The sequence below is a fragment of the Mastacembelus armatus genome, chromosome 15 (genome assembly GCF_900324485.2).
Source record: "Mastacembelus armatus chromosome 15, fMasArm1.2, whole genome shotgun sequence".
Classification (NCBI taxonomy): domain Eukaryota; kingdom Metazoa; phylum Chordata; class Actinopteri; order Synbranchiformes; family Mastacembelidae; genus Mastacembelus; species Mastacembelus armatus.
Genome location: NC_046647.1, coordinates 12,014,648 through 12,086,736, shown reverse-complemented (window position 1 = coordinate 12,086,736; position 72,089 = coordinate 12,014,648). Strand labels below are relative to the sequence as shown.

The 72,089-nt window shown below is 40.7% G+C and overlaps 1 protein-coding gene across 2 annotated transcripts; it reads left to right on the top strand.

Moving 5' to 3' along the window:
• The first annotated feature begins 24,497 nt into the window (after nt 1-24,497).
• Nucleotides 24,498-69,422, top strand: LOC113132259 (zinc finger matrin-type protein 4). Of its 2 annotated transcripts, none has more exons than XM_026310240.1 (7): nt 24,498-25,181; nt 37,342-37,458; nt 40,920-41,012; nt 46,822-46,999; nt 49,882-50,139; nt 59,606-59,702; nt 67,888-69,422. In XM_026310240.1, exons 2-7 carry the CDS (start codon nt 37,348-37,350, stop codon nt 67,907-67,909), a joined length of 759 nt encoding a protein of 252 aa, XP_026166025.1. In that variant the 5' UTR covers nt 24,498-25,181; nt 37,342-37,347; the 3' UTR covers nt 67,910-69,422. The 2 variants fall into 2 exon arrangements, with proteins under 2 accessions (XP_026166025.1, XP_026166026.1); XM_026310241.1 differs by having other exon boundaries at nt 37,327-37,458.
• The last annotated feature ends 2,667 nt before the right edge of the window (nt 69,423-72,089 follow it).

Here is a 72,089-nt window from a genome sequence, read left to right as displayed (position 1 = left end):
TTGTTACAAGTATTTGCTACTTCCTATTCCCTTCCACCGGAGCCCATAAAACACATTTCCTGTAATGGAGAGATCTACTGCCAGCTGTGCATTAGATCCAAAACAGGTAATTCCAAAAGGTTTACATATTTTGCTTTACCACTGTATATGCACCTTTGTTATCACTCCAAGGAACTAATCTTACTGCATCAATCTTGCTATTCCGGTTTAACAGATGCAAAGCTGACTATGTTCTAATACAGAGGGTGGTGGTACTGTAATGTACTTCAAGCTGTTTGGTAAAACTGCTAAAAAATATATGCCAGGATAGGAATAACTTGTGCTAACACCTATCCATGAATCTACACAAAAACGTGAATAACATTGCTGGACTACTAGTGATGCAAATATTTTGCTCGTCATAATGAGAACTCGCAGCGCTCTGTCAGATAAATGCAACAGCTGCATTTTACAACTCCTGTATGACAGCGAGTGTTGAAATCACTGTCTTCTTGGCACATTCCTTTAACAACGAAGACACCTAATAGGAACAACAGAAACCTGAGCCAAATGCCAAATGGCATAGGCAGCAGGCTGCTTTATGAAATTATCATGTACATCTCAAGTCACCTCGAACCAGCCAATCCCTCTCTGGTGCCTCTTAGCTGCATTTATACTTTTTTATAATTAGATTTTGAAAGTAAAATTATCAACCTTCCCTGGCTTGGTATTGTTCTGTGTTCCACACCGACTCAGCAATGCAGTGGCAATGTGACGACAACACTCAAAGCTTGTCAGGGTGGTAAGATTAGATCCCCAGAACACACGCATACTGGATAAGAAAACACCCAAGCTGCTCTCAAGGGACTTTGTCTCTTGGAAACAATCACATTGGCCTCAGTGACTCCTCTGCAGTGGAAAATGAATAAATTAATAGGTGGAGTAGAGGGCCTCCTGTGGGTAAGGTCCTGAAGCCATCTGTGAAGGCCATCAGCATGTCCCAAACCGGCTGTTTCCCTACTGAACCAACATGTCAGTCTGCAGATTTACAGCTACATGGAAAGCACGTACACACACACACACACACACACAAAAACACGCCCACACACTGACACCGTTGCATACACAAACATCAAAGAGGATATACTCATAAGTGCAGCCAAACACTCATCCACACATATTTATACAGACGAGTGCCAGGATGCAAAGGCACAGACAAAAACATTGGCACGAACACATAAGCAGAAACAAAAGTTCAAGCTTTTCACACACACCCATGTGCACACACAAACACATGTCTGGCACAGAAATTTACACCCGTTTGGAAAGACAAGCATCAGGAAATAAATAAATTTGTTTCCCTGGAGATCAGTTGGCCCCCCAGCCCCTCCTCCTTTCTCTTTTTGTCAGACACACAACAGCAGGGGTCAAGGTCGGGCAGGGATGAGTGAAAGGTCATAGGGAGGTGAAAGTGTATGGTGTGTGGGCACTGAGTCAAAGCCCTCTTCTGTGGATGGGGGTTAGAAGCCTCTATGTTTTGACAGTCAGGTCATGAACACTGACCCCATCAGACCCTGAGAGATGAGGCTGTCTGGTCACATGTAACTGTGGCCACTTATTGTCCTAATCTCTCATCTCCTACTTGTCACTCTCTTTGCAAAAACACATTAGGAAAACCAGTGTGGCTCAGGCATGGTGTGTTTGGGTGGCACTCTGCTCTTTGGTGGAAATAGTCCAGTCCCTGTAGCACTCCTACCTCTGCCATCAAGAGCCCTCTTTCTCCTCCCTTTGCTCCAGACAACTGAACTCAGCACATTCTTAAAAGATGCGTGTACTGTGATCTTTATTGAGCTGATTCTGTTGGTTGGAGACATATCCGAGGTAATGAGGACCAAGAATGGAATTATCCTGTAGTGAGAAACCTCGCAAAAAAAAAAAAATAAATAAATAAACGTTCAGTCCCCTTTAAAACCCTGGAACAATTGACAGACTTTGTTTAATGTGTTGGATTTTGTCAGACCAACTGCGGTGAGGCTTATATTGAAATGTGCACTGGCAAAAACTATTGAGGGTTGAGGATGAACTGGAAGCCACTTTTAAAACCATAAATAAATGGAAAACAAAGAAGGAAATAAACAGTTTGTATCTGATTTGTAGAAAGATAATGCACTGTCAAGTTTTTTGAGAACTTTGCAATTAACTCATTTAAGTTGGTTTGGTCTGTCAGTAATCTCATAAGAGAATCTCTTTTTCCTGTGTGCAGTAGTTCCCAATATAAAAGATCTAGTTCTCTGCACATTACAGCAGAAAAATTGTTTTGTGTGTTCCTCCTTCATTATTGTGCTTGTGGTGTGTTATGGCGGCTCTGAGTGGATGTCTGTGGTGAACCAAATTCAAATTGGTTGAATGTATACAGGAGCTGTGCTGACCTATGTGGGAGCAATCGGTTGTTGACCACTGTGTGAACTATAAGATGGGAAAAAAAAACTAATTGCTTGCGTTTTTGAATTTCTAGAACTGTGTATCAATAAAAACAGGTAATCGCTTTTGCAAAACATCAGCATGGAGATGAGGCTCAAAACAAACAGTCCAAGTCTCTGAAACAAAGCCCTCGGGACCAGAGTGGTTAACACTGTGAGCAATGTGACCTTTATTTGTACACTGTAATTGTGTGTTAGCCTTCTCCACAGGGGGCGCTCAGTATTTCTTTTCTCTTTAACACTTTATACTTTTAATCTGTAAGTAGTGATTATTGCTGTTTGACAGAAAATTTGGATTTACTTATTTACAAGTGGTTTTATCTTAATCTACCTTGTTGGGACGTCTCATAGCATAAAGCCTCTTTCTGCCTTCTGTTTCAGCCTTTAAAGCATCCTTACCCTCAGGCCAACCAACATCTGACTGTTTTCATCTTTTTCTGTACTCCTCCCTGCCTTGATGACAAGCCGCAGTGCATGCTTAACTAAATCGCAGACGATAACTTCTCATTGTTTCATTACCACCCCTTTCTGCACCTCACCACATCCCCTCTACCAAGCCCTGCTTATAATAAATCCCAGGATATTGTCACAAAGGCCACTGAGATGACAAAACACACATTTTTCCTGTAACTACAGGACTAAACATTCAATACTCCTCCCAGTTGGATACATCTACAGCATTCAATTAGCAGCCCTGTAATAGTGCTTGACAAATGTAATGCATGTTTAGCACAAAAGCTAAACGGTGTGTTTACTGTATATCCGTCTTTCAGGTTGTCAAAATAAGGGCAATGAGGTTTTATTGGTTCCACATCTTTGATGGCACACAATGACTCCAAAATGTGTTTAGAATTTTTAATACACAAATGACTCACCAGGAATGCCTGACAAATTTAGAGAGAATTTTTAAAAACTACTTCAATAAATATTCTCATAAATCTGCTCTAACCAAAGTCATCCAAACTTCCCTGCTGGTATATGTCCTTTTGTGTGAATACGGACTGCAGAGGCTTAATCATCTGATTCCTTTCCATGAGCAGATTGCTCGCCCAAAAAACAGTCTGTACTTTCCCCTGCTGCCTAAAACAATAACCCCACCAAACGCAGCGCCAAGGAGCCAGCTTCAGAGCAATCGCTCTTCAGCATTTGATGTGTTTATGAACATTAATGATCCAAGATTTCAAAAGTCCAGCACATGTTTGGCATAGCAGAGCACTTGGGCAAGAGGAGAAAGCATATTTCAGTGGAAAATGTTTCATCAGAAGAATTGTTGTTGTTTTACAGTGTGGGACGCGAGGGCTGTGTGGTCTGGGTCGGGTGAAGACCCCAGAGAGCTTGAAACATCAACTGTCCTACCGCAGAGACAACCTAAGATATGCAATGAAAAACAGGTGTTTAAGTGGAAGTACAGTAAAAGCAGTTAATACAGATGTCAGATGTACAAATGTCATGCTATGCTTCTGTCAAATCTGCTTAACATAGGCCTGCTCCCTCAGCTATGCGTATATAACGGGCTGTATCGAACAATTACTGGATTTTATTGATCAAATACATAATGATAATTATTTTGTTGATTAATTAAAGTAGGGAGTGGAACAGTGGAGAGATGGTTTGCTCTGTTGCCTCACAGCAAGAAGATTCCAGGTTTGAATCCCGCCTGACCCGGGGCCTTTGTGTTTACATGTTCTCCCCTCGTACTCTGGCTGCCTCCCACAGACCAAAGACATGCAGCTTAGTTTGAATTAAAATGCAGATACAAATTTGACAGAGCCAAACTAGATATTTACATGAAGTAATTGCGATTTTCATCTGACAAAGAGATATAAAAGATCTAGACTAAAACAAAAAGCTGCAAATTCTCAGATTTGAGAAGCTGAAACTAGCTTTTTTTTTTTGTTTTTTTTTGAAAAATTGAATGCATTGACTAATTAATAAAACCGTTGTCGATATCTGTTAATATGCATAATGTTTTCAGCTCACATGGTTTAAAGTCACGTGGATAGTCGGGGTGCTGAAAATTATTCAACAATTTTGTTAAAATCGATTTAAATCATTTGTCAAGCAAAAATGCCTGAAAGTTCCTACATATGCTTCCATTTTGTCAATATTTTCTGACGATTCTGAGTCAGATTTTTACAGAAAAAAAAATAAAAAATCAACTGGCTGATCAATAATGAAAATCATTATATGCAACCCTAAACCTCTGTACACATTGAAGAACACAGGGTAAGCAGATGGGTAAACAGATATAAACAGCATCAGGCACAGGGAAAACATTCTTATATTCCACCACAAGCCTGTTGTGGCCGTCTAGCAGGACTAAGCCAGATGTAAATGATTTATGCTGCTTTTTTTGTTCTCCACTCAGCTTACATGATTTTGGAAGCATATGATCCCCTTGAATAAAGCAAGTGAACCCTGCTCACTATCTGCCATAGATGGAGTGTTTATCACATGTTCTGCATACTGATCTCTGGCCAAGACAAGCACAAGATCAGTCAGTGCTGTAGACAAATTCTCTGTCCGTGGAAGCTCATTTTACTCTGGTTGCCTCTTACCACATCTTTATTTATTTTTCTGTCACTCTCAGTTTGTCTCATCTAAACTCTTTGCTGTAATCTGATTATCTGTGCATCACTGTGTCTGCATCTGTGTCTCTGCTTCAGAGATCAGAGTTTAAGGAATGGCAGACACGGAGCAGAGCTTCCTGGAGACCTTTGAGAAAGACGTTGAGGACACAGGAACACATTTTCTCCGCACATCAGTTGGCCTCCATGAGTCCACATTGAAACTATGTGAGAGCCGGAGCTTATGTTTCAAACATGCAAAAGTCACGCAACTGTCTGTTTAAGAAGAATGCAGCACTGCCTTTAGCATACAAGAGAAACATAAATACAACCAAAATGGAACATAAAAGACAATAAAATAAACAAACGGGGGAAGGCTGAGAGGATACGCCCTGACCTCTATGTCTGTTCCAATCCCACTAAAAACACACCAGGTGAATCTCTTGTAGTGGACGAGCTCCTCAGCATATCCACACATGAAATGTGTGGATACAGTAAAGGCAAATGCAGCTGAAAGCACTTATATCAATCACACACCGATGAAGTCACTGTGCTGTGGATTTCTTAACTTAACTTAAATAACATATAAAAGCACTGAATTCAGCACATGGCGACAGTTTGGACTGCATATAAAGATGAAAAAATGCTTCTCAACATGTCTGAGACATTTCAATATGTTTCAATCAAAGAGACACTGAAGTCTCCATGGAGCATTTTAACTAACATCATGTTCCTGGGTTTCTAGTGTCATATCATTGTGTTTGCAGGTGGGTCCAGAATAAACTGAACAAGCAGAAAGCATTTTGTAGCTTGTTTACAATGAAATGGTATAGCCCTATATACATCGTATATGGATGTGTGTTTTACTGATGAATGTCTTTTCCTCTCCTTTAATGCATATGTGATTGTGCTGCATGATACAGATATTTCTCCCTCTCATTCACTGTGTGTTGGCATCCAATCCCTTCTCCTCCTTAGATGGAGACTTTGCTTAGGCAGTGACTGAGAGGGAGGGAATACAGCTATCCAAACCACATAGTGGGGCATTATTCTGTTTTTTAATTACACTGCACCACACATTGTACATTACACATGCTGCATCCACATGTCGCATTACCACCACTACAACGACTGTAGAGGTTTTGCAGAATTCACTGCAGAGCACGAGCATGTCATATGTTATCATTGTAAATCTGGTGAGTATGAAAGAGAAACGGCTTTGCATTTAGAGAGACCACCATGCATCTTTGTGGATTTGTAAAGAGCTTAAACAGTGTATTGAGCCCAAGGGATCATGGGATCAATGCGATCAAGGGATCTTTTTTTTATTGTTAGGGCTACACAGCGGGCCGCATAATCTTTCCACTTACATAATGTAAATGACTACTGCCACCCCCCCCACAATGCTTTGTTACAAAGAAGCAGTCTTGTACAATGTTTAAATCAATCATTTAGACAAAACAGTCATGTAAAGTGCACAAATGTAGATTAATAAAAACTAGCTAAAATTCCAATCTACAGTACATTTTCATGTGTAACATCTGCATGTATGCATTCACAGTAAAAGCACTGAAGCCAATGGGAGCTTGAGGAAGCAAACGCAAGGCAGGAGCCTGTTCTTTAAAAACAGAGAAAAGAAAAACTGCCTGCATCTACATTAGTACAGTTTTTCTGCCTCGGTTTTTCAGCTAGATTTGTAGATGACTGTGAGGATGTTAGGGTTGAATCATTTTGCAGTTTCACAGTGTTTGTCACATACAGTTTCACTGACAGGAGGAGCACCGTCATTTTCTGATCAGTGGAGTTGAGTAAGTGATGATGAAACTCTTGGTAGTTCTGACCTTTAGTTATGTGGAAGAGCTCTCCTGGCTCCTTCATCACATTCAACACAACCTCAATCTCTGTCAACACCAACTTATAAAGACAGATCCATCGCTGGCCAACAGCACACACAAACACACACTCATTTACTGGCACACACACACACTGATACCATATGTTGGGAGACAAGCGCAGTTAACTCAGCATTTACAGAGCAGACAGCTGCAAGTGCACCATTTTCTAGTAGCATACTTGCTTTGATATTCACACTGTGGCTGGCAGAAACAAAAGAAAGATTCCTGGCCTATGAATGTGCACTGCAAGTTAAAAAGGACTATGCTGATATGTTCTGAATGCTGAACTACCACACCGGCCCCCATCCCTTCTTGCCCTGCATTATCTAGACCCTTTTCCTGGAAGAGCACCTCCCTCCTAATGGAGTCATCAACGAACCCCATCCATCCACCTTTTATTCATCACTCTGACCACTGTACACTGACCAGTAAGGGTCTGTTTACTCACCCCCTAAGCTTTGGATGAGCTGTCCCAGCTTGATGTGTCACCAGTGCTACCCAGGGAACCAACGCTTTGCCTGGAAGACATGGCGTCAGGTTTTGATCCACACTAACACTCACTGCCCAAATATTCAGATGCTGTGACCTGATACTTCACTGCTATTTCACTGCCATGACAGTTTCTGTCATGTGTTCTTTCTTCCGTATACCACAAACATTCCTCTGTCAAGGGTTACATTCAAATACAATGCATAAAATGACATGTTTTGTTGAAATTAATTTGAAGCCATAATCTTGGTCTTAAGTGATTAAATATGTCATCAAATACAGTCAATCGGTGATCAAAAAGAGGTGAATGAATTATGAGAATCCTTTGAGCCCACCTGCTAAAAAAAAAATGGTAATTTTACAACAACAAAAAAAAAAGAATCAAGAATTTGATTAATGTCCATATGTCCAACAATCCCAGGTTTGTGCCTCAAATATAAAAATGTTGCTTTTTCCTTTTCTCATACAAATTACATGTATTTGGTTTTTGAACCACTGACTGCACATATCTGAATTGCCTAGCACAAACGGATGACAGATTGTGTATGCTGACAGTATGACTGTTTTCCTATTTTGTGCCAGTGTGCACTTCTACCCTCCAATTTCACTTTACAGGGGAATGTAATGAATTTGGAGCCGGGACAGCTCTATGGTCCACTCAGCTTCTTTTCTCTCTCTTTGCCATTTCACTGACTACTCCTCGCAACTCTGTTGATGTAGAGGGCCAAGTCAACAAATCAACGGCTTCCTATGCCAAACTCGTCGGACAACGCTCAAACTGTGCTGCAGTGGCTCATCCACACATACTGCAAACAGATACAGACACTGATTTTCACACATGCATGTTAAAAATAACAACATGCAGCACAAACACATGCATGCATTTGTTCCCACCTGTGATTAACCTCATGGCTACACTTAGAACACACAGGTTTGTCACTGATGTGTTTGCCTGTTTATCTATGTTTGCCAGGTACTAACATGACACAGTCACTCAGTTCAGAGTCGACATTCTTGGCGGCAGGCTGATTTAATTTTTCGAAGGCTAAGAATAGACTTTTACAGGTTTCACCATGCCAAAACAAACACCAACACATTTTCACAACAGGGGCTCTGAGAGGTGTTCGGATCAGCTGAAGACAGGACCCCAAAAGAGGTCTGAGCTAACTGAATCAGTTTCTAACAGCAAGTAGATTGATTTTCACTGTAAAGATAAACATTAACAGTTTCATGTTACTATTTTGCTGTTCAAAATATAAAAGTAGTACAAAGTGAAAAGCCTACAGCCGCCTACTCCCACATAGCAAACCCCTCTATAATATGCCATGTAAATGTCTGATGTATTTAATCAATAGGCAGCACACATAATCACTCATGTTTTATTAGCCAAGCCAAATATTTAAATTGAGCTCACAAGTATTTTTTCTTCCAAGCAATAAAAATACTTACGTAAGAGTATTTGAAAACAAATAATATGCTTGTAGTGTCTGCTAACACGGTGGAATGGATATGCATGTACCATGAAAAAGTCAGTAATGATAAAGGCCTGTTGCAGGGTAAAAACTGGGTCATGTCTTTGTCAAAGTAACTACAAAGGAGACACGTGTGTGTTCAGTGAGACAGAGACAGAATGCTTGTAATAATTCATTCTATCGCTGCAGAAAATGATGGCTTTATTGGCTACCTGTCAACAAGCAGTGCCTCTGGAGAAGATACCATATCACAAAGGGGCGTTTTTGCATGTATATGTGCTATGAGTGGTCATGGTCAGTGGCAAATAGCAATCAATTAGGGTGTGTGCTGAGGTTTCTGGGTAAAGGTTCCTTCTCAAAGACAAGATCAAAAACATAAGTCAAACATAAGGGAGCGGTCTCAAAGCTTTAGGTAACAATGAACTTTCCAATAAATAAATAAATCTTTCGCTGAAATTTCTGGCTGAAATTATTATCAAAGATTCTCTTGTAGTAAGGCATTAAACCTAACCTTGAAGGATTGCCCGTGATATGTCACCTGTGTATATGTGTGTGTGAATAAGAGCAGGGGCCTCTTAAAGCACTAATGACAGTTGATGATAGACTCAGAAGAACAGGTCTATGCGTGATGAAAGCTGCTGCGACGCTGTGGCACAAATAGGGGTCAGACTGTGGTGGGGTGGACCGCAGCACATGAAAGATAACGTTAATGGCACAGCTATTTCACCAGTGAATAGCTGCTCGGGGAACATACCAACAACTAGAGTGGCTGCTCAAATAAAAGTTGTATCTGACCGAATGGGATTTGAAAGGAAATTAAAACATATTTTGGCAGCTCTGTCTGATAGGACCCTAATTAGCTTGGTTTTGACTGTTAAAAGCTTAATAAATAAAATCCAAGGATGTTTTTTTCCAAACATTGTGTGCATAAAACATTGTGTTATTGCAATTTACTCAACTCCCAAGGAGCTTTAAAGGCAATATCAGAAGGTTTCTTAGAGTGTAGGGTGCAAATTCTGACATGTTTCAGAGCCATTGCCTTGTTACACGTCATGGGAAACATCAATAAAAAATAACCCAATTTGGATGATCCTATTTGTCCTATGAATTGATGGGAGTTGCCTGCAAGATGACATTGGCTATATCCATCAGGCTGCAGTTCTCAGTAAAGTGTTCTGATGAGTACAAAAATGATGTGAACCATATGCCATGACCATGTCTGTCCCATCTTAGCACTTATTAAACAAGGCATTTTGGACTGGCGCCTGATGCAGCGCTTTCCACCGACTACCAACAGAAATTAAAAACCCAATAAGGTAGAAGAACACCGCCATATCCTTTCAGTAGATTTATAGACACTCACAGAAGAAGATGCCAGAGTTCAAACTGTTCTGATGGCTCAGGAGAGGTCCAACACAGCAATAAAGCGGAATATTTGTTCTAGTTCGCATTGTGGCTAACTGTGAACCACTTAGTTTTAACAGCGTAACTTATAAAAGTACTTATTTTAAGGTCCAAATTACTTCAACAACTACAAGCCAGAAAATAATTAAACTGAAGTGTGTTGTAGGAAAGCTGAAACAAGGCTGTGACCCATCATGGCTGACTTCATCAACAAAGAACTTCAAAAGCCAGCCGCGTCTCTACTGTATAGCCTCAGGCAGACTACTCATCAATCTGGAGACAGCACTGAGGTGGTGCTATACATTCAGTAGATAGCATCATACTTCAAACAAATTCTGGTAATACTACCCTGGGTTTCTACTTTTAGTCCTCGCACAGAGCCTCATATGGAAAGCACACATGTGGCATGCTTAAATACAATAATAATTTGGTTGGTTGTTTGTTTTTAAACTGTGGACTTTTATTGTGATTGTGAAAACTTTTAAAACACATATTATAGGAACATATTTCAAAATAAGATTTGATAGTTGATCCTTTAAGTTCAGGGGTCAAAATGTGCACATGGGACTGCTGGACTGTGTTTAATACGTAAAACATTCAGTTCTCTTCTATCTTGATGTGTATATAACCATTCATTCCATTGCTGAATATTTGGAGTGTGTGTGTGTGTGTGTGTGTGTGTGAGAGAGAGAGAGAAGGGAGTAGATACAACAGCCAAAAAGTGGATGGTGGTCATCCTCTTGCTCAATTACACCTGATAAGAGCTGGTTGGAGCTGATATGTCAGAACTAATCACATGTTATAAATACATAAACTTCTGCAACATGCAGTTTTCTGCACATGTGGTTGGTAGAGGCAGAGATATAGTATACATGCATGTGACCAGATGTAGACAGAAGAGACGTGGAACTGATTGGACACACGGAGCTGTGGACTCAAACCACACTAATCTATTTTCAAACTCATAGCTAAGTGAATTACAGCCCTGCTGTTAATGTCCACAGGGAGAGCTCTGTGTACAGTAGGTGACAGCGGGCAGATGCTCAGTTAATATAATATACACAGACAGCAGACACATCCTGTAGGTATTAGAGCACATGGCACCGGGGAGCCCACACACCACACAGAGTCTTCAGCCTTCAGGCTCAGAGCGAAAGAAGCCTTGATGGTGAGATGCTGTAGTTTCAACTTAACTGCTCAGCACAAACAAACAATTTGGTCATATCCTGCACATATGCAAACAAACAAAGGAAGGGGAAGAGAAATGCATGAGCAACATTAGATATCTGCTGTCATTACAACATTGACTTTCTGGTGGAAATGTTAAACCAGCCTGCCTTCACAGATAATTATTTACAGTACAACAGACATGAATCTGAAAGAATGACAGTCTGAGATGTTTGATTATTAGCAGACTTGATAAAAGAGAATAAAGTAAAGGAACAATCAAAGGAATGAAAGTGGGCAAAGCAGCAGAAAAGTAAGGAAGAAAAAGAGCAGGGTGGGAGACCAAACGGAGGCAAAATGGGAGGGAGAAGGGTAACGTCTGAGTGTAGAAGACCCAGGAATGTTAATCCTCTTTGTATGTCTCCCGGCAATGATTAAACTTTTCCAATATCAGGCATGACGAGAAAAAAAAACGGGTCATAAACGGGTCAGCTGTGGGAGACAAGGAAAAAACAAGCCCAAAGCCAATGGTTATGCTTACAGCAGCTTTAAAAATCACACAATGCAAAGCCACAAGCAAGCTGGGGTTACTGCCTGCAGGCACTCATATATAGCAACAGAACCAAAGCATGTCTCAGCTTCACTGCGGTAGGCATGCATCTGTAGCAAAGTGGACATGCATATTTGCACCCAAAATGAATCTAAGCTACACTGAAGTGTAATATACTGGCCTGGTTATCATTTCACGACAATAACCGGGTCCATGTGACAAAAGAAATGCATCATGCCCGCTGCTGCTGCTGCCGTGTGAAAACAGGCAGGTTCACTGAAAGAGTCACAGAGAACCACTTAGCGGCTACGCTAGGCTAATCAGAGGTGAGAGGTCACCGCGAAATTGTTTGTGCTTAACCCCTACACTTCCTGGAAACAGTGCTCTCTGGAGGAGGATGAAGAGATGACGATCACACATTTTCCACTGCTTGGGAATCCCTGAGGCTCTGGGGACTGATCATTTCCCACTTTCTCTCCTCTTTTTCCCCTGGAAATCGCTCTTTCCCCTCTTCTCACCGCGTTCAATGAGCCGAATCACTACCCGCAGATTTAAAGACAAGGCAGATGATAAGCAACACAGGGAAAGTGAGGAGGCACTGGGTGGGTTGAAGGGGGCAGGCATGTGTCTGTTACGCATTGGTGTCAGCGGGGAGACAGATTGAAGAAGTATTTCCTTGGCTGTCAGAGGAAAGTCTCTCTCACAGGAGGGCTCAGACATCATAAATCCTCTGTGATTCTTTCCATGCCCTTCTCTCTATCTCTCTCTCTCTTTGAGCCCAAATTCTAGCTGTAGTGTCAAAAACAATCTGATCCATAATTTCCCCTGAGTGGCTCTGTAAATTAGCCCTTCACACAGCTTAGCAGGCCTCACTTTCACACGGTCTGTATTCATCAGCATCTGTGGTCACGCATGCTAAACCTGCAGAAACCTCCAGGCTCGTCCAACACCCAGAGCAATCAAACTGGACCATCTCCACTCATACTTCATTAAGCCCTAACAGTGCTATTTATCTCTGTTATTCTGTCAAGCACTGTTTTATTGGGGCCTTTATTGTGAAATACCATAGACACCCACTTAGGCCCTTTAAGATGCTCTCACTTGGCTCTCTATGTATTTTTCCATCAAAAGCAATGCAGTGCTGATCAGTAACATTCTTACCTTGAAGGGCAGTTTTATCACTCCAACCACAATACTTATAAGCCTCCGCACCCTTTGAAGTTGAGTTATAGTCAGCATTGGCTCTGTGCTCCTGCTAACTGCACTTCTATCTGCAGGATGTCTAACTACTGCTAATCACCACGTGCTCACTGTGTGCAGTAATCACGCATTTGTTTCATATCGCTCTAGGATGAGCAAAATTATTTGAATCTCGTTTTCGGGGAGCAAGAGAGCCACTGTGTATCTCCTAAGTGTCTGATAGAACAGACAAGTTCACTCATCAGGCTATACACGTTCCTCACATTCTTTGCTGGATGGGGAAAACCCACTGCATGAAGCCTTCCCATACCATACAAGTACTGCGTACACTCACAGACACATACTTTCAGACAAAATAAGACACTAAATATAAAAGCTTTATCTGAAGAGATACACATGTGCCAGCCAATATGTATTTATACTACGCATGACTGCCCTCTTCTGGGCTTAGTCCTTTTTAATGAATTCTAAAGAGCTTGGTTTAAAATTGAGCATTTTACATGTTATTGCTGTAATGCAGGTGACAGCTTATGTTTAAGTTTCTATACATTTTTGCATTTGACTTTTGCATTTGACCATTTAGATGCGAGTAAGGAAAAAAGACAAGTTATACAAAGTTGCTAATTACTGTGATGTGATGTCATGAGGTCTTACTAGAGAGAAGACATGAGCTGAGTTTAAGGCCTAAAACTGAAGACCTGTGGCTCCAAAACTTCTAACAGGTAACAAACAGCTACTGGTCGACTGCAAGGACTGCAGGTCAGATAATCACTGACATACCAGCTCCAACAATCCTACTTTCACTGGACCCACTGCATGACAGTGCACTGTGCTCTACACATACTGTATTTTATGTAACACTGCTTCACTCTCAACAGGAAATGTTTTGAATTTTAAAATTTTGTTCTCCTCTCTGGTGTCAGAGGGCCCAGAGCTTATTTGGCAAAAACTGATTTTTATTACAATAACACAACTCAGCTGTAGGCTACAGAGCTTTTGAATACTAAGTAAGAAACATCCAGAGCGGCCGTTGCATTACACAGTACACAGACACATTCGGAGATGATGTAGGGCTAAACAGCCTGGAAACTAATGCATGTCAAACATGGCCAACATTACAGAGGAACACATAAGGTCAGGGTTAGGTTTCCCCCCTCAAACCCCCTTCCTCTCCTCTCAGGTGCCTGCAGAAGCCTGACTCTAACCCATATGTTCACTCATCTGTCCCTTGACACACATTCCCTAAACAAGTACTCTCCAAAACACAACTGGTTGCTATGGCAGTGCAACTGGCCTGAGTAAATAAGAGAGGGGGAATAATGTCCTTAGAGGAAGGGGGTGTTGAATGTGGTGGTGGTGATGGGGGGAGTAGTGTGAGTGTGTCTGTCTCTGCCACTGCACTGCCCCCATGGGAGAGTTGCCTGGCAGAATCATTAGAGTGCGTGCATGAAGAGGCTGATATTTTAACTTCAGTCAGCTCCACCGCATGCAAAGACACACACACACACACACACACACACACACACACACACACACACACACACACACACACACTTACAGCACCCACATAAACACATGCACACACACTTTGCTTTCATCCACCTCAGATGTTCGGTTAGGTGGTGTCAGTGTTCTGCAGATGCTCACTACTGACCGCTGTAGACGAGCCACACGTGCTTATTATTCTAATTGCGTATTTCCGCATGTTTGTTTACAGAAGAGCTACTTGTAGATCTGAAATGAACCACATCTACTGTCTCTGGAACCTGATCATGTTTAGTCTGACTAAACACAAACACAAAGCATGTCTAGTTTAATGCAATATGTTCCCTTTTATTTTCCCTGAATGCTACGTCACTTAAATTAAATGGAGATCAGAGCATCCAGTTGTCTCAAACCTGTAAACCAAGACATAGGCAGGCACACAGGCAGTATTAACACATAGCTAATCTGAGGGACTGATACTGATTTTGAGCAAATTTGTTAAGTTATCATCGGGGTGTACAGACAAACACAGGTATAAAACTCAAACCGGTCCTCACAGAGATTGACATTAAAGATCATATACACGCACACTCTCAGACAGCTAAACACCAGACACTGATGACAGACATGAACCAAGGAATGTAGGACTAAGCAAAAGTTTAGTCCTTAGTTGCCCAAAGTCCACTGTGGCTTCCATTTTTCAGTGTCAGACTGAACACACAGTAACCTGCACCTGCAGACTCTCCTGCTACCCCTCAGCCCCAGTGGTTGCATATCACACAGTCCAGCAGTAAATCTTACTGAGGTTTCCCTATTTTAGTTGGCAATGATCAATGTGTATGTATGTGCACTTATATGTATGTGCACATGTGAGCACAGTACAGTACTGTGTGTCTGTATGGTAGACACGTCACACAAATATACACTACGTACACTAACTGGCTTTATTATTGCACATATAACCCAAGGATTAATGGAACTCAAAACTTCAGATGAAAATAAAAATGTCTCTGGTTTTTTAAGGATTTAGTTCATTTTTGATGTTCAAGTATAAAAACATTTTGCCAAATACTAAGGTTTCAGCTAAAATAACATTTGATTTAATTTGGCAAACTTTTCAAACTTTTAGGTCTCTTAAGCTCTGCAATTTTCTTACATTCCAGTTCTTATGCCAGCCGGCTTAAACGTACATCAATATCCTATAATTTAAAAATGGAAGATTCATTGAAGTATACAAATGATAATAAAGGATGCCATTCAGAGGTTTATGGCCTGTACATTTTTTCCATATAGGACAAAGAAATAACAACAGAAAGAAAAGAAGAAATAAATTTAACTAGTTGCTTGGTTACCACTAGGTAGCTAAAAAACAATCCATAAAACACCTCAGTGCACTTTACACACAGAGCTGAAGCAAGGTTGGAAAGCCCACAGGACCAATTCACTTGCATGGCAGAACTACCCATTGCATCATCAAAAAGTAAGCACACTGTGGTCTATCTAAATCATACTTATATGTGTAACTAAAACTCTCCCCAAACCTTGTTTCTGGTCCAGTGGGGGTTCCTGGGCAAGCACTAGTCAGTCCAGTTCACTCTTTATTACATATCTAATCATCTGGGGTCTAGAGACCACATCTGGTGCTAAACAAGACCTTCAGGCCTAAGTCAAACCAGATATGGTCAACATATGCTGCAGCAGAACTGCTCAAACACCTGGGCTCCGGTATCCAGCCACAGGCACAGGCCATGGTACAAAGTGATGTTTCAATCTGCATCCCAGCTGATCTGTTCAGACTGGTAACAACTTAATTGCCCATCTGCAGCTGATATATAAATTAGTACTCCTTCCTGTCTGCTAACTTTGAATGTGTAACTATTGTGCAAACAAAGAAATGGCAATGCTTTTGGGGAAAAACCGTGTGTGGTCATACATGAGCTGTGTATTTGAATATATGCATGTATGTACATTCATTTGCATGCATATGCGTACATTATGCATTAGCCTGACTATTTGTATGTGTGTGTTGGCTGTAAGTGTTTATGACGATTGTTTATGTCCAAGCCTACGTGAGCATTAGCACCATGAGTAAGGCTTGTGTCAGTCTTGACAGCACATAAATCTCCTCCCCACCCTATCCCTGGCCGATGACACATGTCTCTGTCTCACTAAATGTCTTGTTCCAAATGCCACGTCAGTAAGGAACACATTTTCATTAGAAGACCAGAACACACACATTGCACTTTGCTTATATATGCAGTATACCCACAAAAAGGCACAAACATAACATGTCAGTGTGCTCATACATATCCTCCCAGTAAATGGGAGCACAAGGAAACAAAGCACAATAGACACAATCAGAAAGTCCCTTTTCAATGTGATCCACTTTTTCTCAAGTTGCTAAACTGTATTCCCACAGTTGGAGGAAAGTAAGAAATAAGATTTCCTGCTATGTTATATCAAACATAGCATCAGAGGGGCAACAGGACACAGCACAGCAGCCAAACAGAGTGTGCTCATATGACAGTGTGGTCAGCAGTCTGTTGCATGATGGATCTGCAGGTGCCATTAACCAAACACGTCATCAGCAGCTATGAGGAATATATGGGAGCAGGAAGACAGACCTTTCCCCTGGACACTTTGGATCCACACTCACCTGAGAGGCATCACTGAAGCATAACGTGCACACACAGAAATCGCAGGGGTTGCTGATCTCCATATCATCTGACATCTTTCCCAAGATGACTAACTGCGCATCCACCAGAGACACATAAATTACAGATACCAGGCCAAATGCACAAACACATTTCAGAGGAAAAAGCTTTGGCACAGCTGTCAATCATGTCTTGGCAAAACACACCAGAACCAGAGGAGAAAGCTGTAGGAAATGGCGGATATTGAATTAACAGTATAACAGTCATTGCACTCACACTAATAGGCACATACACATACATCACACAAAGAGCACATAATGTGAGGCTAGGTAGCCCTCTCAGGTAACTGTTTGATGGCTACATCAAGCCACCACTTCCATTTCTCTTAGACTGTCTGTTGAAATGCTTGCAGTTTAATATTACATTTTCTGTCTGTCCATGCCAAATTGGCCATTTGGCTAACCAACAGGAACAGGCTAAGAAGAACTGAATGGACCATAGATCTTAATGTGCTCAGCAACGTGGACTGAGTCCTCAACATATTCTCGCATTTATGAATTTTGAGGAGTGGTGGATAAAGAAAAATAAATTCAAAATTTGCCTGCATGAAACACATTTTAACTTTAACACAGCAGTTTCTATAGCAGCTCTAATAAAGGCTTCATTTTTCAAATTGGTAACTGTGTGGAAAGACAAGGTCAGAAGTTATTTAAAAAATATATGCCGCTTGCCCTAAAATGTTGAGCAGTCATTAAGAAGCATATTAAATAAGCATATTAAATGCTTCTAACATCACGTTTCTAAACTGGTGTTGAAATGTGCTGCCAAATTATTTGTCTGTGGCAGCACTGTTGCGAAACCAGAGAATTAATGGTTTCCTTGCAAAGCGTTGCCTCATAATGAGCACTACTGGAGTTCAGAGTTAAAATGGACAGTAGGCTTCAGTTTTTTTCTTTTGATTTAATTTCTAATTGATCTGATAGCTGTGCACTGCCCGAAGATGCACAAAGAACCACTATACTGAAATCAATATAGTTCACTATCCCACAAACACAAACTTTATTACCATCATTTATCATTTAAATGTTCAAATCAGTCTTGAACCTCTTCAGAAAACAACACGTTTTTCCCTTCAGGCCCCCCGAGTCAAATTGTGTTGAACATTTTGAATTGAGTTAAAAACACATTTTTTCTTCTGGTAAAGAATCTACACCATATGTGTGTCAAGACAATTTGCATAATTTAAACTGCTTGGCTGCAATGCCCACATGAATCTGGCAACAAACACACAAACAGGAAGTGAGCTACAGTGTTGCTCTGAAAAGACGGCTGTAGAAACGTTATTTTTGTGGCAGTGTGTCTTTAATGCACTTTGTCAGAATTCTGTTGTTGTTGGTGTGTTATGTGGTGAGAGCAAGTAAGTAGTTGGGTGGCTTTGCAACATGGATTTATTGACTTTTTCCACTGTATTGTTCCGACTTAGGTTACACAAGTTTTTGCCCTAAGACACAAACACACAATAAACACATGGAGGGCGCAGGCCGCAGACCTTAAAACCACTACTATACTGTAATTTCATCATCTACTGGTCTGGGGGAATGTTGGAGAGGAAATGTTGAGCAGGTCAAAACCTCTACAAACTGCCAGAAACTAACATGAGCACAGAGACAATCATGGTCACACACATGCACACATAAGCAGTTGCGACTATGCAGAAACGCTGCCGCACACGGTCCGCGTAAATGTTTTTGTTCAATTCCAACCACAAGACCACGATTTCAGTCTTGCTAGCTGGAAAGCAGAGTGCCTTTTGTTTAGAAGAGAAAGAATAATGGCTTGTTGGAAAGGGTTACCCTGCTTTGCTTTCAAGCCGGTGGATTTCTGGGGATTTAGAGGAAAGCCATTTGAGGATCATGTCATTGTTCAGAGTGGCATGGATACACAGTGAATGGAAATTCACAGAGCTTAGGTGGGGATTGGACTACACAATGTTTGGAAATGATGGTGGAGTTATTAATCTGTAATGTCAAAGTCAACCGTAGGTATGCATATGTACATATCACACATATAATAATATATAATTTTCATTGGGGGATATGGGCATCTTGATAACCTGATGCTTGTGGGAAAATGCACAGCCTTGATACAGCATTCCTGCTTAAATACACGTAACAGATCGGGGTTAGATCCTCTGGACCAAAGGGGAAATTTTGGAGCGATTTTGTGAGTGGATGTGATGAAGTAGAAAGTTGGGTTCAAGGGATTAGGGTAGACCCCACCTCCCAGTAGAAGCAGAGAGGAGCTCCATCATGAGTCACAGAGACTGTTAGCCAGGGAGCAAAGTGCTATACATGGCTGAGAACATTAGTGACTCACTGGAAGTGCATGCTCAGCACCCAGCATGGAAAAGACGACATGCACAGCACACTGAATGTAAATACATGTATGTATTGTACCATGATTACATTCTTCTGGACGCACCCACCCACACACACACACACACGCACACACACGCACACACACACACACACACACACACACACACACGCACACACACAAATGCACTGCAAGTCATGAACATGTAAATCTTTAAATTCCAGGGAGACATATGTAATGAGGACTGAGTCATTTGGATGTAATTATGGGCAACCGAGTGGAAAAAGATGGAGTAAATCAACTCAAAGTGATTTCAGTAAAGAAAACTCAATTCCTGCATGTAAACTCAATTCGCCATGAATTTAATTAATGTTGGTTTAAATGGAAGCACTCAGCTGATTGTGAGTCATAAAATATTTCTGAGGTTTTGCCTTCACTCTCTCTGTCTCTTTTTCATCCTTTCTCATTTGTCTTTCCACCTTTCACAACCCACATATAGAGTGAAAAAACAGAGCTCTAGTGCCATCCTGTGTCTTCTGTTACACCTTACAACAGCCGTGGCGGTCTGTGTGTGCAATATACAGTATGCTGTTTTTCATTTAACTTCATATAAAGTGCAGTGAAGGGAACAAAAGCTAAATCTATTTGCAGCACTCCCCTCTGCACTTAAACCAGCAGCAGTTCTCTCTGGTTTGACCTGCACAGTTTCTCTTGGTACTTTGCTGCAGTTTTTCTGTAGATTCAGGTTGTCCCAGTGTCTTTTGTCTCTTCATGTGATCCCAGACTGACTCCACACCGCTGAGATCAGGGCTCTGTGGGGGTCAGACCATCTGCTGCAGGACTTCTAGTTCTTCTTGTCACTGATAATAGTACTTTACAAACTCTATAGTGGGTTCTTTATTGGCTTGATGTCCTGCACAATTAACCTGGGATCAATCAGACATCTGATGATTTTGTGTAATAAGAATCTAACAAATCTACAAATATGTACAAGCCGTACCAAGAGGGTTGTACGTAGATGTCGGTTTGTCTTTAAAGGCGTGAGAATACGGATGTTTAGGGTTTATTTATAAGAGGCATACTGATTTATTGCACTGTGTTCACTTTTCCTCTAGATGGCCATAGCTACCAACTACAGTCCAGAGGGTTAAGGAAAGGAGGACAGCTGTATCTGCAGGACAGTACTATACATTAAAAATGTTTGGTGGTCAGTAAAAGTTATTGCTCTCCAAATGCAGCACATCAGTGATTACATACTAATGAGGAAAGTAGAAATTTTTTAAAGCTTGAAACATGTGCATGCTGTTCTCTCAAGAGAAAAATAATAAAAAATAAAATAAGATATATTCCATGTTGCTGTGATTTGCTAAATGTTGCCATGAATTGAAAAGAGTGAACATCTTTATAATAAAGTGCTGATATAACTGCAAAGATAGACATTCATTCACAACTTTCCAAATAATTTGTTTCTCACACACCACCAACTGCATGACAGAATCTCATGCATATTCCAAGTCTGCAAGTGTTGTTCATGAAAAAAATACAACTGATGACAAGCATTGAGCTTGCTCTGTGGAAATGACATAGATCTGTCTGCCACCTCACCATAAATCATTTTCACAGTACATCACATCAACGTCACAGAAAGTCTCTGATTATTTAAAAAAATAAATGACCTTAATGCTGGCAGGTTTCTGTGTAAATGAACTGATGAGGGGTTTGGAATCGAACTGAGTTTGTTCATGGGTAAAAAGGATCCATAATTTTACTTACAGAAGACACAAACCTAATATCTATTGCCACCCTTGTGTTTGATTTGCTAGAATAATTTGTGGCTGATAAGAGAAGACATTAATCACAAGGGTGAAACTTGTTGGAGTTGATGCTGTACATATCAATTATGTTGCTGTCTTCACTTTTTACTCCTTCGCTGGTGTTCAGGTGGTGACAAGTTCACATTAATTTTGACTTATCTCCTTCTGTAGGCCCTCAGTGTCATCTGTCCTCTATATATGGCTGCTGGTAAGTGATCTGAGCTGTAAGTGTCAGCCTTGCTGATGCTCCTGAAATCAAATCTCTATCTTTGGATTACACCATCACCTGTTGCCAATAAACACTTTATAACATGGACCCCATATTTGTCCATATCATCTTATGTTCACCTAACTCTTTACACAACACACACACTCAGCACGTGTCCCAGTAGCAGGTCAGTGTCTCTCACCTGCGGTCGATGAACAAAGTCATTTTTGTAAATACTTTTGGGACTGTGGATCTTGGGGCTGGCAACACTTAACTGTAATGGACAACCCTCCCCACTCTGGCTTGCAACTGACTAGAAGAGCCAGCAGGCAGCCCTCCGGACCTTGGAGCAGTATCAAGCAGGCCGGGCCACTGTCCCAGCAGCCAAAACCCAACAGATGCACTGCACTGAAACCAGCATCACAAATTTAGGGGACAAACATTTGAAATGTTCTCCCTCACATAAACACACACATATTCCCATCTAAATATAAACACTCTCCTAGCGAGGGAGTTAGCAGATGAGAGGAAATCAAATCTGGTGTATCAGTTTATCTTCTGCGGATTTCTATTTGTCCTTGCAGGATCTATTTCTACATGCCTTTACTTTCCCACCAAAAGTTTTAGGTGTAATGGAACACATGAGGTCCTACCAGTTTTGAGAGGCCAATGTTCATAATAATTTCATCTTTAACTTTACCGATACCATTAACTCACCTGTCACAGTCAAATGGCAAACTCTGAATCAAATCAGATTTCTCTTTGTTTGCCTCCATCTCTTTCTCTCCATAAAACGACAAACGGTTTCAGACAATGTCCAGCATGTCGTGACACATTCAGAGAGATCAGAAATAGATGATGGTGCCCTTTTTTTTTTATGGGGACACATCCTACTTCTAAGCACTGCCCTGTTCCTTCTCTGAAAATGAACATTGATCTCTCAGTTTAACGAGAAATAACACACATACACACACATGCAGTATGTTATTCTTCCTTTACACAAAAGCTCTCAACAATCAAAAGACCAATAAATTCACTTGTGATGTAGTAAAGCCAGCCAGCAACAGCATTAAAGGTTTTACTTGTGAGAGTTAGCCAAAGGCAAAAGTGCATGTTATGTTATGTTAGGAGGAACAACTTTACTTTCCAGTCAAGGAAAAAAGAGAAGTCACACAATGTTACACACACCAGCACATCCAGCCCTTTCTCCGGACCAATGCTGGCACTTATACATCCTCAGGCATGCCTTGGCTGGTGGTTTGATAAATTGGCTACTTCATCTCATCGATGTGCATTGTGTTGCTGTGTTCGTGTGTATTTTAATCTGTGAGTGCATGCTTGTGTGTGTGTGTGTGTGTGTGTCTCTGCTTGGGTACATTGTCTGAGCTGTGAAGTGTTTGGCTTCGTCACTGAGAGCTGCTGTCACAGCCTCTGAAAGCGTGTAATAGGCGCCTATTCTCCTGGAATGAATACACATCTATACACTAGCAAAAAAATGTGCCGTTTCAAAAAGACTCAGGATAATTGAACAGAAAAACTGTTTAAAAAAAAAAAGTGGCATAGCAATGTCATTCTTTTCACCCCAGCTCTACATTTGGTGCACATGATTGCTATGGAAAGCATCTGAGGTCCAAAGTGAGTTAATGCCATTTCTGATAGATCAAAGGTGGTTATTGTTGGCTCTGCAAGGCACTCTGGCACCAAATATGTGGTGTCTGTGACTTGGACCATGATTCATGCACGTGTAATGTTGTCTTGATTTGGCTGGGATTCAAAAGCAACTGTTTATTTATTCACATTTCTTAGAAATACATCCTTTCTGAAATAAGGCTTCATTTGCAGCAATCTGTCTTTGCTGAGATAATGATTTGTGGAATCTGCCAGTTTTTAATGAGCTTGTTCCTACACAGGGGGTCTGTGTTTAACATTAGGCCTACAGCGACATAAAGCAATCACACTCATATTGTAGTGGCTGCTGGCTAATCAGCATCTTCAGCGTAACATCAGCATGCATAACATCTAATGTAGGAAAAATAAACTGCTGTGGAAATACTCCCTTTGCCTTGGTCAGGTACAGTGAAGTAGTGCTGCATCTCATGGTTATTTTCATTAACTGATTTGTCTTTTGAAAAACTGCATTGACTAAGTTCATAAAAAGCTAGAAAATAGTGAAATTGGCATAATCACAAGTTCTCTGAGATGAATCTGACATCCCTCAACTGCAGTTCAACAGCACTTCTCATTCTCAGATTTGAATACAGACGCAGCATGGCATTTTTGCTTAATAAAAGTCTGAAATATTGAGGTAAGGTTTGAGCATTCTTACAAATTGTTTAAAGATTAACTGTATTAATCTAAATGTTCAATGCAAATACCATAAAACAATAATTTATCCAGGTCAGTTCCCTGTCTTCAATGAAACATCAAGCATAACCTCCCAGCTCTCCTCATAGGTTACATGATGTCTCTGGTCTGTAAGACAAAGAGTGATTTCTAACCTGTTTCACTCTCATCAATCATTTTCAGGTCAAACTTTGTAACTAATCCCAAGGAAATCGGGTGTAATTTGGTGTTAGATTTCAAAATACCCAATATGTCTTTTGCATCACTTTGGGAAGTTGGAAGCCTTTACGGCCTAATAATAAAGCCACAAGAGTGTATTAAATACCAGAGTGTGGCAGGATGGCTGCAGCACACCTGACCAGTATAAAACGCACGATCAGGATCAGTCACGGTGCTAAGTTGAAATGGAAACTGGGCTCTCTGTCTGTCTCTGTTCATTTTTATGTAAGATGATATTAATGTGGGTGCTCTGTGCGGAAAACCTACTCACTCGACCAGTGCTCCCACTCACTCACCCTCTCTCTCTCTGAAAATCGAGCACCCAGTCCACACTGACACACACACACACGCACGCACACGCACGCACGCACACACACACACACACACACACACACACACACACACACACACACACACACACACCGTCTGCCTTTCATTCATCCCGGTGAAGGCTGCTCACACTTTCTTCTTCTTTTCTCCTTGTGTCGCCCTCCCTCGTGTCGGGACTGCTTGCTTTGTTTTTGTTTGCGCCCTCTGTGCGCAGTAGTAGTGGATGGTATCAACAGAGCTCCGGTTTGCTCTTACGACGCTACGGACAAGACAGGAGTCGCTAGAGGACATCGCATCACGACCGAGAGGAGCAGCTCGTTGGACTTTTGTTTTGGGGTTTTTTTTTTTGTTTGTTTTGTTTTTTGTTTTGTTTTTGGAGGAAACGCGATTTAAACCCAGAAATAAAGCAAATATCTCGTCACCGCCGCCCGACAAGACTCCGCGTAAGTTTGGAGGGATTTTACGGCACAGGTGTGTTAGAGGGTGACAGACCGGCGGCTGGCGGATGGTTGCGGGTTTCGCGGAGAGGAGACGCTGCCTCTGCACAAGGTGAGTGATGGACCACGAGCTGAATGGTTAAATACCGACAGTACAATCTGTTCAACAGACTGAACTGCTTGACCGGCACTGACCTCGTTGGTTTACGTTGTGTTTTCGAAGCGGAGCCGCGGAAGTTTTAGCACCTTAAATCACTGAATATGTCTATGGGATTCCTGCTGGGATACCGAGGGTCAGTTTGTAGTGACCTTTGCAAACTTTTTTTTAAATCTCTAGATTTACCTGCATTGCATAAGCCTGTACATTTTATAATATACAGCAACTAGTCCTAATAGTTTTCCTATTATGCTCATATTCTTCAGCTTTAGCCCGTTTAATCCTGTTTCTAGGTTTCAGGATCTTGACCACCAGGATGTTGGGCTGATGTTCTTTAGTGCTGCAACTAGCAAGTGTTTTCATTATGAATTAGGCTGGAATGATGTCTCACTTAGCTGATTCATTATTATTATGGTCTGTAAAATCTAATACAATAGTGAAAAATGTCTGTCACTGTCCAGAGTCAGGTTCCAGGATGTGTCCTTGTGTCTGGCCAACAGTGTCAAGCCCAAACAAAGTCTGTTTACGGAGACATAGACGGAGAAAAAGCAGAATTGGTTGGAGTTTCTGCTTGACATTTTTAGCAATCAGCCATTCAAGTCATTCACTAAGCATGTTAGCTTTAGTGCAGAGCTACATGAATTTAGAGAAAGCTGGCAACACGCTATGGTTTCATTTTTGCAGTGATTTTGGTGATTTGGGAACCTTTCACAGCGTTGTAAATTCAGCCTCTGTCTCACCTTCAATAATGGCTTTCTGTGAAAGATGGAAATGAGACACATGTCAGGGATGCTATGGATTAGCTGTGATACTTGCTGCATAGAGTTTCATTGGCTCCCAGCCATCTCATTGCAAGAGCCCTTTCATTGCAAGTATTTGTCACTTTGAGAAGAATGTCCAGTCAGACTTATACTGTGCATCTGTGGCAGGATGATACCAGCTTATGGCCTTTTCATAGCACTCATCTGCCTGTCACCAGCACTGACACACACACACGCACACACACGCACACACACGCACACACACACGCACACACACGCACACACACACACACGCACACACACACACACGCGCAGTACAGGCTATCCACAAACATCACTCATTCAAACATACTGTAATGAAGTGTCATGAAGTAAAATAATTGAATTTCTTTGTGTCATCACACAAAATCATCACATCAGCCTCATAAAAGGTCATTTCATTAGCCCAAACGTGCACTTGCTGCACATTCTGTATTTTAAGTTGTAACTGGGTGAGTTTTTCTACATGTGGCCCAAAACCAGAGCTAAGGATTCATGCTTCATTTACATACGACTATTGATCAGACGTCAGCAAAAGAGATGTTCAGTCCTGGACTGTGATGAATTTCGCTGGCACTGAGTTCTATTGTACTTCATGTCAGTGCAGCAGACAGGTGCAGCAGAGTGTCTTAGAGACTAGAACAGAAATAAATCATATTAGAGTCCCCACTAACGTTTATTCTCATTGCTGAGAATCTGCCAAATAATCGATTAATCGGTTGGTTAACAAAATGTGAGACTTTAGTAAAAAACGTCCATCGCATGTTGTCACAGGTCAAGATGGCTTCTTTGAAATGCAGTTCCAAACAGATCCAAAACAGAGCTGGAATAATTAGTTGAGTAATCTATCAGAAGACAGAAAGTTAATTGGCCACCATTTTGACACATGCTTATTCACTTGTAATTTCTCAAGCACAAATGAGGAAAAAATGGAAGGTAGTTTCAAGACATCATTTTGGGCTCAAGGAAACTGTAATGGATATTTTTTGCTCTTTTCTGACACTGACACTTAAATGCAAGAAAAAAAATAAAGCCATATAATAAGTACGTTCATAAAAGGTTGGCTATTTCCTCTTTTTGTCTCTCATGATGTGCTGAACTGCATCTGGGGAGATCCTGATTAACCAACTGGCATAATTTACCCAATCCTGAGAGAATAAACAGAGAAGCAATGTTCTTGTAAAGATCCCACTTTCATTCTATACAAAGTACTGTACATGCACACACAATTAAAGACACACACCCAGCAATAATTTCAGGCAGCGATGCTCTTGAGAAGTGGCTGCTGTGCTTTCTTTAATAGGACAAGGATGGATAGAGCGAGCGCGTGAACGTGTTTCTTTTCACAGGCGTGTGATTGTTCTAGTTTTGTTAAGATTGATAGAGCATTGTGAGTAGGTGTGTGTATGTTTTTCCCTCTAGGAGTGCTCCATAGCAACAGGCAGCATATCTTCTTCAAATATCTTTTTCTCACCCATCGTATGCTGTGACCTTTCTGCGGACTCTGCGCATGTCAGTCTTTGCAGCATCTGTGTTAATGTGTGTGTTTGCTCGTCCATCAGTGTACATCAGTGTCTAGGCCCTTTGACCTTTCTTAGTGTACATTCATTAATAGCTGCATAATAAATTAAATGGGACAGACTGCTGTCCCTGTCTACACGATCAGGATATTAAATCTGTCTCGTTGCAGCATCAATGCAGTGCCAACCGTTTCCAAACAGCTTTTAAATGCTTGTTTTCCTCACAGACAAAGCAGAAGTCCTCACAATTGTGCAATATTGATAATGATTTGGTATCCTTTGAACAAGTGTCAGTTTATCTTTTTTTTTTTGCCTATTTCATGTATCAGAGGGAACAAGAGAGACATCTTTAATATATATCTTGACATGGTTGTCATGTTATGTTAATATCAGTGTTAGACTAATAACTGGTTGCATATTTCATATCTGGGCAAAGCAGACAGAGCTCTTTAGAAATCAATTTTCTTTTGCTCCATCACCATGTTCGGAAACTGGCCTGCTGCCAGATAGGGAGGGACCGAGGGAAAGAGAGAGGGGTGCTGTGGGTGCATTAGTGAATGAGCAAAGAAAAACATGCTTATCTGATGTAGAATTCATTCTTTTTCCATTTTTGGATGTTATTTGCTTTCTTTAAAAATTCATAGACATTCTCAAACCCACACCAAGGTACGAGTGCGAAGCACGGTGAGCTCATAGCTTCATATTTGTATAGGTTAGGTGTTGTAAGGACGTGCCCTATTTAGTCCATGGCAGTGTGTATGTGTCTGCATCTCAGTGTTTAGTGGACTATCACAGCATGCAGTCTCAGCTCATAACATATCAACAGCATATTCCTTCGTGTGCATGTCTGTTTGGCCGTAATTTACATTGTACAATAAGACATTTATTTGCTTGCATGCTGTCTTTGGAGATGGGTATAGTGTGTGCGCTCATACAGTCTGTGATGTATGTGTAAAAGCCTCTCTTGCTTTTCTTGGAAATATTTCTGGAGGAGTAAATAAACAAACGCTGCCTTCTCATCCTCAGTTCTCTTATCAAACTTGAACTGAAGCATATTCTGTGAATGGCCAAGGATGTTTACAGTCTGGAATTTTGGTGAATACTATTATTTTAGAAGTCTGCGGCTTTTGATCTTTCATTTTATGGTTTTGTAAAAACCAACAAGAGGAATTGTTTGTTATTGCACCTTTTTCACTTATCCCACATGTTTATGTTTTGTATGTATATACAGTGTAGGGTATATATACTTATATACAGTGTAGGGTATATATACTTATATACAGTGTTGGGTATATATACTTATATTTTCCTTGTAGATTTGTACATATGCAAATGGTATATCTCTCAGCTTATAATATTGTATTATGTTAATCTTATTTTATTATTTTATCTTATTTGTATTTTTATTATTTTATCTTATTTTTATATATGTTACTTTTCATCTTATTTTGATATTTTTCACATAGTGTTTTGTGAACTAAGTGACCAGGCAATTTCCCTTTCGGATCAATAAAGTTTAGTCTAAGTCTAAGGAAGCTCAATTTTGAAAGTGGAGAACCGTAGAAATTCCAGTATATACATAAAAATTCTGTTTGCTAATGTTACAGATTTCAGGAGAACAATAAGCTGCGTGTAGAGATAAAAACACAGAGGTAACACATTTGCCTGCAATGCCTTGTGGGAAAATCTTGGCTGGTGCATTTAGTACAAGGGCAGAGTGCACATAAGTACGTAGTAGGTCGACAGGCCTACAGAGTGGCCATCCACTGCATTCAGGCCAATAAAATGATTGGTCAGGCTTTTTCAGCCCTGCTGCTGCCACAGATGATGGCTTTTTTTCCTTATATTGTCAGTGCCTTTAATTTATTCACTGCTATCAGGATGAAAAGAGAAATTCGAGTAAAGCAACAAAAAGATAGTTCAACATTTAAATTGCTTTTTTTCTGAGTTGTCTTCAACATGGATTTCATTTCCTTTAATCTTTTTAGTTGTTGACCTGTATGATCAGTGTCATCGATTGATTTTCTTTTGTTCTTGTAGCTTCAGTTTGCAGGAAAAACTGTTCTGTAATACATTTATCCAAGAAACTATAAGCAGTTGAACCCAAAAGCCAAAATCAATCCTTTCGATATGATGACACTCACACTGTCTTGGAGAACAGAGCTAATGACAAACAACAAAAATCCCTATAGTGAAAAAGTTAAGGACAATCAATAATCAATACCAAACCAGCTCAGCCTGAAAATAGCCAGAAATGTCTTTTATCAATATTGTGGTTGTTTTACATTAACACCGACCTCGACTTGTGTAATTATCCCAGCATAATCACACAGTAGTTTGTGTATACATACAACAGCAATCAGTGGTTTATTTGTAAGCTTTCATAGAAACACTGTGAAAGAAAATACTGCACCCACACACACACACACACACACACGCACACGCACACACACACACACACACAGAGGCATGCAGCTCATAAAAAAGGTGTAATATATAGATATGTATTTTTTTAATCTGCCTTATTGTGGTGAGCATGCCAGCTCACATTTACTCAAGCAAACACAGACACACTGACACTTAAACACAGATTCCCATATATAAACTACAGTAGGAGCCTTGTGATTGGCAGTTGATCCTACAAGGGGGTATTCGTGTACTTGTCCCCCTGAGGACCAAAATACATCTTCACTCAGCTGTATTGTATCGAAACTTATTTATATACCTGCTTCATAGTGAAGCCACCACATGGGAGGTATTCAAATAAATTCCAGTATGTGATGTTCGTATCGGTCGAGCCTTTTGTACCAAAGAACGGGGAGCTTATTTTACTAATTAGTGAGAGGGAACTGTCACTTTGCTAATTAGCTGTTTGCATCCACATCAGTTCAATAACAAAGAAAAGAGAAAGAGCGAGGACTGAGAAATTTAATTTATAGGATCGAAACTTATTACAAAAGTATTATTTGGCCTGTGTGTTCTACTGTTTTATGCATGGGTTAATTTACACCAACACACAAAAATACCAAAATCTGTCAGGTTGTCCATGAAGAAGCATTTTAATCAGCTGGATCTTTATTGTTTTTTGTTATTTTTGCAATGTCTTGATTGTATTTATGTCGAACTTCACCTCTGCCTCTTAGCCAATGCATTGTACTTGGAAATACAGTGTTGCATTGCTCATGTGTGAGTTTTCACATGGGTTAAGGAAATTACGTTAATGAAAATGTGCATTACATAATTATAGCTCCGATCCCCGTTTCACTCACTGCCTACCAAAGAGGTTCAGTGGATGTGAGTATTATACTGGGATGACCATGTGCTGCCAGCAGCTAAAATCCATGAAGTGTGTGCTTTTAAGCTTAGTGCAATACCACGTTCCAAGCCCCTAGTTTTATTGATCCTGTCATTTTCTTGTTGTTGGTGGTTTGACCTCGCTGCAATCTCATGTCTAAAATACTTGTTACTAGATGTATAAATTAGTTTTCAGTGTTTTTCAGTGTTTCATTGTGTTCTAGAGCTTTATAAAGAAACTCTGCCATGCAAGCTACACTAAACAGGATAAGGACATATGGACAAAATGTGCAAGAGTTTAAAAAAAAACAAAAACAAAAAAAAAACAGTGCAATTAGTTGTTAATGGAACAGATAGAACCCAACAGTTTTGTTGCCATCCAGCATAGCATCCCCCATATGTTATAGTAACATAACAGCTCTCATTCAAACTTCAGACTGCCTTTTGTCTCCCCCCATTAACTCAGTGTGTGCTACTGAAAACACACTCAGATAGACACACGAAGGAAGAGCTCTGCTCAGTTAAAGTGGGAAAACCTAACTTTACCCAGGATAATAGTCTTCATTCACCCTCTAATGAATCCATATTGTTGCCTAGAGCAGTAGATCTGCTATTAATAAAATCAACAACTAATGGCCCAGAGAGGGAAACTTTAAGAGATAAAAGTACGACATCACTCTCATGAATAAAAGGTCTTACAAAGGCAGAGATTTACGAAGTTTAAATAAATTAGATGAATAGAGGTAACTAATAGATGCAATAATAGACAGACAGAGCCAATACCATATAGCTAGCTTGCCTTACAATCTGCTTTGACAGAAGACTAGTGGGACATATTCCCTGATGGACATTAATGTTTTTCCTGATAGTTTGAACTCATCAAAGAACCAAGAAGTAATTGAAATTTCACAAGGATATTGCCTATAAATATTATTACTGTGATGGAACAAAATCTATGGTAATGAGGGTTTAGTCTGTGAAACTGCTTAGCTTAGTGATCACGGGTGTTATTAAATTTTTAATATCTGGACAAGATGTTAAGATGGTAATTCATCATTAGAGTTAAGGTGTTGTGGAAAAAGTAGCACACTAACCAATCAGCATTGTATAAATAATGGCAGAAGCAGTGAATGCTGGGATTGCATGCATAGTAAACTTGTAGTTTTATTAACCATTAACAAGAATTGCTAGCATGGCTAAATAAAACTACAAATCTAACCATGCATGCAATCCCAGCATTTCCTGCTTCTCCCATTTTGGACACTTTGCATTTCAATCAAGTCCAGCCTATACAACTTCATGAGTAATCCATGGTCTAAAACACATACTGTATTTGTAAAGGAAAACAGAAAGATGAGAAGCATAATGTGTTTTAGATTGTGAACATCAATAGGCTCCAAAGATACGTGCGACAGGAAAATTTCCAAAATGAAATCTGGAGCACAAGAAGCAGTGAGCAAAGGAAGAAAAAGAGTCATAAAAACAAAAAGACAGAAACAAACATTGACTCAGGAGGAGGAGTGTGTGACCCGACCGTGGCATTAAGTCTGTTTTTTCTGTAACTCCACGACACATTCTGCCCAGCAGAATTCACCCTCCTGGGTTGACTGTCTTGGAATCAGGATTGCAACTATTTTCAGAACTTAAGATTTCTGCAAGATATTTTTAAGTCTGACCACAGGTTTGAAATTTAGGAGCCGGTTAGCATGAAAGCTGTTGGTAGTTTCCTATGCTGGAAATATTGTTTGCCGCTCACTTCATGGCTGAATTTATAAAATTAGTTTGGTAGTTTCTTAGATTTCATCACAATGTTGACATTGCCTAGTTAGCTGCTCCTCAATGCCCTTTGTCTCCACCTCCACTGTGTCTTCTCTTTGGGAGCTCAGGAAATAACGCTGCGAACGACCATCTGACTTCTAGGCTTGACAGTTAATCTGTAAGTGCTCCCAACAACTTTTAACACCTTTGGTCATCCACTTCTCTGTGCTTCCCGGCACTCTCTATCCTCCACCATTTCTCCGTGACGTCCGTCAAGCGCCGGCTCACATAGCTACATACTTACACCCGACAACAATTAAAACAATTCAATTTTTTGCCAGTCAATTTGTATGTTTTAACTGATTTGTTGTTGCAGCCCTACTTGGAATGAACAGTAGGGAACAGAGAGGAACCCAGATCTGACTTTTAGATGTTTAGTTTGTAGTTTTTTATATTCAACTATATTTCACAGTGAGTCTTGTTTTCGTAACCTGTCCGTGCTTTAGTTTGTATATGTGTGCAGTATTTAGCAAAAACAGTACAAAGTGAGCTCCTGCAATGCAAACAGAATGAATGAGGATTTGGATTCAACCACAGGCTCTGGCTCCTTTGAAGACTTTATTCCCTCAGTCTAGTACCTTTGATTGCTACTGTACAAAGGGGAGGGTTATTAATCTTGGAGCGAATGCGAAGGGGGTGGGGGCAGACCAGGGGAAGACAGTGTTCTGAAAATTTACATTACCAAGAGTGAAACGGAGAAAAAAAAATGTAATGTGGAACATCAAAGTGACACGGCAGAGTGGCTTTGCAATATAGAATTCCTTATTATTAACCCTGCAACCCTTTCTCGTCTTATTCCCACTAGTGACTCATTAGACAGGTCATTGGCTCACAGGCTGATGTCAGTATTTTATCATCTGTATGCAGAATTTGACATTAAAATCAGAGGAACACTTCATTTCAAATGAGATGGAACTATATAAAATGTGAGCGCATAAAAAGTAAAGAGAGAAACAGTGCTAATATTTCCTGATTGAGCAGAAATGGATAGACTAGACTAGGAGGGAGGAAGAGAAGGAGAAACCTAAAAGAAGCCCTGCTGCCACTGCCACCTGCTGTTACATCTCAGTTTATCCCCATCTGTCTCTCTCTCTCTCTCCACTCCTCTGTAATGTGTGACATATTTTTATTTAGTTCATCTTCACCATATATATTTCACAAATAAATATGTGTTTTCAGGCCATAAGAGAATAGAGAATGAATTAGTAGTGGGCATCTCTGAAACTCCCCACTGGGGAAAAACATTATACTATACACACACTGATTATACCATACTGTCTGTCAGTGTGATATGGCTCTCATTTAGCAAACTGTGGAGTTGCAAGTAATATTATAAACTAATGGATATTCTAAGCTAGGGAGACAGAAAACAGTCTAAGTGGCTGCATTTATTAGACAAAAGCAAAAAGCCACGTCCAATTCAGAGCCAGCTTTTAATGAATGGTGGGCCAGCGGCTGAGATTTCAAGGAGGGCTCAGAGTTGAGATCCATGTTAAATACTTGATGTGATCTTAAAAGAGAATCCCCGCAAGGTTCAGTCTGTCTTCAGATGCCTCAGGCTTTCATGCTTTTGCTAAAACCCATTTAGTTTTCGCAATCTTGTGTCTAACTGAATTTAGGGACTTTTTTCGTTTGGGTGATATTCATCTCTGTCCTCAGTTAAACTGTAAGACACATCCAACTTTGATGTATTTGTCCAAATATTCACAATATGATAAACAATTCAAGCATAGAAAAGGAAGTGCTAGTTACAGGGTTGGGCATTTCAAGCTAAAATGCTACTTGATATTCACTGGAAAACAAAGCCAATGGGAAGCATAACCTTTGCTATCATGTCTGTGATGAGAGCCGTTTGCTCTGCATGTCAACCATCAAACTTACTCACATGTGACAAAGCTTTTTGACTGCTGATCTGCAGACTGCACCCCAGTTTCTGCAGTATTCCTCACCTTCAAATGGCTGTATATAGATGTTAGCTTAGGGAAGGAGCTAGAGTTGTGGTTGATTTGGCTGTTTTCACATATAAACACAGCCACTGTCTTTGCAGAACTATCTTTTTGTTTTTTTTAATAAAGACAAATATTTGTGTTTTACAGTGGGTCTTGCATTTTTCATCTTCTAGTTGCATTTCAGCTTAGACATATCCAAGTTATCTATGCTCAGATGGTCTTATGGGAGCACTAGTCTGGAGTTGATGACTTTCAGTAGGGGGAAAATTCGACAATAAAGTTGTGTGCACAGTGTAACAAGTAGAGCCATTACCAAATGGAAATGTATAATCTTTTCTTTAAATGGTTCAGTAAGAATAGTATGGTCAGATAGTTAAGAGCTGACTTATTCTTTCTAAAACAGGGACTTGACATCTATTTCTGCACACACAAATTAACATCTACAGACACATATATTTTTACTTTTCACTTATTTCCATGTGTCATTGAGTACAGAATCCAGTGACCTTTGTGTGCATCTAACTTGATAAAAGGCAAATTATATTGAAAATCTAACTCAACTATAAAGAAATCAATCAAACTGAAACTGTCGCCTGATAATAACTAGAACACATGCCTCTGTAACTTTTTCATGCTGGTTTCAAAGTAACTAATTCAGATTCACATAAAACAGCATACTGTAACAGTCCACTGAACAATTGTTCTAATCTGATATAATGGAAATGAAGCCACGTTTCAATTAAGATCTCCAAACCCATGTAACATGAAGATATCACATTCAATGTTCAGTGCACCAATTATAAACCTTCCCCACCTCCTTTTTTTCCTCCCGCTTTCATTATTTTTCCCCCACTATCTGCCCTCCATCTTCTTGCTTCGTTGGGCATGCCATTCCATTAATCCCACCAACAGATTGCTTCTATTAATTAGTCTACATCTCCCAGCTTGCATGTAATAATCAGAGGTAATGGAGATATTAGGAAGATAAGGGTATTTCTGAAGTCACAATCACTTTTAATTAGTCGGAAGATTAAAAGATAAACCTCCTTTGGCCTGGCTGACGTCCAGACAGACAGCACAAGGTCTTTTTCTTGTCACAAAATTCTGGGAGGACACAAACTCTGCAGCAAATTTAATGTGTCAGTTTGCGAAATACATCTGTTTCATAGTGTCTCACTGCACACATCACAGTTAAGGTAAAAAAGGACAAATATACATCACAGATACGTGTATCTTAACTGAGCGCACATAAAGCTGATGATAAACTCTGTTACTCTAAATCAAATGTATCTGTATTGCCATTTATTTTAACATATGGGAGTCATACTGCAGGTTGAATTAGTTGATAGAGGAAACGTCCATATGGCATATATGCAGTTATTAAGAAGGTCCAGGGTGAGCTAAACAAACAAGATGAAAAGACAGGGGTAATTACCAGTATTGTGTGAACGTGTGGGTGGGTGTGTGTGTGTGTGTGTGTGTGTGTGTGTGTGTGTAAGTACTCATGTGTCAAGCAAATGAATTGGCCAAAGGTAATTACACACTAGACTTGAGATAAAAAAATACTAATTCCTGTCATTACGTATCCCTGCTGACACTTGAAGTAGTTTTCACCTGATCTTGTTACTAATGTTACAAATCTTGGATTACTGTGCCAGACAAAAGACATTATTCTTTTAACCTCTACTGAATCCATGCATCTTGGGCTACGAAACACTTTGTCCCTGCAAGCACCCTGTTCTGTTGCTTCCTTGGGGCAAGGAGCCCTTCCAGTTAAATGGTTGATGTTCCTGAACCATTCCCTACAGACCCGTTACTCAGTCACCCTCGCCCCGTCAGAGGAGTGCCTACAGGGCACACATAATGAAAAGAATAGAAAATTGAACACAAGACCCCAGAGCACATCATTAAACCATTTTCTATTACTGTACTCAGTATAAAAGTGAAAGAAAACATTGCTGCCAGGTTGTTAAGAGCCCAGTGGCACAGCACCCAGTGGGATGCTCAGGTCTTTGTGGTTTTACTGGTTGGGCGATCCCAGCACTGACGAGGTTTTAACACATGGATTCTCACCAGGGAGTCTTGCCTGAGACCTTTTAACAATTTACTTCAGAGACTGTAATCCTCAAAGTTGCTCTTGGCTGTACCATTTGCTTTACGACATTATTATTTCCTGTCAGGAAATGTTTATGTGAATGGTTACAGTAGGTATCCAATTTTCTTAGGTTGCAAAAGTAATCATCAAAATTCAAATCTTCAAATTTAAGATGGAAAAACATGCCTTATAAGTGTAACACCAAGATAGTGCATGATATGTAGGTTTGCAGTATGTGACAATGATATAACACAGTCAAAGACTTATATATATTTTTGAGAATAAAAAATTACTGCAAATTTTGCATTTCTAAACAAAATGTAAAAAACATTAATAGATATATTTAAACGTTTGCTGCTAAGTAAGATGCACAAACCTAAGCCAGAGCCTCAAGGCATTGTTTTCAAGACTGGAACCCAAATCATCCATGAGAAGATGTTCTGACAGAGAGGATCAACATATTTTGGACTGGACTGTCATGATCAATCTGTCAGTTTGAAGGAAACTGTTTTTAAATTGAGATTAGATACATGCATGCACATGCACATCTGACACGCACTATAAGATTCACTGACATTTTATTCCATTCTGCATTTTAATCATATTCTTATTTCCATATTTTTGGGCGTGCATGTGTAGTCTCAGATGAAGATGAAGTCTGTGGGCGTCATGGATGGAGGCTTGTTCACAGAGAGCTACTGTAACATCTGCAATGCCCAGCTCATCTCTGAGTCCCAGCGCACCGCTCACTATGAGGTGAGTCCCTCTATGCTCATTTTAAATGGATTGTATCAGCTTCCTCTTTTTGACATCACTGAACATACACAAGGTGAGTACACGAATGCAAAGAGGAATGTTCATCCAAAACAAACTGCACTGTACACTTTGCATCGGCCTTATTTGTACAGATTTGTGCCTGTGCCGTTCAAAACAGTGCTCATCTATTATACATAGACTTAATGCAGCATGGTAGTCGCCAGCACACAAACACAAACACGTGCACCTTTGGTTTTAATGTAGTGCACCTCTCAGCAGACCTCCTAAGAGTAATTTAATGAAAACCCACTAAATAATCACTCCTGTGCATTATTTAACTAAGATGTATGTGTGCATTTGTGTGCATGTTCTACATTGAGGTTGTCCTTGATTACAAGACACAATTGGGATTAAACAAGAAGAATAATGAGGACAAGGCCCTCATCTGTAAAGGATTAAAGAAGGACGACAACAGTGTGCAGGTTTCTGTATGCAGCCATTCACATGAGCAGTCTCAAATCTAAATCTGACAAATCACAGCCTTTTTGTAAATTGTGCAGACAAATGGGCAAGCAGAGTCACTGCAGTGACTCAGTGTCACCATATAAAAAAGGTCTCTGTAGAGCTCAGTAGATCAAAGACATAAGGGAGATATTCTGTGTAGAAGTCAAGGGAAGGTGAGTTTACTGGTACAGCACGTCTCATGCACAGGATGAAAGGAGTTTTACACAAGACCCACAGATAACTATAGAGTCCCAAAGTGTCCAAAATGAAATAAATAAATAGAATATTATGCAGTAACTAATAATTTCAATGAAAATGCACATTATTTGAATAAATAGTCACAATTCTATTTTCATAAATTCATCTTTGTAATTCAGCTCATTATTCTGAAATAGTTTTCAATATGTTTTAAAAATAAGCTCATTACTATGAAATATTATTTCATTATGCTTGTTTTGTCAACAGAGTTTACTGCAAACCCCCCCTCCCTTTTTTTTTTTTTTTCAAAATCTCATTCTTCCAGTGTTGGTGTTTGTTTCATAATGAGTGCATTTCATAATGAATGACCTCTGTCTACGGTAGCTAACAAATGTTCATAAACTAATACACATGGATGACTCACGTATGTGCACTACAAGTGAGACTAAAGTTTTAGCAGATGGGAATCATGTCTGAGTTAGATACATTCTGCATGTATACAGAAACACACAAAAACGATGTGGCAGACATTTTTATATAGCTGTGCTGTTCCTTGTTGGTCTCCCATGGTTTAATTTGACACTGAGAAAGAAGAGACAGAGACATGGGTAGTCCATTAGAGAAGGATGAGCTCTGAGGGTCAGTGCAGGGTAACCATGGTGACACAAGGTCCTGCTTTTAGCCCATATCCCAGAGCCATCAAACTACATGACCATTTACACATATACACCTATAAACACAAACATATACTCACACACACACACACACACACACGCGCTGACAAAAAGCATTAAAGTGAGGGTGAGGGAGGGGCTTTCTTGTCCTGGGGGCAGAGGACCCAATCTAAGCACTGGAGCAGCAAGTAAAATGTCTTGTCACAGTCTCCCCTTCGCTTTCTTTGTGTTCAGCCGCAATGTACACTCAAACTCACAAGTACAACTTTCCGGTACAATGTATAATTCCACAAATCACATCGATTAAACAGTACAGTGATTCCCTCACTGGGGAATTACAGTTGTGAATAAATCCACCTCAACGCATTTGACAAATCAGCTCATTATAATTTAATCACATTCATCTCAGATCAGTCCAGAGTTACACATTTTTCTCCCTTTACATTTTGTAAAGTCACAATCTTGACTTGTTGACCTGCACTGTTGTACAATAATGCGTATTTGAGAAGCAGCTTCTATGACAGGGTCAGTAGAGCAAGGCCCTTGCTTCTGAAAAACTGCTCCAGCAGTGGAATATATAGATGATATTAAATTCATAGATGTATAGAGAAAGATAGCAGTGTTATCCCTGTATACAAACACAATGAGCTGTCTAAACACACACAGCCTAATCTTTACCCTGCAGTATATCCAGTGATTTTCACTGTTCTGCATACAAATGACAGTTGGCAGCTTTGAGAACAGCTCACTGTCCCTTCATATAAACACATCTGTATATTTCTGCTTATCACAGCTTCTAGTCTTTATAGCGTAAAGTCCAATGACAGAAGCGGACAAAACAGTCAGGTTGAAAACACAATAACAAATGAGTAACCGGCACATAAACCCCTCAACAAACTTTATTCATATTATGTAGGTCAGCCTCTAATATTAGATTTACTCTCTAATCCTACTAATCATCGATTCCACAAAAAGACTGTGCTTTTTTTAATTTGCAATAATTTGTGCTAGAGATGCAAATTTGAAGCAGTTGTCTTAGATGACAGACGTTAATTATCAGTCTGTTAATCATTAAAAACCTATAAAATACAGTTCTCTTGTTCCATAACAAAGCCACTTTTTAAACCACTGGAATTAAAAGAACAGATTAGGTATGGACTACACATACTTTACCTTATCTACATGATGGGAGTGACTCAGTTGAGCCGGGACAGACCCCAGGGATACACAGATATTGTCGCACAGACATTTCTCTCTCCAGGAAATCTTTCAACATTTCCTGTCACCAATGAAACACATCTCTACTCGGAGCAGGGCGCATCGCTTAAACAGGTCATCACTGTGCTGATTGTTTTAGAATCATGTTTAACCTAATTACAGCACTGCTTGTCCCAAATGTTAGCACCACAGCTCTTGGCCTGCCTAAACTTGAGCAGCTGCTCACCGCTTCGGCTGAAGATGGTAATTTGGCAGTAGCATGAGTCTCAGATAGCTAGCTAAACCGGACAGCTGCCAGACAACAAGCGTGTGGAATTTTCACACATTTATACACTGGTGTTCGTCAACACGTCGGCCACAGAGAGTTTGTTTTTTTATTCTGTGCAGCACTTACGGGCGGTCAGCAAACACATGTAGCTCCATCTCATTAAACACAGAGAGGCACCACCACAGTTACACCGCAGATACTTTTCTTGTTCCTTGTCTGTTAATGTATTTTTAATTGAATTCATTATTATGACAGCAATTAATCAGTAATTGATAAATCACTGACATCCCTAAGATGAACCATACAAATCACTCCCTTGGTAGTTTATGTTGCCAGCATGTGCAGGTGAAATAAAAAGTCTTTCCCTGCCCGTCATCTGACTCGGGGCTTACAGAAAGCTGAGGCAGGCCCAGTTCATTAGTCACCAAGCTGGGAGCAAAATGTCTGCCAGCACCATCAGCTGAAGCAGAGATAAAATCTCAGAGTTGCCAAGGTGGAGTGACAGACATTGATTTTTTTTTTCCCCCCAACTTGGCTCACTTGATGAAATGAAACTCAGTTCATTGGCTGACGCTCCTCTCTCTATCTGTCTCTCTCAGAGTAAGAAACATGCCAACAAGGTACGTCTGTTCTACATGCTTCACCCTGAAGATGGAGGACCACCTTCCAAGAGGCTGAGGCCAGATAACCCAGTACGCTCTCACTGAGTGTGTGTTTGTCTTACATAACCTGCATTCATTTCATTTTCTCACCTCAGATAAATAAACGCCTCAAAGACTGACCTGTTTTACATGTAATCACACACACTGTGAAGGTGTCTGTGGGAGGACAATTATCAGCATGCTAAAATCTTTAAAGCTGTGTTGTTTTTTTCATCTATGTACCTGAGTTGCATCAGTCTAATCTTTTACTAAGCCTGTCCACTCAGGCTTGGCCGCTGCAGCCAAGTGCTCATGGAAATATTTGTTTGATCTGTTGTGTTTTAAGTCTCCCAAGAGAGCTTATGCCTTAGCTGTGGTGTTTCTGGTAAGATTTAGTGGAGGCAGACACCGCCAAGCAGCTTAATATCTGCCTATTGCAGGCCGTGGCTAGGGAGGTCAGTGCATTACCAACATTTGTATGTCTGTCTGCAGTTGAGTGTCTGTGGATATTTCTGCCCTGATCAACACTGAGTTGTTGGAACATGAAGTAAAACTGCTATTTTGCTGTTGATTAAATTTTTCCTCTGTATGTGCTAATGTGTGTTTGCATCTGCTTTTGTGTCTGTCTATGAAAAGAAATAACAGACTTTCGTGAAGAGGGAGCTTTACTTTTACACTCTTGCCATCTTTATCTGCCAAGCCTGTATATCCCACATGGCATAATACACATATACACACAGAAAAAAAACATACAGTACACACACTTTGAGGACACAGCTGGTGGAAAAATAAAGCTTATCAAACTAAGTGACATATCTAAGCCTGGCAGAGAGAGAAAGCAGAGGAGGGAAGAGGTGCAGCATCTCTAAAAACAGTATGATGTGATAGTCGAGACCTTGGGCTGTAGCCCAGTGTCAGTTGTCTTAGTATAGTGATGACTATCTGCTCCTGAATGACAGGAAATTAAATTAAAAAATGTAAAAAACCTAAATGTTTGACAGCATTTTCTGTGTCAGTGGTTTCATCTTGTTCTTGATGAATGAGCAAGTTTTAACAAAAAATGTTGGAGGTTGCAAGTTCCATTTTATATTTTTACATCCAGCAAGACTTAAGCATAGAGACAGATCTGGATTAAGAGTTTCTACAGAGCGACCCAGCAATCAAGTGGGCGGGAGTTTTTAGTTTGGTCGCATCTTTGTGGACCCAAACTGAAGCAGTCTTGGTTTTAGTGCTTCCGACCGTGCCTGTTGATTGCTGCTCTTTGCCGTTATGTGACGCTCTGGCCTGGTGTTTCTACCAAAAATTCAATATGTGGTGGATGGATTCGTCCCCTCACAGCTGAAATATCTAAAACTTGCAATCATTTCAACTTGTATCAGTCTGCTGATGTAATACCTGCTGGTATGTTTCTTACTGAACCAGCTGAACAGTGTTTCTTGACACAAACTGTCCAAGAAGATGCAAAAAGCTGACAGACATACCACTGCAGGCTCACTCCTGAAATGTCAAGGGCACATGGGTTTACAAACACACTTGCACATACTGTAGAAAAATACACACACCTGTGTCTCCATCTGTCTCCCTAAGTGAATAGATGTGACACAGCTCCTCCTGGCTTTCACCTCATATGGGACACTAAATGCACACAAACAGAGCATGTGCGCGCGCACACACACACACACACACACACACACACTTCTCTCACCGGCCATACTGTGGTGTACTGTGAGCAGCGCCCCACAGCTAGCACTTTGCTCATAACCTTTCAACACAGAGATGTGACATGGATTATCTGACATTGATGTAAGATGAGCAGCACTTGAGAGATGAAACTCTCTCCATTCGATTTCCTCTTTCACCTCATTCATCTTTTTCTCCCTGGTGAAGTTCTGCATCCCTTCTCTGCACTTCATCAGTGTGTGTTTGCCCCCGTGTTCTCATGCTGATTGACATGGTGCAATCCATTGGGGACAGCAGAAAGGGATTTTCGCACAGGGAATGAAATGTCAGTGTCTGCCCAGTGTAAAATGGCATGCCTCAAGATTTTTATGTAGGTTAAGGTGTTTTTTTACAGAGCAAACAAAGAAAGTAGGCCTTAAAAGGTGCTCCCAGATGAAAGCAAGGAGGACCTGATCCCTATTTTCCGTATCTGTGTAGTTTTCTTCGTGCGCAAGGGGCAAAATATAACAAAATGCTATCCTTTTATTCTTCTCTTACGCTATATTTGCTGTCACTTCTTTCAATTTACACTTCCAGAGCTTCTTCAAACTCCAAATGAGAGCGTCTGTTTCCCTGTACTGCTCCATGTGTATATTTAGCAATGCTTCCCACAGTGCATCAATGCAGAGCAGTGAGAGAAGTAGGGAGAAAGCAAAACAGAAGGAGAAGAAGATAAACACAGCTAATTAGGAGTCTATTGTTAGATGCATGAGCAGGATGAAACCACCCAAACACAAAATATTCTGCGATACAGTTATAACTGTCAGGCAGAGGATAAACAGGCACGCATGCAGCATGTGCGCACACAGACAGAAACACACCCGCCAATTAGGTTGCACGCAAAGTCGGTCTCGGATGCGTGAGGTGCGACAAGTAGAGGCAATGAGTAACGAAACACAGAGGAGAAGACCGAAATGATGAAATCTAGAAGTCGAAGATGAAGAAACAGAACGGTTGATTTTCAGCAGATGGTGAAAATCAGTGAGTCAGACATGCTGTGTATTGTTTAAAGTGGTTTGGTTCAGTGGCGGCTGTAATGAGCTGACGATTATTCATATGTCAGTCACCCACACACACACACACACACACACACACACGAGTTAAACTTAAAATTTTCCCCGCACTGTCACTAAATCCCCAGTGTAATATCTGTCATCTTCTTTGAAGTAGATGCTTCTTTGTGTTTTACCGCCATGTCTGTCAATTGCTTCTTTTACTTTGTAAGCAGTGTTTGGGCAGCTCAGACCACCGCAGGTTGATACAGGGAATCAGTTCATCCTCTCTCAGTTGTGGGACTTGCTGCAGCTGATTTGGATAGATCAACATCTCAGCAGTATCACCCTTGGGAGGGAAGAAGTATACAAGAACAGAATGAGGAGAGAGTGTAATGAATGAGCAGGAAAAATGTAGGTAAGAGAGAGAGGGATTGAGTGAAAGAGTAAAAACCATTCTGTCTGAGAAGAGAAGTGAGACTTTTCCTCATGGGCAGTGACTCCCAATCATGAATGAAGATCAGGGGGAAAAAAAATAGATGGTTTTAGCTCTTTTTACTTTCCATACAAACGCACTCAGACATAAACAAATATCCATACACTTCTGCTGGCAACATGAGGCAATGCTGATGATAAGAAGGGAACTGGTAGAATTGGAGGGGTTGGAGGGTGGTGAGGAGTTCAGAGCAAGCCTTTAACATGATCACAGCAGGGAGGAAAGGAGGAGAGGGGATGGCAAGGCCCTGCCAATACAGATAAATATTTCATCCCACGACATGCAGAGTCATTGAGACTGGTGCCCAGAGGGGGTGGGAAGATGGAAGCAGAGAGTGAAGGCAAGGCAAAAGGACAAAAAGCAAGAGAAGAAGAGTGCGAGAGAGAAAAGGGAAGAGAGAAGAAGAAAAGAGAATGAGAGAGAGAGAGAGAGAGCGAGAGAGAGATGGGGCATCTGAGAGACGAAGCTAAGCCTGGGAGATAAAGGTGTCCTCGACTCTCACATCCACTGTCCCTGATGCTAACCAGGTCTGACACCAGACACACAGACACATACATGCATCCCCATGTACACACAGTGCAAACCCACACACTCATATGCCGTCACAGACACTTTTCTATTATTGTCCTTTGTCTCACTGAGACTGAGGTTTCTCTCCTCCAACTCCATGTGACACACTGGAGGAAAGCAAAAAGGAAAGACAGAAAAAGAAGAAATGTGCAAGCAAATAGAGAGGTCAGGAGAGAAAAAGCCTGGATGAACAGACAGTGAGGAGGTGAAAGTTGATCATGAGCTGCAGAAGAAAGAAAGTACCTGGGGAAACAAGTTGTAAAAGTAGAATTTAAAAAGGTTACACCAAAAGTCGGATATATTGCTACTATTTAGAGACACTGGAACATAGTGATGTATTGTTTTTTAATTTGCTTTTACACTGTCCCCATTTTCATTTTAAATATTTGTCAAACAGTAAGATCTCATGCTGCTTAAAACAGCTTCCACTCCTCTGGCTCTCCACAAAATGTTGGAATCTTGGCTGCAGAGATTTGCTCCCATTCAGTCACAGGAGCATTAATGAAGAGAGAAACTGATGTTGGCCTGGCTCCCAGTCTGCTCCGATTCATCCCAAAGGTGTTGAATGGGGGATGAGGTCGGGACTTTGTACAGGCCTCTCAAGGGGTACATCCTAATTCCCTTATTCCCTTATTTGATATCTTCTCAATTTGTGCTCAACACAGAAGTCATCTCGAAGCTCTTATCTCTTCTCTGAGGAGTGAGGAGCGATCTCGAGAGACACAAGACCATCCTTTACAGAAGTTTTAACCAATTTCCCTGTTTTGTTTTTTTTTTTGACGAGTACACTAACAGAACCAATTTGGGGCTCCTAAGTTTCTATTTTATTTGTGTTCAGGTTTACCATCTGGTAAAATAATGTTGTTAACTCTAGGTCTAACTGACAAAAGAACTAGTTTCTTCATTCATCAGGTTTTTTTTTGTTTTCAAGTCCTTCTATGACTTTAAATGACTATGACTTTAAATCTGTATTTTCAATAAAAGAGCCTTTAAGAGGAGGACAATCTGTGTTTCTATCATTTCCATTCAGTTACATGTTAGGCTTCCTGTGAACTGGGAAAACAGTGAAAAAAAAAAAAATAATTTAAGCTAATAAATAATTTCTACAAAAATATGTAGAATATCAATAAGCAAACCTACAAAAAATGGTACGGTAAGGAAAAAAGCAAAGTGCTACCACCTCAAAGCAGTAAAGAAGTAGTTTCACCTACTGCAGATTGTTTTTTATGTAATGTGCAGATGAGCAGCTGACTCCTCACATCTTTTCATTGCAGCTGTCCGTCACTATGAGGGACTAAGATGCAAAGACATGACGCAAGTGAAAGAAACATGGACCGGATTAAGAGAAGATTTACTTTAAATAGAACTAAGGAGCAACACCCAAACCATGAAAAAATCCAGACCTCCAAAAATATTAATAGCGTCTCTGTAGCTGTATGCAGATCTCTGTTCTCCAATATTCTTTCTCCTCAGTTTTTCCTCAAGAAATTGTTTTTTCATCCAGGAGGTTTGATGATTCAGAACCAAGTGGGACTACATATGTAGCCATACATTTTAGGACATCTTCTTACATACACTGTCAAAGTTAAGGTGAGAATTAAGTTTAGATCAGGACAGTCCTCACAAATATAGCTGTGCAAACGTTTGTGTACATTTGTGTCAATCAGGCAGTTGGTCTTTTGGTTTGTGTCTCCTCTCTTTCCCGTGGGGAGCAACTCTCCCTCATCATTACTAACAAACCAGCAGCGGTGAAAGGGCCTAGCCACAGTCTCAGCCCGGAGAGACAGATGAATATTTGATCAGCCCACTCTTTGCTTTTCTGTGGGTGTGTGTGTGTGTGTGTGTCTATGTGAGAGAGAGATAGAAAATCCAGGGACGTCGGAGCAAAGTGTACATCTTTCCATTTCTTATCTCCTCCTGCCTCTCGTCTCTCCTTCTCTCACCTTCACTTCCCCATGCCTCTCTAAACTTAATTCCTTTCCTCACCTCCACCTACTGTTTTCCTTTTCACCTCTGTCACCTGCTCCTCCCCTGTGATCCATTTTTGCCTCATAACGCCTCTCCTCTCTCTCTCCTCCTGTAGGACTGTGCAGAGACTGAGGTGGACAGGAACAAGTGCTGTACCTTGTGTAACATGTTCTTCACCTCCGCCATTGTGGCCCAGTCCCACTACCAGGGCAAAACCCATGCCAAGAGAGTCCGCCTGGTGCTGGGGGAGCCACCCAACCTACCCACAGCCATGACCAGCCCTACAAACACAGGTATCTGGCACCTTTTACCCTCTCTTGCGTTTACCCTGCATTTCAGCATATCAACAGGATTAAACTCCAGCATGGTTGGAGCCATGCATCTTATAGTACCTGCACTGCTATGCTATCATATTGTTGACAGCATCTATAGAAGTAAAGGGAGTGACTGAGTGCTAATTGGGCATTAGAAGAAAAAAAGAAAATAGTTTTTAAATGGTTCTTGGAGCCAGTCTGGAGCTGTCTGTCTTCAGGTCAGATTTGATCAATCCTGTGTATCAACCTTCTCTCTACAAACTGATAATTTTGTGGAAACCCCTTCAGACCTAGCTGGTCAATATCTTTCTAAGAGCCACTTTAAAAAAAAAAAAAAAAAAACTTTTAATAGGGAGGGACAAATGAGAACTGAACTAAGCATTATTTTTAGTTCAAAGAACATTTATTAAGTGGGTTTGGAAAGCTTTAGTCATTCTTCAGTCAAAATGTCTAAAATGTATGAAAGGGGAAAGAAGTATGTGGAAATGTTAACATGCCAGAGGCACAAGAAGTAAAACTTTTGCAGGTGAAGTGCACAGACAGCCTTTAATTTATAAAGGTATTATGATTAATAATAAAAAAACCTCCTTAACAAATCAAGACATCCGCAAATTTATTTTTGTTCATGCTCATAATTGTTTAAAGATTAGTGTTTTTTCTTTTTTAAGAGTCATTGCTGGTGAGTCATCTCCAGAGGAGCTTTACATAATGTGATTCAAATAGGATTCAAAGTGAAAAGTCACAGAGCTATAAACACACAATCACTACGAAATGAAGTGCTATAATCAAGCCCCTGAGTGACTTTTGTTAAACTTTGGCCCACTTTAAAGAAGTGTCACTTCTCTACAAACACTGCCGTGGAGTTTCCACAGTTTTGTGACAGTGGGACCTGGAGGAAAAGAAAGAAGAGAATGAGAGCAAGAAGAGAGGAAGAGGGACCTGGGAGAGGAGACGAGGATTTCAGAAAAGATTAAAGTCAAACGTAACCGTCATGATCACTTGCAGATGAGTGCTCCACAGAAGATGCACAGCCAAGCCGACAGGCCTGTGCTGCACACGGGCACAGATATACACATGCACATACATAAGCAGTATGACGGATGTATGCACATTCTTCCTACACAATTATTTGCATTTTGTCACTAATATACACAGATAATTACACACTATGCACACAAAACACACAGTGGAGAGAGAGTGCGAGGGCCATGTGTGTTGGTGAGGGCTGAGATGGTACCTACAGTATGTTCTCCTTTTCACATTACAATACCAACAACTGCCTCCTTCTCCAGTTCTTATGAAAAACACCTGCTTCTGCCCCAGTGTGCAGAGATCACAGTCAGGAGAAAAGAAAGGGTGGACAGCAACAGTACATCCGAGGATCAGTGCCTGTTGCTGTTGTGCATGTGCTGACAGAGCTGAACCAGCAACAAAACACAAACAAACACGGCTGCTACTCCAGAGATTTTAGGATGGATTTAACTTCGAGATTAATGAGAGAAATATGAAACGGTAGTAGGAGAGGCACAGGGTTGAGTTTTCTAAGTGAGATGATAATGTGGTGAAGGCAAACACAAGCGAAGGGAATGTGAGTGGGTGTGGTTGGCGATATGAGCGGAGACACGGCCATAGATACAGTAACTATGTGAACAGAGCCCAAAGACACATCAAGGTACAAGCAACCAATCAGCTCACAGGGCTAGAACCGAGTCAACACAGGCACAGGCGCACACACACACAGACACAGACAAACACAAACACACACACATACACACATACACACACACACACACTGAAAATACAACACTTCACACTTATGGTCACTGGTCAACAATCCATGCATGATTTTCATTTGTTACCAGTGAGCTGGTGGTTGTTGTGAAAGTGATATGACTCATTTGGGCTTTAAAACACATGTGAGTGGGTTTTTGTTCGTGATCTAAAATATTTTAACGTGCTGTATTGTGGCTGGGTAGTCATACTCTGTAAGTCTGTGGTCATTGACACATTGTAGACAGCGAATCAGCACATTTGGACATGCCATCTGGCATTATAAGCTTTCTCGCACAGTTTGGCTGTGGACCTAACACCCCCTCCTGGTGTTCAAATAAACAGTTTGAGCAGGGATGATTTCTTTGGTACACACACTGTACCTTACAGACACAAGCAGCCTATTCTGGAGCCTCATTCATGCACAAACACACACACACAGGGCGTCACACATTTTTCCCAAGCGTGAATTATACATTTAATTCCCCACCCACATGCACACAGACACACTTTCAGCCACACGCATGTACGCTTCTCCGTGTGAGCCACTACTACGTCCTGTGGACATGTCAGTGCCCGTTGGCTAATAATGGGCAATCACCATGGTAACCAGTGTCATGTCACGAGTAGCAGATCACCTGAAAGTCTGCCTTTTTTTTTTTTTTTTTTTGAAATTCCCTCACAAAGAAGAGGAGAGACACGGAGCGAGATGAAAAGGGAGGAAGGACATGAGAGAAGAGGATTGAGGTTTAAAAAACAGAGAGGAAGCAGGAAGGTTCAGTATAGTAGATGTGAGTACAAAGCCAGTTTCAGCACTTGCAGACTGGTCCTGGGAGTGCTAAAAACCTCTTCCTGACCCTCATCTATGTCTCACAGATGTTGCCAACAGCAAATTATTGCTTTTTGCTCTCAGTCTCAATCAGCACAATGTACACACTGCTATGTGCTTTTAATTAAATGTGTGAGTCAGTCAAAAGCATACCTATGAGGTATCATCTGTGTGTGAATTAATGTGAATACTTCCTTCCTCCTACTGTGTTCCTTCAACCAACACCCCCTTCTCTCCTATCCTCTTCACTTCCTCACCCCAGATTCCTCCCCTTCCACCCCGCTGCCCACAGACCCTGCTGCGTGCCCACCTCCTCCCCCTGCCCTGCCCTGGCCCATGGCGGTGGTGGGTGGCAACGGCGGGAGAGAAGCCGGCAAGTACTGCTGCCTGTGCGGAGCCTGGTTCAACAACCCCCTGATGGCCCAGCAGCACTACGAGGGCAAGAAACACCGCAGGAACGCAGCCAGGGCACGCCTCCTGGAGCAGCTAGCAGGCAGTCTGGATGCCACGGAGAGCACAGGTCAGCCGCTTGGCCCCCAGCCCGACACAAGTGCCAAGTGAAGGGCAAGAAGGGTGTTACAACTCTGCATAATGAAAGACGATAAGGGCGAGATCACATTTAAGATCTGTGGCAGGGAGGGGGAATGTCTGAAATGTTCTGATGTCTGGTGTATGTTTCACAGATATGTTAGGTTAAACCATGTCAGCTCTTCACGTCTAAAATTAGCACTTTCAGTCGGTTACTGTAAAGACCAGCTTATTCACGTTTACCATACATTTGCATAAAAACATGGGTTCTATAGGCCTTGCTACTGCTCCAATCTGTCTACAGATGGTTGGAAAATCATTTTATAATGACCATTTTCAGTCCTGCAGGTTCGGTTATGATAATATATAAACAAGTGTTCCCCACTTTTTATATGTAATCTGTCTGTGAAGTCAGCTTCTAAAATTTGTTATTTGTGCCTGTGAAGAAGCTTTGAGAAAACTACTCAAGTGACATCATACAGATGTCTTGACACATTTAATTATGTTTTTTTAGGACTACAGTGCAAACTGCGGCATGGAGTTTGATGGGCAATTACCAAGAAGGGAGGGTTGCTGTAACTGTAGAACGTTTTTTGAGCTTGACCCACACAAGGGACTACGTCAGGAGCTCACGACATCTGCTGGATCGACTCGACTGTGGCTTGTTTTAAATCAGTCCCCAACACTAAATCTCTATAGCACTGCTGAAAGGTGTTTACTGAGTAAAAAAATCGTTAGGGCTGGATTCCAAACCAATAAAATGATAGAGTTCATTCATCCATTATCCCAAACAAATATTTGTCCCTCCCTATTAACAGGTTATCTCAGTCCAAGGGAAATTTTGACAATACCTTATTCATCATCTTTTTTTTTTTTTTTTTGCCACAGTCTGACCCTTCCACATTGCCTGTCTGGTTCACAGTTTCCTTGTATTACAGCGCAGCATTCTCACTTCTTAGTGCTAGCACTGCGACGTGTAAAACTGTCAAAGTCACAGGACCTCTGTTGGCATGCTGTACTGTATGTGCCATACTTAAGATAAAATACAGAGTGAGCAGCTCAGGCAGCTAAATAAAAACACAAAATCAAAGCATGTGAGTCCCACATGGTCAGGCTCAATAAGGAACTTAGGTACAACAATTACACTCAAATTATTTCTTACTTTCCATCAATAATGGGTAAGACTGAGAACACATATTTACTATATCAGGTCCAGGGTTTTATTTATTATTGTACATCTTTCTCGCCCCATTTATTTCTCTCCCCCTCCCACACAAACACTTCCACATATAACTGTAGCAGTAAGAGGACACTGATTCACATGCTCATTCGCACACTTCTGCCAGAAGGACACTCTAATGAAATTATTAATAGTATTTGGCACAAAAAGAGCTTTTCCGGTTCGTATGAGTGATATTGTCTACCATCAGCCTAGTGCAGCTCAAATGGGGGGGCAGAAACACAAGTGCCACACAACACCTCGAGTGCGTGCACATTTTCAAGCGTGACGCACTTGTACGTCACGCACAGCACACATGCAAATCTTCTGAGAGCCAAAGCTGCGCTGTTTGTTGTGTGCTCCAGGTGACATGACACAAACCATTATCTCAAGAAGCCAATCATATTAAAAGCATGAGTCATGTTGCCGCCTACACTGGCTCAGAGGCTTTACGTGGTGTCATGTTGGATATCGTCCCCCATCTACACACTGTGACCCAGATCCCACAACCTCAGCTTGCTTTATTTATTTATTTATTCGGGAGAATTTGACTCCGAATCTCAGCATGTAACTACAGAGGACGCTGAAAATAGAAAAGACACAGCAGCCATACATAAAAGTCAGGTTTTCCTTTTGTTTAATCCATTTTCACTCAGTGAAGAGTGACAATCTGTCACAAAATCTATTACCCGTCTTCTTTTCAAGGGCAATGAACTAGGCTAATACTTCTATGCGAGTGCACTGCTGACGTGATCTATTATATGTGCAATCAATCAAGTGTTTGTTCCAGTTCCTTTAGTCTGAAACACTTTGTTCATTGCAGTACAGCTTCATTGTCAGCACTCTCATATTCTTCAGTTAGACATGTTTGCACTGGTGCAAGCTTCTCACATCTGATTAGCTTTTATCACCACTCCAGGTGTGAAGTCACAGGTGTACCAGGTATCTCAAAGGGGAGGCTCGAACACGAGTCGGCAGCTGAGCTAAGAAACTGGGCAGGGGGGGAGAATGAGAAATGAGGAATTTGGTTTCAGCAGATCCATCTCTGTCCTGTTGTCCCCTTTTTCCCCTTTGTGGGACTCTTCTGTCTTTACGTTTTTTTCATGGGTTTACCTTATCCTGCTGCTACAATCTGTCTTGTGTCTTCGTTTGTCGTTGCTGTGGATTGTACTGTGTGTAAATGTGTGTTTAGACACCACCAGGGGCCCCGTTCTCTCGTCACGTCTCATCTGTCATCCTCATTAGCTCCCCACAAGGCACAGGTGAATTATTTACACACCACCATTCCCTCTCTCTCCAAACTGTCTGACTTGCTGTATTGTCTGGTTGTGTGTCCTATTGATGATACTGACCTTTACTTGTACTTATATTCTCTCTCGTCTTTATCCCCATCTCCCGCTCCTCCTTTTCACACTCCCAACCAAAATATATCTTAAAATCTCGATGACATTTATATCACCATTGTTTCCTGCTCTTAGATTTTTCTGGTGCAATCATGCAGACAGGGAGCAAGGGAGAATGTTGTTATTTTCCACAACTAGGTGTCAGACAAAACCCTTGGAGATGGATTACAGAGGTGGACAAGGGAGTTGCAGAGGAGGTGGTTACTGACGAGGGAAGGAGCCAGGCTGATTCAGCTGGTGTCTTTACATAAATCACAACAGGAGTAGAGACCCCTCAAGACAGAGTCAGTGCATTGTCTCTTCTCTCCTGAGACTCGGTAGAAAATTAGAAGCAGTGAGATAAGCGTCTAGGACTGCAGTGTGTATGTGAGGCCCCAAGAGAGGGTGAAGTACCAAAGCAAAGAAAATTGTGTGTAATTGATGACTATGCCCAAGCTGGGAGACAGAGTTGACCTGTCTGCCATGAGACAGCACTCACTGTGACACAGACACACAAGTGCGTACATGCACGCAAACAAAATATACTGTAGATCTACACACTTAGCACTTACTGAGTATCAAGACTCTTACCTTATAGGTATGAGTATGTCTTATGTCCATAACTTCAAGCATCAAGAGGTGACTCAGTGAAGCACCTAAAGAAAATTATATTCAAACTCTACAGTAGTGCTGGGCGGTATACCAGTTCAAAACTGACTACCGGTGTTTATTTTTGTCATGATATGAATTTTTAACAAATCTCAATACCAGTGTATGTTGCTTAAACAAGGGTTGGAACGCAGTGTGACACGACAATGTTGAAGAGGGGGCACTTTTCACTGTTGCACTGCTAAGCACACATGGTGAGGGCATAGCTGTATGTGTGACAGTGAAGATGGAGAGGACAGACGAGAAAACGATGAGACGAGACGAGAAAAGTTTTGAAACTGACACAGCTAACACAGAAGAACTTGTGCTAAAAACAGGAGCTGTGTCTGTTGTTTGAACATAGCAGGCAGAGCGTACATGGAACGCCATAACCAAGTGGCCGGCATAGTGTACAGGAACATCTGTGCCGAGTATGGGCTGGAGGTCCCAAGGTCAAAATGGGACACGCCTCCAAAGGTGAGGGAGAATGACCGAGCTAAGATCCTGTGGGACTTCCAGATACAGACCGACAAACTGGTGATGGCTAACCAACCGGACATAGTAGTGGTGGAAAAACAACAGAAGAAAGCCGTAGTGGTAGATGTAGCAGTCCCAAGTGACAGCAACATCAGAAAGAAGGAACATGAGAAGCTGGAGAAATACCAAGGGCTTAAAAAAGAGCTAGAAAAGATGTGGAAGGTGAAGACAACAGTGGTCCCCGTGGTAATCGGCACCCTCGGGGCTGTGACCCCCAAACTGGGAGAGTGGCTCCAACAGATCCCGGGAACAACATCAGAGATCTCAGTCCAGAAGAGCGCAGTGCTAGGAACAGCTAAGATACTGAGAAGAACCCTCAAACTCCCAGGCCTCTGGTAGAGGACCCGAGATTGAGGAAGACACACACACCACCCATAGGGGTGAGAAGGGAATTTTTTATATATATACAGTGGGTACGGAAAGTATTCAGACCCCTTTAAATTTTTCACTCTTTGTGTCATTGCAGCCATTTGCCAAAATCAAAAAAGTTCATTTTATTTCTCATTAATGTACACTCAGCACCCCATCTTGACAGAAAAAAACAGAAATGTAGAAATTTTTGCAAATTTATTAAAAAAGAAAAACTGAAATATCACATGGTCATAAAGTATTCAGACCCTGTGCTCAGTATTGAGTAGAAGCACCCTTTTGAGCTAGTACAGCCATGAGTCTTCTTGGGAATGATGCAACAAGTTTTTCACACCTGGATTTGGGGATCCTCTGCCATTCTTCCTTGCAGATCCTCTCCAGTTCTGTCAGGTTGGATGGTGAACGTTGGTGGACAGCCATTTTCAGGTCTCTCCAGAGATGCTCAATTGGGTTTAGGTCAGGGCTCTGGCTGGGCCAGTCAAGAACGGTCACAGAGTTGTTCTGAAGCCACTCCTTTGTTATTTTAGCTGTGTGCTTAGGGTCATTGTCCTGTTGAAAGGTGAACCTTCGGCCCAGTTGGAGGTCCTGAGCACTCTGGAAGAGGTTTTCTTCCAGGATATCTCTGTACTTGGCCGCATTCATCTTTCCTTCAATTGCAACCAGTCGTCCTGTCCCTGCAGCTGAAAAACACCCCCACAACATGATGCTTCCACCACCATGTTTCACTGTAGGGATTGTATTGGGCAGGTGATGAGCAGTGCCTGGTTTTCTCCACACATACCGCTTAGAATTAACGCCAAAAAGTTCAATCTTGGTCTCATCAGACCATGGTCTGGGAGTCCTTCATGTGTTTTTTGGCAAACTCTATGCAGGCTTTCATGTGTCTTGCACTGAGGAGAGGCTTCCGTCGGGCCACTCTGCCATAAAGCCCCGACTGGTGGAGGGCTGCAGTGATAGTTGACTTTGTGGAACTTTCTCCCATCTCCCTACTGCATCTCTGGAGCTCAGCCACAGTGATCTTTGGGTTCTCCTTTACCTCTCTCACCAAGGCTCTTCTCCCACGATTGCTCAGTTTGGCTGGACGGCCAGGTCTAGGAAGAGTTCTGGTCGTCCCAAACTTTTTCCATTTGAGGATTATGGAGGCCATTGTGCTCTTAGGAACCTTGAGTGCTGCAGAAATTCTTTTGTAACCTTGGCCAGATCTGTGCCTTGCCACAATTCTGTCTCTGAGCTCCTTGGGCAGTTCCTTCGACCTCATGATTCTCATTTGCTCTGACATGCACTGTGAGCTGTAAGGTCTTATATAGACAGGTGTGTGCCTTTCCTAATCAAGTCCAATCAGTTTAATTAAACACAGCTGGACTCCAATGAAGGAGCAGAGCCATCTCAAGGAGGATCAGAAGAAATGGACAGCATGTGAGTTAAATATGAGTGTCACTGCAAAGGGTCTGAATACTTATGACCATGTGATATTTCAGTTTTTCTTTTTTAATAAATTTGCAAAAATTTCTACATTTCTGCTTTTTTCTGTCAAGATGGGGTGCTGAGTGTACATTAATGAGAAATAACATGAACTTTTTTGATTTTGGCAAATGGCTGCAATAACACAAAGAGTGAAAAATTTAAAGGGGTCTGAATACTTTCTGTACCCACTGTATATACACATACATATATACACACACACACAAACATTTGGTCATACCGCCCAGCACTACTCTGCAGTGACTCTCAGCTCTACTCAGTATTTTAGCATCGTTCAGCTCGTTCACACAACTTCCTCGGCCCCAACAGCAGACAGAAACAATTAGTAACTTTTCGCCATATGAAGTCAAAATGTCCATGTTGTGTTTAATGATGATGAAATACACCTTATTCGAGTCTGGAAACTCATGTACAGTATCACTTTGGCAGTGATATCAAACAATACCTCGCCAAAATATCAATAAATTTTTAGGAACTGCTTTACATAATTAATTCATTATGATGAGACACAACAAACAGCATAAATGAATGTGCTGTAGTGTGAACCTGAAATATGTTTTTAAAAAACTGGGCATTTAAAAGCAATAGTTCAGAAAGACAGTTTGTTTGGTGTGTATTTTTTTTTTGTTGTCTAAAACAGATGGTCTTTCCGATAACTGTCACATTGACTACAAAGCTAATTAGTCTCACTGTAAGTCCTCCAAAAGTTTGCTGCCTGGTAAAATTCCACTTGGATTCAATCTGACTCTCACCCGATGCTCAACCCCTCTATGCAATGGTATGTGTGATATATTCCTGAGAGACGTACTGTCAAGCAATTGCTGCAGACTGTTGGTTTTGATTGCATCTCAATGGGCTTCTTTTTGGATCCAGTTCCTTTTTAATCTTGCAAAGCACATGGTAAACTAATGGGGTACCGCAGTACAAAGGCTCTGGGGGTAGTAAGAGCTCCATAAACTATTATCCTGCCTCCATGGTAAATAAAATTACAGATGAACACCTCTCAGTGAAATTCTTAGATGTATTTGTTTCAGCAGGAAGGAAGTGGAATAGAAATAGAAATAGACAAAATTCTACCATATCCCTGTGTAACTTGATGTTTAGTGTGTGCATTACACTTACGGCTCAATTCCTCCCTTTGTACCTTAAAATATGTTATTTAACCAAAAATGTTCATGCCACACTAGATGTCACATTGGTCAGGGGTGGCCACTACCTGGAAATCCACTAGAGACTCAAAAAAGTGGCAGTTAAAGCTCGGCAGAGCGTCCTAACAGAACGAGCCGTGAGCATCACGCTCCCAAGGGTCATGAGTGCTGCTTCAGCTAAGCCTGGATTCTAAGTAAAATATATCAGGCTCTGAGAAAGCAGGAAGACTTTCCATTTCTTTGCAACAAGGCTGTTGGAATAAACATAATTTTCATGATTCTCTGTGTGCTGAATGCAGCTCATTACCTTTTGACAAGCATTTAGGCGTTTCCATACCAGGAGTGCCAGCAATGCCAGAAGGCTGCATACGTTAAATGGCAGCCACAAACAGCTCCACACCCACTGCCTCAGCTCATCTCACCGCCTCTTTTCTCTCGCTCTCCCTGGCATATCTTCTTGTGTAATTAACAAGGCTTAGAACACCCATACAAATACTGCTCATGCACACACACACACACACACACACACACACACACACACACACACACACACGCACACACACACGCACACACACACGCACACACACACACATTCACAAACTCTGCACTGGGTGCTGTCACTTACATTGCACGCACACTTTCCCTGCATATAATTATTATGGATTAGGGCACAGTGTGGTCTTATGCCAGAAGTGCTTTATTAACCAAAACACACTATTTGTACTCTGGTCATGTTTGTGTGTGTGTGTATCTGTGTGTTCAAAAGACACACGCACATATTCTGGCACAGACAAAATGTAGCATATTGTACATCAGTGCTACTGGGCCAGGCATTGACATCAATCAGACTAAAAGCAGGGGAGCTTTGTGCACATACGCACATGCACATGTAACACTGTGTATACGAGAATAGACTTTGTGCAATCGTTGCAGCAGTATAATGTTATGGGGAAGTGAAAGGGAAGGAGACCGAGTTATCCTTGCTTTGTTTTCTAAATGATCTCATTTCCAATTAATAGCCTTTACATTAAAGGAGAACAGAAGTAATGACATTTGGGCAGAAGAGAATGTATTATCTCTCTTTTTTCTTTTCCACACACAGACTTTGTTATTAGCTCCTAATAGATGCAAAATATCAACATTTAAGCCAAGACGGTACTTACTCCAGGCAAGTAATTCACTGGTGGCTTTCTTGTAAATGACTGCTTGTCCTTAATCACCCCTGAAACACAGAGCAACTCAGGCAACAAGGAGTAGATATGCCACATTATGCAGCTTTAGCCCAGTTTAAATGACCTCCCACCACTAACTATATTACAACTTCATCTCCCACCATACTTCACCAATTACCGCCACAGAAGGTCAATGGGTGATGGAATAGACAGACAGCTCATAAATCTCAAGGACAGTAATGACAGCAGAGAAAAGGGCAACTACACCGACGCCAGGTTTCTATCACACACGGCCAGAATCAAATGGTCATCACCAAAAATATTTACTTTAAAAAAAAAAAAAAAAAAAAGCACAGTTCGGTCATACAGCCCAAACTGTCTAGATTGTTCATTTCTGATCTGACTAAAGTTCTGCAGTGATGGCTCTGCAATGTGCAAAATGTGAAATGTGAGAAAACAAAAATAGCACTTCGCTCCATCTCTGACAGAGACTGCACAACCAATTATGTCATGTTGCTGATTGCCTCACTCTCAGTGACAGAGAGCAGCTCCTCTGCTTTCTCTATCCTGTTGAAAGATTTTAAAAATCACTGCTGCCATGCTGTACTCATCACCTCCAAGAAGATGTTTTTTTTTTTTTGTTGTTGTTTTTTTTTTTTTTTTTTTTACATCACGTTTTCTCCTGTGGTCATTAAACCTCACCATGCATTTTACATCACTGCTGCAGTGTGAAAACTCATTATCTTTACCATACACCCATCTCCTCTTCATCTTTTTATACACATCTTATTCTTCTCCGGAAATTTCCTCTTTTCGCTCATTACTGTATTTCACCTACCCCCCCGCCTCCCCAGTCTCTCTTCACCCCACTCCATCAGTATCTCCATCCTCATCCATCTATTTTTGGGTGTTCATCTCGACCACCTGCAAACCCTCTAATTAGTTCACATCTGTGTTTGAGCCGCATCATCTCAAGCAGGCATTCACTAATACAATGCAAATGTGCACGCACACACAGCCACACACAGTATGACACAGTACTATCCAAGCCACAGCAGTGTTCTTTTCTTACCCCCAGTGTCCTAATTCTTCTCACCCTGTTAAAGTTCAAGCTTCAAAAGGCACCTTCACTCACACACTCACACACTCTCACACATACACACAAACACACACACACACGCACACACACACCCTTGGGCACTAGAAAGGAGGAGGCAGTGATTTAAGCATCTAAAAATGTAACTGGCTTTCTGCTAATGATTAGTCTAATCAAATCTTTTTCCAGATGCAGTCTAATTAGCAAAATTACCCTGCATTGCACAGTGTAAAAATAAGACTGTTATGTGGTGTCAGTTCCATTTTTTTTCCATTGTTGCTCATGTTGCTAAAGATCTGCATGATCAGGATACTGGAGCTTAATGATTTTAATGAACCATACTTATTCAATGTGCTCTCACAGTAACAGCTGTATCTGTGTGGTTGTGTGTTTGTGTCTCTACAGGGCTGCGTAGTAGTTACTCCTGCAGTGTCTGCAGTGTGGTCCTCAACTCCATAGAGCAGTACCATGCACATGTCCAGGGCTCCAAGCACCAGAACAAGTGAGTACAACAACATAGCGTGTCAGATGGGCTGCTGGATGAACAGTCAATCCAATCAGAAGAAAGAAGGAGTGTGTGCAACTTTCTGAAACACAAAGTCTGACATTCGCAGCCAATTCATGCAGTGCCTGACCGGGTGTGTGGAGGTGTGAAAGTAGGAGGAGTTGGAACATCTCTCTCACAGTCTCTCTTTAAATTTTACTGAACAGTACTTTAACTACTTTAAACAATTTTCTTGAGTACCGACCGTGATACCATAAATGCCACCAAAGAAAGACTGTCTGAAAGTGTGCACCCTTATCCCCCAACTATACAATTTATTGCACTCAGACTATAAAGACACAAAAAGGTTAAGTAAGGATTAAACTTGAAGCCTTGCTGAAGAGATGAGGTATGGTTTGTCTTTAATCTGATTCAAGTGTTTTGGAGACCAGAAGATTGAAGCCTAAGCATTTATAATGCATTGTTTGGTAAATGATAAGAGAGATTTACAGTTCCCCAGTTCTAATGGGCAACAAAACAAAACAATGGGATTGACACAGTGAACCCTAAATTCTTTTTATGAAATTAATCTGTTATGCACATACACAGTAATTTTGTAAATAAGTGAGGAGCTGAGACGGAAACTAATTTATAATGAAGTATGACAACCTGTGGTCAGTTAAATGGGATTCAGAAAATGTAACCACATCTAATATAATGGAAATTACATCCACCAGCTAAAAGAGTGAAACATGGAACTGTTACATTTCATGCATTTAGCATGAGATAGCTGTGAGCATGACTCTAGGCGGCGTATTTGTGTGTGTCTGCATTTCTTTGTATTTAAAGCATGATAATTAAAATTGTGTAACAAATGGAGTATTACTTACATAAATGGCTGCTTCAGGATATCATTTTGTTGTGCCTGGAATCTTTTTTTTTTTTTTTGTATATCGATGGTGCATTTCTGTATATCTGTATTTATCCAGCCTGGAGCACAACTTGTCTGGGCTACACAAACCAAACTTCTGCAAGCAAGTTAACTCTTAGAAAGTGGTGGGTGTAGTGAGAAAAACAATGCTGATAAGGATGAAAAACAAAAAAAATAATGGGATAGATTTTCTTTTAGCCAAGGTTACATTTCAACTGTTTTTACTGCATCCACTGCTGACTGCACAGAGTGGAGAATTTATATGATTTATTATGGCACTCATCATATATATGCTACATAAATGATGAAGTATGTGCTAGATATCGACAGTACTATATTTATAACTCATTTTTCTCCTCTCTGTCCTGTACACTTTATTCAAACAAAAGCATCATCCTAACATAGTCATATAACTTGGTTTCGAGAATTATTATGTACAGGACTAGAAGACTAGATTGACTAGATTGATTGTTGCTAGATTGACCCCAAACTTTCAAGACATTAGGGTCAGTATATTTAAATAAGGCTGATGAGTGCACAGATACAAAGGCAAGAGAAGGGAGTTGATTTTCACTGTAAATTTGACAAATACACCCCCTCACACTGGAAGCTTCTGCTGGGCTCAATAGATAAACAACTTTTTCTGATATGCAGTGTTCCATTTAAAATAATTTGTTTAAAGACAGCTCTTCACACAGGAGTTAACATCAAGGCACTAAAAATTAAAAGACTGAGACCAATCTAAAAGAGGAAGTACAGAGATAAAATAATTAAAGAGAAAGTATAACCCAAGAGTTAAACTTAACTGACTGTTATGTAGAGTTTGTGCAAGTTATATTCTGTAAAATTAACCACTAAGCAATATACTGAATGCTTAATACAGTCTTTAAGTGTATCAGCTAAACTAGGAAGTATGATTGTTGAGATGTGTAATTATTCTGCACAGAGGTTGTAAATAATGGAACAATGGCTCATAACTCTCTCCTGTCAGCTTTACTGCTACAAAGCTCAAAAGAGGGCAGGCAGGCATGTTTATGAGAGACAAAGGGAAAGTAAGCATTATAGACAGACACAAAAAAACACAGAGCCACAGATGAGGAATGCAAAGAGACAGAAAGACACATCGTGTTTGAAGCAGTCCAAAGAAATAAAAAAGAACATGGAGACAAAAGACTGAGATCAAATTGATGAGGACAGACAGGCAGACATGGAAACATGCTGCAATGCAGGCAGAAGCAGGATGCACTGAAGACAGAAAGGTGCAAAACTGCAGCAGAGAGAAAATCTTCTGCGACAGACAGAAGTGAAACCAGCACTGCTGAGCCCTACAGGGCTTTAGGATGGAGATGATGGACAGGACATCAATGTATAGAGGGCAGTGAAAGAGAGACTCAAACAGGTAACAAGGGAGATTTACAGTAGTAGTACTGAGAGATAGTACTGAGAGGTCACTGGATAGAAGAGGAGAACGTCCCTCATCCATCTTATACAGGTTTAAAAAAGAGCAAATTGGTGTAAATTCATTCACTCACACATAATTTCTAATACAAATCCTGTTTCAATACAGATTAGTGCATGTGCTTGCAGTGCAAGGCATGTGGTACTTTTCTTTAATTCTGAAGTCCAGTTGCAGGATTGTGTCAACACTGAACTGTGAGGGAGATGCAGCCTTTTTAAGCACATGGTGCTCAGGTTTCAGTGGTTCATAAGTAATCGACCACATAGCTATGACATGTTTCTTAGGCAGCTGTTTCATTTCAGCACAGAACAAAAAAGAGTTCAGCTGTGGCTCAGGCATGATCAAGAGCTGATACACAGTCTGAAGTTGAGTTTTCTGCCAATGAGACGTGAAGGTGGTAGTGGAAAAATAAACAAATAAAAAAAACAACAAAAAAAAACAGGAAATCCAGAAAATGGCAAATGACCTAATACGGCAAAGAGCACAAGTCGTGGATGACTGATAAATCATTTGCATGCCTCCAGTCCTCCAATACCATGCATTGCATCTAAGTCCTTTAAGCAGCATCGGCAGGATTTCAGACTTACAGTGTGCATAAAGTAGGAAATGTCCCTGAGAAAGTGTCAAAGAACAAGCCATACAGTGCAACAGCCCTGAGCCTTGAAGACTTATTGCGAATGCATGCACATTCTGCAAAGTGGTACAGGAAATTAGTCTTGCCAGCTCTGCCGCACAGCTCTATCGATCTTCTGTGAAACACAGAATAAGACCAACTGTTCCACCTCATCGACCTCACTTCCTGTCTTCACCCAGTCACTCAGGTGCAACACTGTACGAACACACTATAAAAATGTGTGTTAGAAATCACTTCAGGCTTAGTCTCTCTTACTCACATACACAGAGCCTACCCATTCCTACGTCAGTGTGCATTATACTGTAGTCTTTGAAACACAGTAGCATGGGAGCAAGATATGATAGCAAATAATGTTCCTGTCACATTGTATTGTTGCATTTCTGCTGTCATGGGAGTGCAAAACAAACTGATTCGCGCATGCACACACACACACACACACACACACACACACACACACACACACACACACACACAGTCGTGTTTTACTATAGTTATGAGGACACTTGACATAATACATTCCATAGACCCTTACCCTAACCTTAACCATCACAACAAAGTGGCTAAACTCAGCCCTTACCCTAACTTAAACCTAATTTTAACTTTACCCCTAAGTCAAGTCATAAAGTCTTGAAGGCCATTCAAAATGTCCTGACAACCCCAATATGTCCATACATGAATGGCAGAGTAAAACATGTCCCCACTACCACAGAAAGGCATGTACACACACAGTCGGGCTGGAACAAACCCTCATAAGGACACATGATCGAGAGCTATGAGTGTTTTTAATGCAGCACATGGCATAAGAACAAACATTTTTACAAAGTCTACTTCCTATGCAGTGTTGTGCTGCACAAATGTTTTGCACATGCATATGTGTGTGTGCATGTGTGTAAATGTAGAAAGACGTATGAGGCTACTGAGATTGTGCAGTTCATATCTTTGCGTCGTTTACAGGGTGGACACAAATTGTAATGTGAAATCTTCCACCCGAACTTTAAGTGACTGTGTGCACGTATGTTTGTGGGCCCTGTGTGTCTTTTCACACTTAGGATGAGCTTTGGCTTGTGTAAGGAGCTTTCCAGCGGAGACGAAAGCACAGCTGACAACAGCAGCGGATTAAATTCTCACTGAAGAAACATCCATGAAAACCATGTGCGTGCCTACATATATTTATGTGTGTGCGTCTGGCATTTGGAATGCGTCATCATAAAAACAACAGATTTCTCTATTCTTTAAATAGCTGCATGCATGTATTTTGTCTGCCAGCTCTCCTTATCTGTACTGTGCATCTGCTTCATACACAGTCACCTGCAGGCCATGTGAAACTACACAGTCACTCCAGACTGGGTGCTGTAATTGGACCTGTACAGGGTGATAACAAGACAGATAAAACTAGATAAACTTGGCAGAACAATTTCACAGTTTACAGTGTGTTGCAATTAAGCCTCATACATTGTAGATGGCCAGCAGTCAGAAAGTAAGCAGATATATGAACATTAAAAAAATGTGAAAATTGAAGTATGAACATAAGGCTGTTAGCAGAGCCATTTTCCAGCCGTATAGCTGCGTAACAATTTGGCAAATATTCTTATGACTTCCCAGTCTGCTCTTATACAATAATTTCTAATCAAGTATTCAAAGTTGTATATAAAGGGTAAACTAAAAGACCTTCTCAACAGTACTGAGGCACAATTCAGATGAATGAATCAAAGTAGTATTTTAAGTTATTTCTAGTAGTAGTTATTTCTAATTTTGTCTCCATGGAGGTCTTCAACTTTACAGTAAAATATGCTAACAACTTGATGTGCTATGCTGTGCTGTTCAAATTTGGGAGATATATTTTCATATACTGTATTGTGATGGCTTTTATACAATCATTACGAGAAATTTTATAGTGCCTGAAAAGTTTTTTGCCATGTATACAGTACACACATTAAGCAAACACGACAGATTTAAAGGAGGGGGAAAAAAACAAGGCAACAACTAAAATGCATTTTATTTGACAAGAACTGTCTACAGCTAGAACACAACTACCCCTTTAATATTATCAATGCTCACTTGAACTGAATGGCTTTTATTTATATATGTTTATGTGCACAGCTTGCGTATGCGTGTATGAGTGTGTGATGTTGATGTTAACGCAGGCCCCAAGGGGATAATGGTGAGGTCGGGAACAATCCATTTAGCCTACTCACCCTGTAATTATTCAGCACCGGTATCACAAAGGACACATACACGCAAACTACAAAACAAACTAATGCACATTTAAGAGGGAAAGGCACAAAAACAAAGAGGGTAGAAACGAGTGCGAGGGATTACAGTGCTTAGTGTAAAAGTCTCTGAATGCAAATGGTTGAGCTATCGACTTAATGGGGAAGGCTTGCTGCATGTATGTGTGCATGCGTGCCCCGTCCCTGCTTGAGGCAAGGTGAAAGGTTAATTCAGGGCTGTCGCTGGTTAGCTCGCCTCTCACATGCCTCTTCTGTCTCGCACTCACACTCACACACACACAAACAAGGCTTTCCTTATCTCCCCTAAAGACACTTGTCTTTGTCTTCCTTCACACCTTCTGCCAAAAAAAAAAAAAAAAAAAAAAAAAAAAGAAGTGTTTGGATACACATACACACAGCCCTGAGCATCACTGTCTGTGATGCTAATAAGGTGAAAGAGGGGGGTTCATGCCCAAGTCATGACTCATAGCTCTGCTCCCTTAGCAACTGCTACAACAACTACATTTACCTGGCGTGCACCCACAGACACACACCGAGCATGCCAAGGTGACTTTCACATCCTCAAAAACACTACCCGCACACACAGAGACACATACGCTCTCTGACACTTATCTTCACACAGTAAATCTCACATCCCACATCTGGGACACACTCTATTGAATTAGTCCATTAACTACCTCCTTCGCTCACCTTTTACCTTCATGCATTGCACATTCCTTAAGCCTGTCACATCTGCATCTATGTTTTTAACTGTATAATGCTTATTCTAATATTAGTATGTATTAAAATGTATGATGAGAGATAGGATACAATAAACTTTATTAATCCCCTAAGGGAAATTCAGGTATTGTTATATTTGGTATTATGTGCAGAGGTAGGTGAAAGGCAATGCCTATGAACCGTATCCAGATCCACGTAAAATAGTTAAATATTCAGTAGCTGATGCAAACTGAACTGTTAAAATAGTCCCATGATTTTTTTTTTTTTTGATTCCGTGATGTTCCCATAGAAACAGTTGACAAAGTTTTCAAAACAATGGCATAGTGTTAGGAGTGGCAGCTGGTACCTGCAGTTTAAAATTTGTGTTTTTGAGCAACTTCATGTCACATTTAGAGCCGTTATGAAGGCTCCCCTCTGCGTCTGTGTAGTTCAGAAAACTTTAACTTATTAGTCTAACAAAATTCTCAGCAATAATTTTTACAATCTAAGGAAAAGGCCTGACATTTCCTGGTTCCTCTGAAGAGTTGAGGCATTTCTATTATACTGTAAATTTATTTTTGACTGTTGATTGGTCTAAACACTGATGGGCTTTTTTCATTATTATTCGCAAAAAAAAAAAAAAAAAAAAAAAAAAAAAAACTTAGCTGCACTGGTAATTTATATATCATAAAAAGGACACGGGGAGAAATAGCTTCATGTAAAAAGTCAAACAAGATGGGAAACAAGACTAAATTTAATTAATTGATAATTTCATGAAAAAAAAAATACTCAGAATGGAAAGTAGCCATTACTTACAGCCCAACTTGAGAGTTAATTTGTCTCTGGTACATGGGAACACAAACTGCATTCTACAACAGTATTGACACACTTGTCTCTCGAAATGCACCAGTCTCCTCGTTCTCTCTGGTCCCACTTTCTGCCCCGCACCTTTCCTGTTGTTACCCTGACCCATGCTAAGGTCCCTGTCCCCTCTCCAAGAACAGAGCAGACAGGATGTAGAGGCCACTGCTTTAACAGCCATTACCAGGATAGGTGCTGACAGCTAGAGTGTCTGCGCATTCCTCCCTCTTTTCCCCTCACCTCGTCTTAGTGCTCCAATTAGAGCACAGAGAAAAAGTGGCAATTTAACAAGAACTGTGATGAAAATGGTGGAACTGTACTTGTGCTGTTTCAGGGATATGTTTTCATATCAGACTCAAAGCAGCAGCCAAATATGGAGACAAACATCTTATTCACGCTTTGTGTTTCTGCCATAGATTGTTTCTAAAGTAAGGTTAAGCAGAGAGAGCTAAGCTCATACTGAGGAAAAACACTTCAAAACTGCAGCGTGAAGTTACAAAGCACCTCAACCTGACAAGAGAAACCATTATGCAAAAAGCCACAGAGATTAAAGAGTTATTGTATTACTTGAGCATTGTTGCAGGGATTACTGTTGTGACACTCAGGCAAATGAATAACTGAGACCAACTCTGAATGTTAATTTGATATTTTCATTTCAGTTATACTTCAGGGACCAACTGCTGTCCTTTAAATTCCCCCAGACCATGAGGAGGAGCGGTCAACATACAGGAAATCTAACTTAAAACCGCTTATTCAATTCAGTGCATGTTCCTTTGCATAAGCTACAGTCTGACTTATCTTTGTTTTAATTAAATGTGGTGTGTTTGTCTCTGGAGTTTCGCCTGTCACCATGAAAAACATTCAGAAGCCCCAGATAAAGCACAAAAAAAAAAAAAGTAATTATTGCACCTTAAACATGAGGGTTTATGTGCCTATCTTTTTCTTTTGTTTTAATTTGGGGAAGAGCCAGATAGAAGCCATAATAGACGGCTGTAATTACAGAAGATTGTGAAACAGGATTACTGGTTAATGCTTCCCATACAGTGGAGTAAAGCAGTCATTTCTGATAAAAGGAAATTCTTTTCAGTGCAGCAGAAAAATAAAAGCAATACAGCGCCGCAGTGTTACATCTCTGCAGATATGTCTTGTTACATTACCAACCAAGTATTTGTGTATTTTGCTCTCTGTGCTATATTAAGAATGGCATGAGACATGGATTTACAGGTAAATGAGATTATGTCCCAGGGGCCAGGCATAGCAGAAACTGAATATCTTTCTCCCCACTGGGCTTGATGTTCCCTGTGGTTAAGGAGGCCTGTCTTGTCGGATCTGCCTGTGTCAGAGGCAAAAACAAGACTAACAAATCCTTTCCTGTGTTTTGTTTTCAGCCTGAAGCAACACCAGCAGTAAGCCACCGAGACAGGCCACTCTGGAAAGAAGAGATGAAGACAGAGATTATTGGAATAAACAACTTCAGAAAATGGGACTTGTGTCAGAAACTGAAGAGTATGAAAAAGTAGTGCAGAGTAACTTCCGTGTGTGTCTTTTGTGTGTGTGTGTCTGTGTGTGTGGACAGTATATGGGTGTCATGGGCATCTATGCACGAATGAGCAGTATGCATGTGTGGGTCATTGTGAGTGTTAATTTCTATCTCTGATCTAAAACTATATCTCAGACTTATTCAGCACCTAAGTGTTTGATATGAGTTCTCAACAACAACAGCCGTCAGAAGAACTGAGGCTGCATATTGCCATGTAACTCCTGTGTGAACCACAATCCTGAAATTCAACTGATGTCAGAGTGTTGCCCAGAGTGGTAATAACCATTACAGTGATTGTCAGTGCAGCAGTAATAACTCTATAACTAGACCACCCACAAGTGTTCTGACAGTGATCCAAGTCTGAATGCAGTCTCCTGTTCATACCTGCACTTCATACATGATGACATACATGGCATATTGATGGTTCAGTTCAGACCTACTCAGGCCCAGACTTTCTAATCAAAGACAAGAAAACTTCCAATGACCTCAGCCATTACAGAAATGAGATAACTTAAAAGGGTACAGTATTTTTGGTTATGAAACTTTTCTTTCTAAATGTAGTGGGATGGTGTCACTTCCGCCCCCCTTTTCGAATGATCATTTTGAAAACCCATCTTTCCATATATTCCATACAATCACAACTTGGAGATGTGGCTCGGTTACAGCCTAGAAAGCAGTGGCACACAACAGCAAAAAGACTTTTAAACTCCTGCTCTGCAGTGAGGGTCTGTGCAACTTTGTGAATCATCTACTGTTGAAAACATTCCCACAGCACTGAATACCAATGTTGGATGCAGTCCAGAGGTGACAAAAATCTCTTCTCTCTGGAGATGGGTGACATGTAGATAATATATATACATATATTTTATTTTTCTGTTGCTAAGGCCAGAGGAAAAACAACTTAACTCCCAATTTATGTAGCAGCCAACTGTACAACACAACTGGGATGTAATCAAATGCATGCAAAATGTATAACGTTGCATTCACTTGCCTTTATCAAACCTAACTGCTTGTGCATTTTTGGGAATAATGATGCTTTAGTGATAGCTTCATATAGCATTACTGCCCATGCTTGCACCTTAACGAAGAGGTCATCAAAAGATTTTGATACCTAGATATTGCCAGTCTCTGCGTAACACCCATCATCTGTAGTGTTTTCAAGGTTTGTACAGTAAGTTTCATCAATGGTTTGTTGGTTATGCAACATAAAATGAGCAGACTAGACACTTTGCAGTCCTAGCACTGAGACTGCCCCTGAGCAGTTTCTGAACTGGAAAAGGACTCAACAACACACCACTCAGTTTTAAGCTGTCCTCTATTAATTCTTGTTAGTTAAAGGTCTGTTTCTTTTTATGTAAACACATTAAAAAAGTTTTTACTTTGTACTTTGTTCATTTCCCTGTGAAAAAAGTGAACAACCAGGTTGGAAATTGTTTTCTTTTGCGCGTATATGGATGAGTAATGGTTTTTATGCAATCACACTGTAGTACAATATTAACAATGTGGGTTTGATGTGAAACAGTTTAACAACACAAAAAAAAAATGGTTTGTGAAAATAAGCAGTAGCTGCAGGTTTGTGTTTTCAGACATACAAAGGTTTTGTATTTGATATTTATCTGCACTGACCTATTTCTCATGGATATTATTGAAAATACAAAATATTCCACCAATACACCAATAGGAGCATAAACTGTCTTTTAGTGGGTTGTGTTTTGAATGGATAACCATCAATAAAAGTAAACTCATCCTGAGCTGAAAGGTCAGTGACGATGGACTAAAATCCACCACATGGAAGATGGTCAGTGACTGTATTCAAGCTGTTGAGGACATGAGGACAATCACCATCACAGTCAAATAGTGTCACCTCACTTACATGTGACTGTTTTGGCAATGGATTCATAAAACCAATTCAGGACTACAGACTGTTGGACTTAACACGACATCTAAAATGAACAACCCCTCTGTTGTTGGTAATACCATAAGAGAAACACAAAAACATGAAGTCATCTGGGATTTTTTTGATGTGCATCAACAACTATTATACTACACTAGCTCCTTTCTCTCCAGCACTGGCATATTCACAATAGAAGTGCTGTCTGTGTGTATGTGTGTGTCGATATCACAGTCTGTGCAGAGAATGACTATGCCATGAGTCACATATTTTAGCAGATGTTACATAATCTATGACAGAGATGTATCTATGGGTAGAAATTCTGTGATATGATGCTTGCAGGTGGGTGTCAGTATATGTGAAGCTGTCGACTGCACTGGCAGTCAAGAGACTTGCTGTGAGCACATTTGTCAACACACCTGATAATGAATACAATGAAGATGACAACTATATTTTCTCTTGTAAAATCCAGGAGTGTTTTTTTTTTTTTGTGCTTGAAAAAAAAAAAAAAAAAAAAAAAAAAAAAAAAAAAATCATCTGCTATCTCACACACACATACACATTTACACACACACACACACCACATCTCGAGCTTTGCAGTATCACCCTAAAACCAACAATATAATAATTAGCATAATAATGATACTGTTAAGGTATTCATCGTTAACCTCCTTTTATTCTATAACCCTTTATTAGCAATTTACATTTCCAACCTTTGTATGTTTTTTTTATTTAACATCTCAGCCAAAGGCCAAAGATACTGTAGTTTTATACATAATAGATCGCTGAAATGTGCAATAAGAGCTACAGAAACCGAGCATTATTCACATTTCATTTCAAAATTTTCTAAAAGATATGAATGTGCTTCAGTGCTTTTTAGTGGAGAGGTTATGTAATGGTGACACTGTTCTGCAATAACAAAGACATTTTTTGTTGTTCTGTGAACCTTGGTGCGATTTAAATTAGAAAAATAGTTAAAAAGTCTCTTCTTACAAAATTCTACTGTAATTAGATCTTTAAGGCACTTTCAGACCATCCATCCATCGCTTTCAGACTTTCTAGAGACTCAGTTACGAATACGCCAACAGATGGATATATGATTTTTGGGTTTGTTTGTTTTTAAAGAAAACAACCAGGTTCAGGTCAGTAAGACTGAATTTGAAGTGTGTAACGTGGTTGAAGAGCACAGAGGAAAGAAGAGTAGCAGGATGGAGTCAGTAGAAGGAGCACTGGGCATAAGGCACCATAAAAATGTCACATTCTGCACATTTTAGCACCCCTAAAACTCTGATCCTAGATTCACCCCTGACAGTAAAAGAAAATTGGCTTATCAGGGGTATGCTAAAAGCACCATCACAAACACACACACACACACACACGCACCTTCCTTGAACTAAATGAACATAATAGCCCACTGGCTTCCAACATGAGCACAGTTAGACTGTGCTGAAATGTATCGGCACAACGGGGCAAAATGTTTATCTTTCTTGTAATTTGCTTGAATGGAAACCAAACTTATTCAAATAGAACAGGTCCAGTAAATGCATGAGAAAGCAACAGCAAGAAGAATGTGGCAAGAGGGAAAGCAAATTGGTGTCAACAGGAGATGCTCTGCGCTCTTAATGGCCCACTGTAGTCAACAGGAGATGAGCTAAATTAAACATTAAAGCTGGTCTTTTATCAGTGCGCCATCCAACCTCTGTGTACTGTAAAGTCAGTGGATGTGAGGATACTGGCCCACTCCACTTAGCCACTTACCCCAGAGAAGGGCATGTTATCTCAGCACATCCATATTCATGACCCTATCACTGCAACCGCACATTCTGCCGGGATGCGTTTCTGCAAAACAAATCTCTCTACTGTAGGTGCAGTTCACAGCTCGGCTCCTTGAACTCCTTCATTTGGAACATTAGCGTGGCTCGGCCTCACTGTAGAGTTTTCACTGAATTAACTGCGGTAATTGATGGTGTAATCATTCTAAAAACACATGACGGAGCTTCACCGAGTCACAGTGAGTACTCAGAGAACCAAGAGATGGGCTGTTACAGTTTCCTGTTTGTGATCATGTTTAACTGCATCATTATTAGAAGCCTTTATTGAAAATGTCAAGATGGAGCTGTGTCTTCAGATGACATTTTAAAAGAGATACTGGGCACAAG

Coding starts and splice junctions, on each gene's coding strand:
- LOC113132259 (XM_026310240.1), top strand. CDS start 37,348: ATGAAGATGAAGTCTGTGGGCGTCATGGATGGAGGCTTGTTCACAGAG. Junction 37,459..40,919: donor AGCGCACCGCTCACTATGAG/GTGAGTCCCTCT, acceptor TGTCTCTCTCAG/AGTAAGAAACATGCCAACAA. Junction 50,140..59,605: donor GGATGCCACGGAGAGCACAG/GTCAGCCGCTTG, acceptor GTGTCTCTACAG/GGCTGCGTAGTAGTTACTCC.